The sequence below is a fragment of the Coregonus lavaretus genome (assembly GCF_964263955.1).
Source record: "Coregonus lavaretus genome assembly, contig: HAP1_SCAFFOLD_317, whole genome shotgun sequence".
Classification (NCBI taxonomy): Eukaryota; Metazoa; Chordata; class Actinopteri; order Salmoniformes; family Salmonidae; genus Coregonus; species Coregonus lavaretus.
In genome coordinates this window covers 375,559-447,647 of record NW_028167105.1, presented here as the reverse complement: position 1 = coordinate 447,647, position 72,089 = coordinate 375,559, and the positions used below count along the sequence as shown (strand labels likewise).

The following is a 72,089-nucleotide window of genomic DNA, read 5'->3' as shown; positions in this document are numbered from 1 at the left end:
AAACTGTGTATAATGTGTTGTGTGAGTGTAGGACCAGTAAGCTACCATTGAGCTACTATTTAGCAAAATGAGTAAGAGTTAGACCAGACAACAATGGAGAACTGTCTAAAGCAAGATAAAGGGGCCTCCCAATTTAGGGAGGATGCGATATCTGCACCTGGCCGAGCAAGGAGTGGGAAAAGATAAGAACAGTGATGGTCAGGAGAGCAGAGGAAAACATGAGCTAAGCCGAGGTGTGTGTGTGTTTACAAGATGTGTATAGTGGAAAAATACAGGCCGCCTAAGGGGGGGGGGGGGGGCATAATTTTTAGTATGACTTATGTGTATAAAAGGATTGTACCACCATTTTGTTTCAGAATTCTCAATGAATAAATATCTCTGACCATGCAGACCGGGACTCTGGCCGTTACTTAAATCCCAAAAGACTTACAACCTTTTGGGAGACGCACAGAGACACTAAAATAGTTTGTTAAAGAATTCACATAACACTATGTTTATCTGTAGTCTGAGTCTGAAGAGATGTAACTACTGTATGGTCCACTGAATAATTCCCATCTTATCCCCACTCTGGGACTTTATTGGTCCCACATCTTTACAAATGGATATAATGACTAATATATGAATACAGGGATATGTAGTGACTAACATAAGAACAACCATGTTTACGATATAAAGGACTAAGGTTATACTTTCAAACATTACCAATTCCAAAGGTAACAACATAAATGTTTCTACTCAAAATAAAATATAAGTGTCAGTATACAAACACATAAAAAATACACAACAATAATGCAGCTCAGTTTCAACCATAATATCTATTTAAGGCAGTTATCTTGCAATTGTATAAGCAATACATGAACTAGTGAATTATTTCTAATATTATTTCTCATAATATAATTTATTAATGTTTACAAGGTCTAGTAATGCTTGCTCTCCATTTCGGACACTTCCCTAACAACAGACTTCTGAATCTAAGCAGAACCTGTTTACTTCCCTAACAACCGACTTCTGAATCTAAGCAGAACCTTGTTTACTTCCCTAACAACCCTAACAACCGACTTCTGAATCTAAGCAGAACCTGTTCACTTCCCTAACAACCGACTTCTGAATCTAAGCAGAACCTGTTTACTTCCCTAACAACCGACTTCTGAATCTAAGCAGAACCTTGTTTACTTCCCTAACAACCGACTTCTGAATCTAAGCAGAACCTTGTTTAGGGGATTAAGAGACATGTCTGTGGACACTCGTAACCGGAAAAACCCCTTTGTAACATACATCTACAACATAGGTTAAGACATGAGAGAGGCGTAGTCTATCTTTTTTAGGATTCCTGGTTTTCCTCAGGCGTCCCCCATATGGGACTCCCAGTTCCAACACCAAAATCCATTTCAAATGTTACCTCACCTAGTTCCCTTAACTAATGCTTCGTCTATGTTTGCTTATTATCCCATTTCTGACGTCATTCTAGAGTCATTATCACCACAAAAGTAATATGGAACAGGATATATAAGTCTGGGAGGATGAATATCTCCAAGTCCAGGTTTCTCCAGCTGTTGCTGGTCCTTGTAGTCATGACAAGCCCCTCCTCTTCCTCCTGCCACCACCCTATCAAAGACATTCTGGGTTTCCGTAAGGGCAGTCAAGTGGTCCTCCTTTGACGTTGCTTTCCATTAGAATTCGTATAGTGTCCTGGTTTCCCTGGTAACCGGGATCACCTCTGTCAAGTTCATGTCCCATTCGGGTTCCGTTCCTTATGGTCGTTCTCCTCACAGTCATTTGTTTCACCGTGGTTCTGATCAACTGGGTTTTCAGCAATGGCAACAAACAGCAAAAAGACTATTCCCGTTACTACCAGTGCTATGCTTATTATCATTGCCATTTTTAGTGAACATTGCTCCCCGTTTTCCAAATGTCAAGAACCAGCCAATACCAGGCACACGTGTCCTGCCCAGCTTTATTCTTGACTTCCTGTCTCAATCCTTTAAGCTTGATCATTGCCTCAGAGAATATTCCTCCTGGGGGCAGTATTATCTTGACTTCCTGTCTCAATCCTTTAAGCTTGATCATTGCTTCAGAGAATATTCCTCCTGGGGGCAGTATTATCTTGACTTCCTGTCTCAATCCTTTAAGCTTGATCATTGCCTCAGAGAATATTGCTCCTGGGGAGGTATTATCTTGACTTCCTGTCTCAATCCTTTAAGCTTGATCATTGCCTCAGAGAATATTCCTCCTGGGGAGGTATTATCTTGACTTCCTGTCTCAATCCTTTAAGCTTGATCATTGCCTCAGAGAATATTGCTCCTGGGGAGGTATTATCTTGACTTCCTGTCTCAATCCTTTAAGCTTGATCATTGCCTCAGAGAATATTCCTCCTGGGGAGGTATTATCTTGACTTCCTGTCTCAATCCTTTAAGCTTGATCATTGCCTCAGAGAATATTCCTCCTGGGGCAGTATTATCTTGACTTCCTGTCTCAATCCTTTAAGCTTGATCATTGCCTCAGAGAATATTCCTCCTGGGGAGGTATTATCTTGACTTCCTGTCTCAATCCTTTAAGCTTGATCATTGCCTCAGAGAATATTCCTCCTGGGGAGGTATTATCTTGACTTCCTGTCTCAATCCTTTGAGCTTGATCATTGTCTCAGAGAATATTCCTCCTGGGGCAGTATTATTAGGACTAAAAGTTCAGCCCTCGCTTCCGAACATAACACAGACTCCGCCTTTTTCTGCTAGGAGCCAATCCAGAGCCTGTCTCTTCTGCCAGATCATCCTACTTGTTGCCTGTACTTGTTCTCCCAGCGCTGACAATGCTGATGTAACTGGTGTGAAATGGCTAGCTAGTTAACGGCGCGCACTAGTAGCGTTTCAATCGGTGACGTCACTCGCTCTGAGACCTTGAAGTAGTTGTTTCCCTGCAAGGGCCGCGGCCTTTTGTGGAGCGACGGGTAACGGTGTATCAAGGGTCCCTGGTTCGAGCCCAGGTAGGGGCGAGGAGAGGGACGGAAGCAACACTGTTACACTGAGTCAGTATAATTTATGAACCTCTGTTGATTGTAATGTATTTAATTGTTCCATTCCACATTTTTATTAAGCGTTATCCAAATAAATATTGATTCAAATCCTGATTTATTCTCACTCCTAGCTTTAAATTCATTGGGAATTCCTCTAGGTTGGCCTTTAGCACCTATCTGTACGTTGGGTTCAGCTTCATATGCCCTTTCTGATCTATATAATTTAGTATCTTGTATATCAACGTTTAAGGCCTTCCAGTCAACTATTTAAAACATTTTGTATCAGCTGTACTCTGGCACAGATCCCTTTCCATCCTTTTGGCCATAATGTCCTTAGTTGGCCCCTGACAGACCCAGAAGAAATTCTCAATGGCCCCCCGACTGATCCTCATAAGGAATGATCAGTGGTGATGCCAGTGTCTGATTTCCGCATCCTTCCGGGATAACTATTACCCCAGTACTTGACCCTGCTGCCTGATCCATTTTTTTTTTAGGGGTGTCTGCATTCCAAAAGCTATCTGTATCTAGGTGTCATGTTGTTTCACATTCTCCCTTGAATTCTCCCAAATGATATAACCCGATTGTTTTGTCGTAAAACTCATATTTCCGCTCATAGTCTATTTGATATTTCTCTGGTGCTTCCCTTTTCCTGGTTTCTATTCTAACGTCTAATTGCTTACACTTCTCTCCCCATCCTGGTTGATTATAAAATTGTTCATATTTAGGATTTCCTAAAATATGACAAACATTCTGCTGGGCAATACGGTCTTTCCTAGTCCCTTAGACGACAGAAGTTATGATTTAAACGTAGCACAGTCCTGGTAGCTGTGGGGATTTGGTACTACTGTTATTTATTTTAAAGGGAGACGAAGTGCAGATTAGACAGTTTTCTTTCAATGTAATGTAGTATATTGTGGCCGTCTATACCAGTCATTGTAGTGTAGTATATTGTGGCCATCTATACCAGTCATTGTAATGTAGTATATTGTGCCCGTCTATACCAGTCATTGTAATGTAGTATATTGTGGCCATCTATACCAGTCATTGTAATGTAGTATATTGTGGCCGTCTATACCAGTCATTGTAATGTAGTATATTGTGGCCGTCTATACCAGTCATTGTAATGTAGTATATTGTGCCCGTCTATACCAGTCATTGTAATGTAGTATATTGTGCCCATCTATACCAGTCATTGCAATGTAGTATATTGTGGCCGTCTATACCAGTCATTGTAATGTAGTATATTGTGCCCGTCTATACCAGTCATTGTAATGTAGTATATTGTGCCCGTCTATACCAGTCATTGTAATGTAGTATACTGTGCCCGTCTATACCAGTCATTGTAATGTAGTATATTGTGCCCGTCTATACCAGTCATTGTAATGTAGTATATTGTGGCCGTCTATACCAGTCATTGTAATGTAGTATATTGTGGCCGTCTATACCAGTCATTGTAATGTAGTATATTGTGCCCGTCTATACCAGTCATTGTAATGTAGTATATTGTGCCCGTCTATACCAGTCATTGTAATGTAGTATATTGTGCCCGTCTATACCAGTCATTGTAATGTAGTATATTGGGCCCGTCTATACCAGTCATTGTAATGTAGTATATTGGGCCCATCTATACCAGTCATTGTAATGTAGTATATTGTGCCCGTCTATACCAGTCATTGTAATGTAGTATATTGTCCCCGTCTATACCAGTCATTGTAATGTAGTATATTGTGGCCATCTATACCAGTCATTGTAATGTAGTATATTGGGCCCGTCTATACCAGTCATTGTAATGTAGTATATTGTCCCCACCTATACCAGTCATTGTAATGTAGTATATTGTGGCCATCTATACCAGTCATTGTAATGTAGTATATTGTGGCCATCTATACCAGTCATTGTTTAGCTCCTCCTTCCATTCCCTTCCTTCTGCTTCTGCTGGGGCTCTAACATGTAAGGGGTTTAGTGAACTTTCCCAAGGAATAACTACTTTGGCAACACTGCCCCCTGGAAACGTAGTACTTGTAAGTACTACATCAAATTGTTTATCTAAGTATTGGGCTGTTATTCTTATGTCTATGATCCACCTGTCATTCCTTTTATTATCCTGAGGTCACAGTTACCCATGATCCACCTGTCGTTCCTTTTACTATCCTGAGGTCACAGTTACCCATGATCCACCTGTCGTTCCTTTTATTATACTGAGGTCACAGTTACCCATGATCCACCTGTCGTTCCTTTTACTATCCTGAGGTCACAGTTACCCATGATCCACCTGTCGTTCCTTTTATTATACTGAGGTCACAGTTACCCATGATCCACCTGTCGTTCCTTTTATTATCCTGAGGTCACAGTTACCCATGATCCACCTGTCGTTCCTTTTATTATCCTGAGGTCACAGTTACCCATGATCCACCTGTCGTTCCTTTTATTATACTGAGGTCACAGTTACCCATGATCCACCTGTCGTTCCTTTTATTATCCTGAGGTCACAGTTACCTATGATCCACCTGTCGTTCCTTTTATTATCCTGAGGTCACAGTTACCCAAATGATTTGACCGTCGTACTTTAATAGCGATCCCTTTCTGTACTTCAGTTGTGGTTCCTGCTTGTGCGAGAATATACATTCCAATCCTGTCTGTTTCTCTTCTCTGTCTTTTTCTTGTGCTCTTTACTATTGTCAGTATGCCATTTTCCTTACTCAACTGTTCTGGCTTCCAATTTCTGTTAGGGGGACTAGTCAAGGGTAGAGAAATCAATGGTGGGGAAATCTGGTGAGTCTTGGTGGTCTTGTAGGATCTTGGAGGTCTTGGAGGATCTTGGAGGTCTTGTAGGATCTTGGAGGTCTTGTAGGATCTTGGAGGCCTTGTAGGATCTTGGAGGTCTTGTAGGATCTTGGAGGTCTTGTAGGATCTTGGAGGCCTTGTAGGATCTTGGAGGTCTTGTAGGATCTTGGAGGTCTTGTAGGATCTTGGAGGTCTTGTAGGATCTTGGAGGCCTTGTAGGATCTTGGAGGTCTTGTAGGATCTTGGAGGTCTTGTAGGATCTTGGAGGTCTTGTAGGATCTTGGAGGTCTTGTAGGATCTTGGAGGTTACATAGGATCTTGGAGGTCTTGTAGGATCTTGGAGGTTACGTAGTATTTATAAGGTCCTCTGAATGGGGAGCAGCATTTATTTTTCAACTGGAAACAATGAGCCCAATCAGTCCTCCATGACAACAACATCATGAGCAACAGAATGGGGCTATTCAATCCTTCGTTTTGGAGTTATGCTCAGGAGAAACAATTTGTCTAATCTATACTTCCATAATTCCAACTCCTGTTCTTGAAGACTGGAAATCTGACAGACTGTTTTTTTCTGTAGGCCTAAAGATATAACCTAATCATATTATTATCTATAGTAGAAAGCAATGGGTTAGAAGATGCCTACATAACAAACTCATAAAGTTAAATGCAACATCCATTTATGGCCAGCTACATAACCTCTAACATTGACTTATCCTGCAATAGATGTTCATTTGGTAATATTACATGTGTCTTCTTCTAATGCCTCTTAAGCAGGTTGACGTTTATTGTGATGAGTCTTGTCCTGGAGGCAGAACTGAGGGATTTCTGCTAGATGGGCCAGCTGCAGTCAACATTGGTTATACTGTCAATTTTCATGAAAACACAAATGTAAGGTTAGGGTTATTTAATGTTAGGGTTAGGCATTAGGGTTAGCAGCGTGGTTAAGGTTAGGGTTATTTAATGTTAGGGTTAGGCATTAGGGTTAGCAGTGTGGTTAAGGTTAGGGTTATTTCATGTTAGGGTTAGGCATTAGGGTTAGCAGTGTGGTTAAGGTTAGGGTTATTTCATGTTAGGGTTAGCAGTGTGGTTAAGGTTAGGGTTATTTCATGTTAGGTTAGGCATTGGGGTTAGCAGTGTAAAGTAACTGAAAGTAATCAGATTACATTACTGAGTGTCAGTAATCCAAAAGTTAGTTACTAATGAGAATTCTGGACTGTAGATTTAGAAAGTAGCCTACCCAGGCCTCCCAAGTGGTGTAGCGGTCTAAGGCACTGTGTCGCAGTGCTTGAGGCGTCACTACAGACCCGGGTTCGATCCCAGGCGGTGTCACAGCCTGCCGTGACTGTGAGACCCATGAGGCGAGGCAAAAAAAATGGGCCTCAAAATTGGCGTCAGGATCTCGTCACGGTATCTTTGGCATTTAAAATTGCCATCGGTAAAATGCAATTGTGTCCGTAGCTTATGCCTGCCCATACCATAACCCCACCATGGGGCATTCTGTTGACATCAGCAAACCGCTCACCCACACGACGCCATACACGTGCTCTGCAGTTGTGAGGCCGGTTGGACGTACGGCCAAATTCTCTAAAACAACGTTGGAGGCGGCTTATGGTAGAGAAATTAACATTCAATTCTCTGGCAACAACTCTGGTGGACATTCCTGCAGTCAGCACGCCAATTGCACGCTTCTTCAAAACTCTAGTCATCTGTGGCATTGCATTGTGTGATAAAACTGCATATTTTAAAGTGGCCTTTTATTGTGCCTAGCACAAGGTGCACCTGTGTAATGATCATGCTGTTTAATCAGCTTCTTGATATGCCACAGCTGTGAAGTGGATGGATTATTATGGCAAAGGAGGAGAAATGCTCACTAACAGGGATGTGAACAACATTTGAGAGAAATAAGCTTTTTGTGAGTATGGAACATTTCTGGGATCTTTTATTTCAGCTCATGAAACATGGGACCAACACTTTACGTTGTTGCGTTTATATTTTTGTTCAGTATAGTTTATTTATATAGCACATTTCAGACATGAAATGCAACGCAATTCACAGGAAAAAATGAATAAAAGCTATGAAAATAAAAACTGAAATATTTACTAGACAACAAACAGTGGATAAAAAACTAAAGAATATCAATAAAAGCTGAAAGACTAAAGAGCATCTAAGGAAATAACATTGGTTAAAACAGTAAGAATATGATGTAATATCCAGCCCAAAATATAAGCTGGTTTTACTACACTGTTTATAAACAATATAATTGTGCAACAAAAAAAATCTGTTAATCACATAAATTATTATGATTACTAAATGTTACATGAAATGGAAATATTATGAAATATCAAAACCGAATGTACACCCCTTTGTTAATATGTATTGGCAATAATTCATTTCCAATAGGGAGGCATGGAATAATTAAAAATGTATATTTTGTCAGGCTGGATGTTTGAAATATGAGTAGGTGATTTGAGTCATGCTTCTTCAGTAGTGGAATAAAGACAATTAGCACTTGAATGTTGTAAAGAAATACTGGAGTGATGTAAGATTGTTAATAAAACAGTTAATAGACGCATGTGTTATCCTGCGTCAATGTTTATAGGCTGCAAGTACGTTGAAATGAAGTTGTTTTCAAGTCGTTGAAACAACGACCTAAAAAAACATATTTTTAACTTTAACTTTCAACCAAAACCAAACATAGATTGGACCTCGAGCATAGTCTTCTTTTCAACGTCTTTTCAACTATATTTTGCAAGGTGGGATACTGCCCAATGTCAAAACACAGTTTTAACGTGTCCAAATCAATAACCAATATGCAGAAATAGTTTGTGATAAATGGAAAACCTAAACATAACATGTACTATCGACACAAACATGTTCCACAATAGTAATCATAATACTTGTATTTTTTTAAACAACCACCTTATTAACTGCACAAGCACCAAAAACACTGTTGTTTTGACAAGTGGCAATAAATCACTAATATCGATTAGGGGGGAAAATCAGGTTGTACCTGCTGTTGAAACTAACACAACAAAAAAATACACATGGAAACGGGCGATATCTTTTACTTCACTGGTTAGAGGACAACCTGCAGAAGACAGTCAGCTACATTTTGGAGTGATGCATTTAAATTTAGCGGTCCCCAAAACGAAGAGAAACGCAACACTTATTTGTCATCACTCATATCGATATCATGTTGAAATCAATTGCGCGCGAGGGGGGAGATGAGGTTGCACGTCCTGTTAAAACTAACAGCTCAAAAACCACACGGAATCTGGGAATAATGTGTACATCACTGGTCAGAGGACAATTTGTAGAAAACAGCTAGCTACATTTAGAAGTGTTGCATTTTGATTCAAGTGGGTCGCCAACGTGGTAAGTGTAACACAACTCATTTCAGAGCCTTCATGTATGTACTTTCTGATGTTTAATCAGAGTTTTTTTAGCAATAAGGTTTCTCTCCTGTGTGCATTCTCAAATGTGCCATCAGGTTGCTTGATTGAGTAAAACTCTTCCCACATTGATCACAGCTATAAGGTTTCTCTCCTGTGTGGATTCTCTGGTGACTAGTCAGATGGCTAGATGTAGTAAAACTCTTCCCACATTGATCACAGCTATAAGGTTTCTCTCCTGTGTGCATTCTCAAATGTACCATCAGCTTGCTTGATCGACTAAAACTCTTCCCACATTGATCACAGCTATAAGGCTTCTCTCCTGTGTGTATTCTCTGGTGTATAGTCAGATGGCTAGATGTAGTAACACTCTTCCCACATTGATCACAGCTATAAGGTTTCTCTCCTGTATGGATTCTCATATGTCTTTTAAGGTCTGCTGAAGAGTTGAATATCTTCCCACAGTCAGAGCAGCAGTGAGATTTCTTCCCTGTGGGTTTCCGCTGGTGTTTCTTGAGATGTTCTGATCTGGAGGGACTCTTCTCTGCCTCCTCAGCTTCATGATGTTGTTGAGGCTCCCCAGAGGATCCACGATAGTCACGTCTCTCTTCTATGTGAACGACAAAGTCAGACAGATGGTTAAAAGGCCCACAACAGCAGAAATACTGTTTATTTGAGGTAAAAGGTGATGCCCAGAGCGTACCCATGAAGCTGTACAACAATTGACATCTGTTAAATTATTTGACAATTGTCTTAAGACAGTCAAGTGAGCAATAATAGTAATATCTTGTCTTGTTTTCACATTAGTAGTAACATCGATGATTGTAGGCCAGAAATATGAATACACACAAAACATATGAACAAAATCATCCACTGTGAAAGTTGATACTTGCAGGCCCTTCATATGTAGGCTATGAGCAGCACTTCGTTAAATTGATCAAATCAGTTATTGTTTTCTTGATCAAACCGTGAGCAACACCTGTCAAACTCATTTCTCTCAAAACACAGGGATGTCGATTCACACGGGACTAGTATTACCAGAGGACCTTGGAGTTCGCCAAAAAACAGTAGGTTATTCTGGCTTGAATTGTTACTCTCCTGCCATGTAAAAATGACTGCCATGGCAGATTCAGACGGGACTAAAATTACAGATGTGGTGTTTTGTGCTTGTGCATATAATTACATTCAGAACCGCGGACAGCGACAGTATCCAAAGCAGGAGAAAGTACATTTGTTATAAAATAACATTAGATTTATTAGTGTTGCATAATTTTTTTGTACATAATATAACCATATACAATTTATGTATCACATGTCTTAGAGCGATGGACTGTGCCATCTCCGTGGCCTCCACAAAGTCTTGTGCACCAGCTGTTCCGGACGACTGTATGATCACTCTCTCCTTAGCCGATGTGAGTATGACCTTTAACCCCTGTAAATCTAAGCCGTTGGGGGAGGGGGTCTAAACTGACATATGGAATTGTTTTAAGATGGTCGTACTATGGATTACTTCAATTACTTAGATTGAAGCAAATTTGCGTCAATTGACTCCAAGGGGTTAAACAGGTTAATCTTCACAACAGATTACCAGGACGCGTACTCAGAGCATGCACTGACCAGCTGGCAAGAGTCTTCACTGACATTTTAAAACGTCTCCCTGACCGCGTCTGTAATACCTACATGTTTCAAGCAGAGGCATCAATATGGAGTTGGTCCCCCCTTTGCTGCTATAACAGCCTCCACTCTTCTAGGAAGGCTTTCCACTAGATGTTGGAACATTGCTGCGGGGACTTGCTTCCATTCAGCCACAAGAGCTTTAGTGAGGTCGGGCACTGACGTTGGGCGATTAGGCCTGGCTCGCAGTCGGCCTTCCAATTCATCCCAAAGGTGTTCGATGGGGTTGAGGTCAGGGCTCTGTGCAGGCAAGTCAAGTTCTTCCACACCGATCTCAACAAACCATTTCTGTTTGGACTTTGTTTTACGCACAGGGGCATTGTCATGCTGAAACAGGAAAGGGCCTTCCCCAAACTGTTGCCACAAAGTTGGAAGCACAGAATCGTCTAGAATGTTACTGTATGCTGTAGCGTTAAGATTTCCCTTTACTGGAACTAAGGGGACCGAACCATGAATAACAGCCCCAGGCCATTATTCCTCCTCCACCAAACATTACAGTTGGCACTATGCATTGGGGCAAGTAGTGTTCTCCGGAAGTCCGCTAAACCCAGATTCGTCCGTCGGATTGATCACTCCAGAGAACGCCTTTCTACTGCTCCAGAGTCCAATGGCAGCGAGCTTTACACCACTCCAGCCGACACTTGGCATTGCGCATGGTGATCTGGGGCTTGTGTGCGGCTGCTCGGCCATGGAAACCCATTTCATGAAGCTCCCGACTAACAGTTATTCTGCTGACGTTGCTTCCAGAGGCAGTTTGGAACGCGCTTCAGCACTCGGCGGGCCCGTTCTGTGAGCTTGTGTGGCCTACCACTTCGCAGTTCAGCCGTTGTTGCTCCTAGACGTTTCCACTTCACAATAACAGCACTTACAGTTGACCGGGGCAGCTCTAGCAGGGCAGAAATTTGACGAACTGACTTGTTGGAAAGGTGGCATCCTATGACGGTGCTACGTTTAAAGTCACTGAGCGCTTCAGTAAGGCCATTCTACTGCCAATGTTTGTCTATGGAAATTGCATGGCTGTGTGCTCGATTTTATACACCTGTCAGCAACGGTTGTGGCTGAAACAGCTGAATCGACTAATTTGAAGGGGTGTCCACATACTTTTGTATATATAGTGTATTTGCGACTGCTCGACTAAAAAAATCTGTCGACAAAACAGCCTATCGACCAAAAAATCGACCAGTCGACTAGGGTCAGCCCTAATAAAAATGAAAATACATTTGCAGAATATTATACAATGACTTATCAACAGCTCCAACAATTTGACCCCCACAGGAAAGCCTCACTGGCAGATATAGAAAGACCCATAAACTGGATAGTCATTGATTCCTGAAGAATATAACTTTTAAATTCCTTAAATGTTTCAACTGTCTTACGCCATCAGAAACCGAAACCAAAACATAAGCTCATATAACGCCACTGTTTGTAAACAAACACTGTATAGCCTCAATTTGGTTAAAACTGTGATTATGACCTTATGGTCGGCCAGTCCTTGTATTCATAGTGTAGTGAATTCCAGGGGTAGCCCTGAGCTGGACTCAAACCTGGGTCCAGAGACTGTCAAGCCAACACCTTATAACTGTTATACCAAGATGTCTGAACTTCTTGATGAGGTCGCTAGGTTTTAGGTTAAGGTTGCTACAATAGCTTTCTCTATGAATTTGAGAGTGGTTACATTTCTCCAGCCCCCATCCCTCAGCTGTTTACCAAACCAAGTCTAAGGGCAGCCATTTTGTTTATGTTTAAATCCAAGGTTGTCCCTTTAAAAAAGCCACACATCAATCAATCCACCAATCTGCAGTTCAAACAATAACAAAGCTGTCATTCTGCCACTGATTTGGTAATAAGATGATGGATGGGACTGGAGAAATGTAACTACTCTCAAAATCATAGACAGACCTATGGATGCAAGGACTGACCATCCATGGTATCAACATTGTAGTTTTAACCATGTTGAGGCGATACAGTGTTGGTTTACATTTACATTGTTTCTAAACATTGGAGTAGAAAAAGCTTACTTTAGGTTCTGATGGGGTACGACAGTTGAACTAAGCTCATGAGGCATGTGTTATATTCTTCAAGAATCAATGGCTATATATAAATAATTTAAAAGTCCAAATATGGATGTAGCAACTGCAGATTTCCCCTTTAACACCACACATCAGTTCAACAACTGCAGAGGTTGTGCCTCTGTTTTTAAGACAGTACTTACTAGTGTTAATCAGGGCTCGGTTTCTCAAAAGCATCTTACTGCTAAGTTCATCATTAGAACCATTGGATGCCTTAAGATGCCTTTGGGAAACCGGAACCAGATATCCAGTTTCCTCCTCTTCTTCCTCCTCCTCCCTTTTCGATGTGACAGTCATCTCCTCCTCCTCCTCTTTCACTCCAAACACGGGAGCCTCCTCTTCTTTCACTTTAACATCCTCTTCCTCTTTCACTCTGAACACGTCTTTCTCTTCTTCTTTCACGGTAACAGCATCACCCTCTACTTGTTTTTGTATTGTAACATCCTCCTCTTCCTCCTCCTCTTTCACTAGAGCTTCTTTCTCCGTCCAGCAGACCTCCTCTTCTTTAGCAGGAGGAGAGTAGCTTAGTGAGCTCATGGTCGGGGATGTTAGCTAGCTAGGCTAGTGCTAACTTAACCAGCCAGCTAGCTGACCAATAACAACAACACCGTAAATATGAAATTAAATGGGATAACTAACTAGACGACAGAAGTGGGTTTAAAACACAGTGGCTAATATACACGAAAGCGTCTAAAGAGCTTTATTGGTTGGGCTATTTTGTCTAGCAAGCTACCGAGGAGTCTGACTAACTGTTGCTGCTGTTGAAAGAAGCGTCCCGTCCACTAGATTATACGTCACACTAGCAGCATAGCCTTAAAGTCCCACATCGCCATCTGCTGACTGGAGTGGGTAACGAAGTTGAGTAAAATGTAGATTTTATTTTTAGACAAAAAGTTAAAGGGTAGGAAGCATGTGTTTTTACTCACCAATGTAACAACATAGTGTGGTTAAAGACTTAGGAACTTAGTTGTAGTCACGATCTGGTTACCTATTAAGTTCAAACAGTTATGTTTTTGCGTTATTTCATATTTATTAACTTATTTCCGGATATCTTCTAAACTACCCACAATGCACTATTTCTCAACGTCATATGGAGGATCTACTCTGTGCTACCGAGTTTGTATGCTAGCTCGGTAGCTAGCTCAAGCTTGCAAACGTTAGCCACACCTCATGTTTTTCATGCACTGTGTGGTTGTGTTATCTAGTGTGAACCTGTTACCACAATAGGCTCTGGTGCCTTCTTGCCGTGGGCTCAAAACCAAAGAGAAAATCAGACCTGGCAGTGACATACTAGACCCTGGCAGTAAATCTAATACTCAGGTGCTTTAAGTCATGCATGAAAGGTCTGGAGTGGTTCCGTGGTTATAAGTTACTGACCTAAAACTCACTAGCTTCTAGAACTCTGGTCTTCCTAAAACTCACTAGCTTCTAGAACTCTGGTCTTCCTAAAACTCACTAGTTTCTAGAACTCTGGTCTTCCTAAAACTCACTAGCTTCTAGAACTCTGGTCTTCCTAAAACTCACTAGCTTCTAGAACTCTGGTCTTCCTAAAACTCACTAGCTTCTAGAACTCTGGTTGTCCTAAAACTTACTAGCTTCTAGAACTCTGGTCTTCCTAAAACTCACTAGCTTCTAGAACTCTGGTCTTCCTAAAACGACCTGAAAATACATATTTTCAACTAAAACCGAATGTAAACTCAGCAACAAAAAAAGTCCTCTCACTGTCAACTGCGTTTATTTTCAGCAAAACTTAACATGTGTAAATATTTGTATGAACATAACAAGATTCAACAACTGAGATATAAACTGAACAAGTTCCACACACAAATAATGTGTCCCTGGGGGGGGGGGTCAAAATCAAAAGTAACAGTCAGTATCTGGTGTGGCCACCAGCTGCATTAAGTACTGCAGTGCATCTCCTCCTCATGGACTGCACCAGATTTGCCAGTTCTTGCTGTGAGATGTTACCCCACTCTTCCACCAAGGCACATACAAGTTCCCGGACATTTCTGGGGGGAATTGCCCTAGCCCTCACCCTCCGATCCAACAGGTCCCAGACGTGCTCAATGGGATTGAGATCCGGGTTCTTCACTGGCCATGACAGAACACTGACATTCCTGTCTTGCAGGAAATCACGCACAGAATGAGCAGTATGGCTGGTGGCATTGTCATGTCAGGATGAGCCTGCAGGAAGGGTACCACATGAGGGAGGATGCCTCCTTGCAGCATGCATAAGGCACGTTCACGCAGATGAGCAGGGACCCTGGGCATATTTCTTTTGGTGTTTTCCAGAGTCAATAGAAAGGCCTCTTTTGTGTCCTAAGTTTTCATAACTGTGACCTTAATTGCCTACCATCTGTAAGTCTTAACGACCGTTCCACAGGTGCATGTTCATTAATTATTTATGGTTCATTGAACAAGCATGGGAAACAGTGTTTAAACCCTTTACAATGAAGATCTGTGAAGTTATTTGGATTTTTACAAATTATCTTTGAAAGACAGGGTCCTGAAAAGGGGACGTTTCTTTTTTTGCTGAGTTTATATTGGACATCAGGCATAGTCTTCTTTTCAATTACATTTTGCTACGTGGGAAACCTCAATGTCAAAACACAGTTTTAACATGTCCAAATCAATAACCAATATGCAAAAACAGTTTGTGATATATTGAAAACCTAAACCTAAACTGTACTATCTACACAAATGTGCCACAATAATCATATTAAAACAAGCACCTTATAAACTGCACAAGCACCAACAATAAGTCACTGATATCGATTATGGGGGAGATCAGGTTGTACCTGCTGTTGAAACTAACACAACTAAAAAAACACATGGAAATGGGAGATAACTTTTACCTCACTGGTTAGAGGACAACCTGCAGAAGACAGTCAGCTACATTTTGGAGTGATGCATTTACATTTATGGGTCGCTAAACAAAGGAACGCAACACTTATTTCATCGATATCATGTTGAAATCAATTGCGCAAGAGGGGGGGAGATGAGGTTGCACGTCCTGTTAAAACTAACAGCTCAAACACCACATGGAATCTGGGAATAATGTGTACATCTCTGGTCAGAGGACAATTTGTAGAAAACAGCTAGCTACGTTTTGATTAACGTGTAACACAACTTTTTATTTTATTTTATTTTTTACTTTTTGTTAAATCACATAAATACTCTTTCAATTCATAGCCTGGGTTTTTCCCAGAGGCTAATATCCATATCACGCTGAAATAAATTGAACAGGGGGAAATGTTTAGGGTTCTACATTGGGACATTATTAATTAAAGTACTCCTTCTACAAAGTACTCCTTCTACACCCCAATGGTGGAACAAGCTCCCTCACGACGCCAGGACAGCGGAGTCACTCACCACCTTCCGGAGACATTTGAAACCCCACCTCTTTAAGGAATACCTGGGATAGGATAAAGTAATCCTTCTACCCCCTCCCCCACCCCCCAAAAAAAAATGGTAAAGTGGTTATCCCACTGGCTATAGGGTGAACGCACCAATTTGTGAGTCGCTCTGGATAAGAGCGTCTGCTAAATGACGTAAATGTGCCCTTGAGCAAGGCACTTAACCCTAATTGCTCCTGTAAGTCGCTCTGGATAAGAGCGTCTGCTAAATGACTAAAATGTAAATGTACAATGTTAAAACATTCTACATTGTGACATTATTTCATTGATATCATGAAACAACTCATGTATGTATTTTCTGATGTTTGATCAGAGATCTTTTATCAAAGTATCTCTTGTCACATGATCACAACTATATCATTTATCTCCAGCTATATCATTTCTCTCCTGCTAAATTGTTTCTCTCCTGTGTGTGTTCTCTGGTGTGATTTTAAATCTCTTAACCTAACAAAAGTCTTTCCGCAGTCAGAGCAGTCGTAAGATTTCTCTCCTGTGTGTGTTCTCTGGTGCACTATCAGGGAGCTTGACCGAGTAAAACTCTTCCCACATTGATCACAGCTATAAGGTTTCTCTCCTGTGTGTGTTCTCTGGTGTACTACCAGGGAGCTTAAATGAGTAAAACTCTTCCCACATTGAGTACAGCTATAAGGTTTCTCTCCTGTGTGTGTTCTCTGGTGTGATTTTAAATCTCTTAAACTAACAAAAGTCTTTCCGCAGTCAGAGCAGTCGTAAGGTTTCTCTCCTGTGTGTGTTCTCTGGTGCACTATCAGGGAGCTTGACCGAGTAAAACTCTTCCCACATTGATCACAGCTATAAGGTTTCTCTCCTGTGTGTGTTCTCTGGTGTACTATCAGGGAGCTTAAATGAGTAAAACTCTTCCCACATTGATCACAGCTATAAGGTTTCTCTCCTGTGTGTACTCGCTGGTGTATTTTAAGTTCTGATGAAAACCTGCAACGTTTCCCACAGTCAGAGCAGCAGTGAGATTTCTTCCCAGTGGGTCTCAGATGGTTTTTCTTAAGGTGTTCTGATCTGGAGAGAGACCTTTCTGCCTCGTCAGCATCATGTTGTTGAGGCTCCCCAGAGGATCCACGATAGCCACGTCTCTCTCCTGTGTGAACGACAAAGTCAGACAGATGGTTAAAGAAACACAACAGCAGAAATACACTGTTTATTTGAGGTAAAAGGTGATACCCAGAGCGTACCCATGAAATTGTACAACAATTGATGCCTTAAATTATTTGACAATTGTCTTTTATACAGTCAAGTGAGCAACAATAGTCATATTTTGTCTTGTTTTCACATTAGTAGTAACATCGATGACTGTAGGCTAGAAATAAGTTAAAGTTTAAAGTTGTTGAAATCCTAAGCAGAGTGCCAGACGACTTTTACTCTCCAATATAGGACCCTTTCAGTGTTTGCTGCTTGTTGCTATGTAACACAATTTGGCTGCAGAAACACCTCCATGCTAATAACCTCTAGTTATGGATGTAGTATATCTGAACTCCTCCATGCTAATAACCTCTAGTTATGGATGTAGTATATCTGAACTCCTCCATGCTAATAACCTCTAGTTATGGATGTAGTATATCTGAACTCCTCCATGCTAATAACCTCTAGATATGGATGTAGTATATCTGAACTCCTCCATGCTAATAACCTCTAGTTATGGATGTAGTATATCTGAACTCCTCCATGCTAATAACCTCTAGTTATGGATGTAGTATATCTGAACTCCTCCATGCTAATAACCTCTAGATATGGATGTAGTATATCTGAACTCCTCCATGCTAATAACCTCTAGTTATGGATGTAGTATATCTGAACTCCTCCATGCTAATAACCTCTAGTTATGGATGTAGTATATCTGAACTCCTCCATGCTAATAACCTCTAGTTATGGATGTAGTATATCTGAACTCCTCCATGCTAATAACCTCTAGTTATGGATGTAGTATATCTGAACTCCTCCATGCTAATAACCTCTAGTTATGGATGTAGTATATCTGAACTCCTCCATGCTAATAACATCTAGTTATGGATGTAGTATATCTGAACTCCTCCATGCTAATAACCTCTAGTTATGGATGTAGTATATCTGAACTCCTCCATGCTAATAACATCTAGTTATGGATGTAGTATATCTGAACTCCTCCATGCTAATAACCTCTAGTTATGGATGTAGTATATCTGAACTCCTCCATGCTAATAACCTCTAGTTATGGATGTAGTATATCTGAACTCCTCCATGCTAATAACCTCTAGTTATGGATGTAGTATATCTGAACTCCTCCATGCTAATAACCTCTAGTTATGGATGTAGTACATCTGAACTCCTCCATGCTAATAACCTCCAGTTATGGATGTAGTATATCTGAACTCCTCCATGCTAATAACCTCTAGTTATGGATGTAGTATATCTGAACTCCTCCATGCTAATAACCTCTAGATATGGATGTAGTATATCTGAACTCCTCCATGCTAATAACCTCTAGTTATGGATGTAGTATATCTGAACTCCATGCTAATAACCTCTAGTTATGGATGTAGTATATCTGAACTCCTCCATGCTAATAACATCTAGTTATGGATGTAGTATATCTGAACTCCTCCATGCTAATAACCTCTAGTTATGGATGTAGTATATCTGAACTCCTCCATGCTAATAACCGATAGATATGGATGTAGTATATCTGAACTCCTCCCTGCTAATAACCTCTAGTTATGGATGTAGTATATCTGAACTCCTCCATGCTAATAACCTCTAGTTATGGATGTAGTATATCTGAACTCCTCCATGCTAATAACATCTAGTTATGGATGTAGTATATCTGAACTCCTCCATGCTAATAACCTCTAGTTATGGATGTAGTATATCTGAACTCCTCCATGCTAATAACCGATAGATATGGATGTAGTATATCTGAACTCCTCCCTGCTAATAACCTCTAGTTATGGATGTAGTATATCTGAACTCCTCCATGCTAATAACCTCTAGTTATGGATGTAGTATATCTGAACTCCTCCATGCTAATAACCTCTAGTTATGGATGTAGTATATCTGAACTCCTCCATGCTAATAACCTCTAGTTATGGATGTAGTATATCTGAACTCCTCCATGCTAATAACCTCTAGTTATGGATGTAGTATATCTGAACTCCTCCATGCTAATAACCTCTAGTTATGGATGTAGTATATCTGAACTCCTCCATGCTAATAACCTCTAGTTATGGATGTAGTATATCTGAACTCCTCCATGCTAATAACCTCTAGTTATGGATGTAGTATATCTGAACTCCTCCATGCTAATAACCTCTAGTTATGGATGTAGTATATCTGAACTCCTCCATGCTAATAACCTCTAGTTATGGATGTAGTATATCTGAACTCCTCCATGCTAATAACCTCTAGTTATGGATGTAGTATATCTGAACTCCTCCATGCTAATAACCTCTAGTTATGGATGTAGTATATCTGAACTCCTCCATGCTAATAACCTCTAGTTATGGATGTAGTATATCTGAACTCCTCCATGCTAATAACCTCTAGTTATGGATGTAGTATATCTGAACTCCTCCATGCTAATAACCTCTAGTTATGGATGTAGTACATCTGAACTCCTCCATGCTAATAACCTCTAGTTATGGATGTAGTATATCTGCATGGAGCAACAATGGTGAGCAAAGATTTTAGTTTTTCACAATGTATTCTGAATATTACCACACATTATCAGAGCAAGATCGGGAGTGCTACTCAAGGAAACTCACATTAAGCTCTGTGTCGCCATTCACTAATTCACCACTAATTCAGTAAAATGCTCTTTGGCTACCTTTACACACTAAGTGTATGCCAAATTGGCCCATAACTTCACCTAACAATAACATACAGTACCAGACAAAAGTTTGGACACAACTACTCATTCAAGGGTTGTTCTTTATTTTTACTATTTTCTACATTGTAGGACAATAGTGAAGACATCAAAACTATGAAATAACACATATGGAATCATGTAGTAACCAAAATAGTGTTAAACTAATCAAAATATATTTTATATTTGAGATTCTTCAAATAGCCACCCTTTGCCTTGATGACAGCTTTGCACACTCTTGGCATTCTCTCAAGCAGCTTCATCTGGAATGCTTTTCCAACAGTCTTGAAGGAGTTCCCACATATGCTGAGCACTTGTTGGCTGCTTTTCCTTCACTCTGCGGTTCAACTCATCCCAAACCATCTCAATTGGGTTGAGGTCGGGGGATTGTGGAGGCCAGGTCATCTGATGCAGCACTCCATCACTCTCCTTCTTGGTAAAATAGCCCTTCCACAGCCTGGAGGAGTGTTGGGTCATTGTCCTGTTGAAAAGCAAAATAATAGTCCCACTAAGCCCAAAACAGATGGGATGGCGTATCACTGCAGAATGCTGTGGTAGCCATGCTGGTTAAGTGTGCCTTGAATTCTAAATAAATCACAGACAGTGTCACCATCAAAGCACCCCCACATCACCACACCTCCTCCTCCATGCTTCACGGTGGGAACTACACACGCGGAGATCATCCGTTCACCCACATCGCGTCGCATAAAGACAATTTCCACCGGTCTAATGTCCATTGCTCGTGTTTCTTGGCCCTAGCAGATCTCTTCTTCTTATTGGTGTCCTTCAGTAGTGGTTTCTTTGTAGCAATTCAACCATGAAGGCCTGATTTACCAAGTCCCCTCTGAACAGTTGATGTTGAGATACGTCTGTGACTTGAAATCTGTGAAGTCTTTATTTGGGCTGCAATTTCTGAGGCTGGTAACTCTAATGAACTTATCCTCTGCAGCAGAGCTAACTCTGGGTCTTCCATTCCTGTGGCGGTCCTCATGAGAGCCAGTTTCTCTTTGCTTATTTGAGCTGTTCTTGCCATAATATGGACTTGGTCTTTCACCAAATAGGGCTATCTTCTGTATACCACCCCTACCTTGTCACAACACAACTGATTGGCTCAAATGCATTAAGAAGGAAATAAATTCCACAAATTAACTTAAGGCACACCTGTTAATTGAAATGCATTCCAGGTGACTACCTCATGAAGCTGGTTGAGAGAATGCCAAGAGTGCAAAGCTGCCATCAAGGCAAAGGGTGGCTACTTTACATAATCTCTTTGTTTAACACTTCTTTTGTTACTACATGATTCCATATGTGTTATTTCATAGTTTTGATGTCTTCAGTATTATTCTACAATGTAGAAAATAGTAAAAAATAAAGAAAAACCCTTGAATGAGTAGGTGTGTCCAAACTTTTGACTGGTAGTGTACATAGTGTACACTAACTGTAAGTCGCTCTGGATAAGAGCGTCTGCTAAATGACTCAAATGTAAATATACACATTTAATATACACAGACATATATAATAATAATAAATATATATATATCTTTTAAAAATATATTTTCCTTTATTATGGCGGCAGGTAGCTTAGTCGTTAAGAGCGGTGTGCCAGTAACCGAAAGGTCGCTGGTTCTAATCCCTGAGCCGAGTAGGTGAAAAATCTGTCGATGTGCCCTTCAGCAAGGCACTTAACCCTAATTGCTCCTGTAAGTCGCTCTGGATAAGAGCGTCTGCTAAATGACTTAAATGTAAATGTATTATTTTCCACTAACCCTACCACCTCTCCCCTAATTGCAGCAAACTAATGAACAACAACACTTAGGCTTCTATTTCCAAATTATATATACATTTTACGGACACAATCTATTTTACAATAGTTATATTTTGTTTGTTTTTTACATCACTGGGGTCAAGCTTCCTGCCATCCAGGACCTAGATACTAGGCATGTCAGAGGAAAATCGTCAAAGACTCCAGTCACCCAAGTCATAGACTGTTCTCTCTGCTACCGCACAGCAAGCGGTACCGGAGCGCCAAGTCTAGGACCAAAAGGCTCCTTAACAGCTTCTACCCCCAAGCCATAAGACTGCTGAACAATTAATCCCCTCCCTCCTTTGTTTTGTCTTGTTATGCCTCGGTACCGGTACCCCCTGTATATAACCTCATTATAACCTGGACTAACCTGTACCCTAGCCCATTACCTCGGTACCGGTACCCCCTGTATATAGCCTCATTATTACCTGAACTAACCTGTACCCCAGCCCATTGACTCTGTACCGGTACACCCTGTATATAGCCTCATTATAACCTGGACTAACCTGTACCCCAGCACATTACCTCGGTACCGGTACCCCCTGTATATAGCCTCATTATTACCTGGACTAACCTGTACCCCAGCACATTACCTCGGTACCGGTACCCCCTGTATATAGCCCCCAGCACATTACCTCGGTACCGGTACCCCCTGTATATAGCCTCATTATTACCTGGACTAACCTGTATCCCAGCCCATTACCTCGGTACCGGTACCCCCTGTATATAGCCTCATTATTACCTGGACTAACCTGTACCCCAGCACATTACCTCGGTACCGGTACCCCCTGTATATAGCCCCCAGCCCATTACCTCGGTACCGGTACCCCCTGTATATAGCCTCATTATTACCTGGACTAACCTGTATCCCAGCCCATTACCTCGGTACCGGTACCCCCTGTATATAGCCTCATTATTACCTGGACTAACCTGTATCCCAGCCCATTACCTCGGTACCGGTACCCCCTGTATATAGCCTCATTATAACCTGGACTAACCTGTACCCAAGCCCATTGACTCTGTACCGGTACACCCTGTATATAGCCTCATTATAACCTGGACTAACCTGTACCCCAGCACATTACCTCGGTACCGGTACCCCCTGTATATAGCCTCATTATTACCTGGACTAACCTGTACCCCAGCACATTACCTCGGTACCGGTACCCCCTGTATATAGCCCCCAGCCCATTACCTCGGTACCGGTACCCCCTGTATATAGCCTCATTATTACCTGGACTAACCTGTATCCCAGCCCATTACCTCGGTACCGGTACCCCCTGTATATAGCCTCATTATTACCTGGACTAACCTGTACCCCAGCCCATTACCTCGGTACCGGTACCCCCTGTATATAGCCCCCAGCCCATTACCTCGGTACCGGTACCCCCTGTATATAGCCTCATTATTACCTGGACTAACCTGTATCCCAGCCCATTACCTCGGTACCGGTACCCCCTGTATATAGCCTCATTATTACCTGGACTAACCTGTACCCCCACACATTACCTCGGTACCGGTACCCCCTGTATATAGCCTCATTATTACCTGGACTAACCTGTACCCCAGCACATTACCTCGGTACCGGTACCCCCTGTATATAGCCTCATTATTACCTGGACTAACCTGTACCCCAGCCCATTACCTTGGTACCGGTACCCCCTGTATATAGCCTCATTATTACCTGGACTAACCTGTACCCCCACACATTACCTCGGTACCGGTACCCCCTGTATATAGCCTCATTATAACCTGGACTAACCTGTACCCTAGCCCATTACCTCGGTACCGGTACCCCCTGTATATAGCCTCATTATTACCTGGACTAACCTGTACCCCAGCCCATTACCTCGGTACCGGTACCCCCTGTATATAGCCTCATTATTACCTGGACTAACCTGTACCCCAGCCCATTACCTCGGTACCGGTACCCCCTGTATATAGCCTCATTATTACCTGGACTAACCTGTACCCCAGCACATTACCTCGGTACCGGTACCCCCTGTATATAGCCTCATTATTACCTGGACTAACCTGTACCCCAGCACATTACCTCGGTACCAGTACCCCCTGTATATAGCCTCATTATTACCTGGACTAACCTGTACCCCGGCCCATTACCTCGGTACCAGTACCCCCTGTATATAGCCTCATTATTACCTGGACTAACCTGTACCCCAGCCCATTACCTCGGTACCGGTACCCCCTGTATATAGCCTCATTATTACCTGGACTAACCTGTACCCCAGCACATTACCTCGGTACCGGTACCCCCTGTATATAGCCTCATTATTACCTGGACTAACCTGTACCCCAGCCCATTACCTCGGTACCGGTACCCCCTGTATATAGCCTCATTATTACCTGGACTAACCTGTACCCCAGCCCATTACCTCGGTACCGGTACCCCCTGTATATAGCCTCATTATTACCTGGACTAACCTGTACCCCGGCACATTACCTCGGTACCGGTACCCCCTGTATATAGCCTCATTATTACCTGGACTAACCTGTACCCCGGCACATTACCTCGGTACCGGTACCCCCTGTATATAGCCCCCAGCCCATTACCTCGGTACCGGTACCACCTGTATATAGCCTCGATGTCGCGAGAGTGTGACTCCCCATAGTATGTTGTACCAAAGTTGACTGACCCTTAAGGGAACCACACTGCCATAAATGCAAGGAAATCCTCACTGGCAGTTATAGAAAGACCCATATACTGTATAGCCATTGATTCTTGAAGAATATAACTTATAAATGCCTCAAATGTATTTCCCCATCAAAAACCAAAACATAAGCTTGTACAGTGGGGGGAAAAAGTATTTAGTCAGCCACCAATTGTGCAAGTTCTCCCACTTAAAAAGATGAGAAAGGCCTGTACTTTTCATCATAGGTACACGTCAACTATGACAGACTAATTGAGGAAAAAAATTCCAGAAAATCACATTGTAGGATTTTTAATGAATTTATTTGCAAATTATGGTGGAAAATAAGTATTTGGTCACCTACAAACAAGCAAGAATTCTGGCTCTCACAGACCTGTAACTCCTTCTTTAAGAGGCTCCTCTGTCCTCCACTCATTACCTGTATTAATGGCATCGGTTTGAACTTGTTATCAGTATAAAAGACACCTGTCCACAACCTCAAACAGTCACACTCCAAACTCCACTATGGCCAAGACCAAAGAGCTGTCAAAAGACACCAGAAACAGAATTGTAGACCTGCACCAGGCTGGGAAGACTGAATCTGCAATAGGTTTTTTTTTTTTTTTTATTTCACCTTTATTTAACCAGGTAAGCCAGTTGAGAACAGGTTCTCATTTACAACTGCGACCTGGCCAAGATAAAGCAAAGCAGTGCAATAAAAACAACACAGAGTTACATATGGGGTAAACCAAAACATAAAGTCAAAAATACAACAGAAAATATATATACAGTGTGTGCAAATGTAGCAAGTTATGGAGGTAAGGCAATAAATAGGCTATAGTGCAGAATAATTACAATAGTATTAACACTGGAATGCTAGATGTGCAAGAGATTATGTGCAAATAGAGATACTGGGGTGCAAAAGAGCAAAATAAATAACAATATAGGGATGAGGTAGTTGGGTGGGCTAATTTCAGATGGGCTGTGTACAGGTGCAGTGATCGGTAAGGTGCTCTGACAACTGATGCTTAAAGTTATTGAGGGAGATAAGAGTCTCCAGCTTCAGAGATTTTTGCAATTCGTTCCAGTCATTGGCAGCAGAGAACAGGAAGGAATGGCGGCCAAAGGAGGTGTTGGCTTTGGGAATGACCAGTGAGATATACCTGCTGGAGCGCAGACTACGGGTGGGTGCTGCTATGGTGACCAATGAGCTAAGATAAGGCGGGGATTTGCCTAGCAGTGATTTATAGATGGCCTGGAGCCAGTGGGTTTGACGACGAACATGTAGTGAGGACCAGCCAACAAGAGCGTACAGGTCACAGTGGTGGGTAGTGTATGGGGCTTTGGAGACAAAACGGATGGCACTGTGATAGACTACATCCAATTTGCTGAGTAGAGTGTTGGAGGCTATTTTGTAAATGACATCGCCGAAGTCAAGGATCGGTAGGATAGTCAGTTTTACGAGGGCATGTTTGGCAGCATGAGTGAAGGAGGCTTTGTTGCGAAATAGGAAGCCGATTCTAGATTTAACTTTGGATTGGAGATTCTTTATGTGAGTCTGGAAGTTGAGTTTACAGTCTAACCAGACACCTAGATATTTGTAGTTGTCCACATACTCTAGGTCAGACCCGTCGAGAGTGGTGATTCTAGTCGGGTGGGCGGGTGCCAGCAGCGTTCGATTGAAAAGCATGCATTTAGTTTTACTAGTGTTTAAGAGTAGTTGGAGGCTACTGAAGGATTGTTGTATGGCATTGAAGCTCGTTTGGAGGTTTGTTAACACAGTGTCCAATGAAGGGCCAGATGTATACAAAATGGTGTCGTCTGCGTAGAGGTGGATCTGAGAGTCACCAGCAGCAAGAGCGACATCATTGATATACACGGAGAAAAGTGTCGGCCCAAGAATTGAACCCTGTGGCACCCCCATAGAGACTGCCATAGGTCCAGACAACAGGCCCTCCGATTTGACACACTGAACTCTATCTGAGAAGTAGTTGGTGAACCAGGCGAGGCAGTCATTTGAGAAACCAAGGCTATTTAGTCTTCCAATAAGAATGCGGTGGTTGACAGAGTCGAAAGCCTTGGCCAGGTCGATGAAGACGGCTGCACAGTACTGTCTATTATCAATCGCGGTTATAATATCGTTTAGGACCTTGAGCGTGGCTGAAGTGCACCCGTGACCAGCTCGGAAACCGGATTGCATAGCGGAGAAGGTACGGTGGTATTCGAAATGGTCGGTGATCTGTTTGTTAACTTGGCTTTCAAATACTTTCGAAAGGCAGGGCAGGATGGATATAGGTCTGTAGCAGTTTGGATCTAGAGTGTCACCCCCTTTGAAGAGGGGGATGACCGCGGCAGCTTTCCAATCTCTGGAGATCTCAGACGTTATGAAAGAGAGGTTGAACAGACTAGTAATAGGGGTTGCGACAATTTCAGCGGCTAGTTTTAGAAAGAAAGGGTCCAGATTGTCTAGCCCAGCTGATTTGTAGGGGTCCAGATTTTGCAGCGCTTTCAAAACATCAGCTGTCTGAATTTGTGTGAAGGAGAAGCGGGGGGGGGGGCATGGGCAAGTTGCAGCAGAGGGTAAAGAGTTGGTGGCCGGGTTAGTGGTAGCCAGATGGAAAGCATGGCCAGCTGTAGCAAAATGCTTGTTGAAATTCTCGATTATTGTAGATTTATCGGTGGTGATAGTGTTTCCTAGCCTCAGTGCAGTGGGCAGCTGGGAGGAAGTGCTCTTATTCTCCATGGACTTTACAGTGTCCCAAAACTTTTTGGAGTTAGTGCTACAGGATGCAAATTTCTGTTTGAAAAAGTTAGCCTTTGCTTTCCTGACTGCTTGTGTATATTGGTTCCTAACTTCCCTGAAAAGTTGCATATCACGGGGGCTATTTGATGCTAATGCTGTACGCCACAGGATGTTTTTGTGCTGGTCAAGGGCAGTCAAGTCTGAGGAGAACCAGGGGCTATATCGGTTCTTAGTTCTGTATTTTTTGAATGGGGCATGTTTATTTAAGATTGAGAGGAAATTACTTTTAAGGAACAACCAGGCATCCTCTACTGACGGAATGAGATCTATATCCATCCAGGATACCTGGGCCAGGTCAATTAGGAAGGCCTGCTCGCTAAAGTGTTTTAGGGAGCGTTTGACAGTGATGAGGGGTGGTCGTTTGACCGCGGACCCGTTACGGACGCAGGCAATAAGGCAGTGATCGCTGAGATCCTGGTTGAAGACAGCTGAGGTGTATTTAGAGGGTATGTTAGTCAGGATGATATCTATGAGGGTACCCATGTTTACGGATTTAGGGTTGTACCTGGTAGGTTCGTTGATAATTTGCGTGAGGTTGAGGGCATCTAGCTTGGATTGTAGGATGGCTGGGGTATTAAGCATATCCCAATTTAGATCACCAAGCAGTACAAACTCTGAGGATAAATGGGGGGCAATCAATTCACATATGGTGTCCAGGGCACAGCTGGGGGCTGAGGGGGGTCTGTAGCAAGCGGCAACAGTGAGAGACTTATTTCTGGAAAGGTGGATTTTTAGAAGTAGAAGCTCAAACTGTTTGGGCACAGACCTGGATAGTATGATAGAGCTCTGCAGGCTATCTCTACAGTAGATTGCAACTCCACCCCCTTTGGCAGTTCTATCTAGACGGAAAATGTTATAGTTGGGGATGGAAATTTCAGAATTTTTGGTGGCCTTCCTGAGCCAGGATTCAGACACTGCTAGAACATCAGGGTTGGCAGAGTGTGCTAACGCAGTGAATAACTCAAACTTAGGAAGTAGACTTCTGATATTTATGTGCAAGAAACCAAGACTTTTGCGATTACAGAAGTCATCAAATGATAGCGCCTGGGGAGTAGGAGTGATACTGAGGGCTGCAGGGCCTGGGTTAGCCTCTACATCACCAGAGGAACAGAGGAGGACTAGAATAAGGATACGGCTAAAGGCTTTAAGAACTGGTCTTCTAGTGCGTTGGGTACATAGAATAAAGGGGGCAGATTTCCGGGTGTTATAGAAAAGATTCAGGGCATTATGTACAGACAAGGATATGGAAGGATATGAGTAAAGTGGAGGTAAACCTAAGCGTTGGGTAACAATGAAAGAGATAGCATCGCTGGAGGCATCAATTGAGTCGGTCTCCGCATGTATAGGGGGAGGGGCAAAGGAGCTATCTAAGGCAGGTTTAGCTAGGCTGGGGGGTCTACAGTGATATAGTAAAATTAGAAATAACCGAAACAACAATAAACTAACCATGTTTGGGCTGAGGCTAAACATAAACAGGATGTAGTACCGTAAAAAGGAACAGTCCAGCAGACATCAGCTGTATAGCTGAGTTATCATAAGGTCCGGTGGTGAAGCACTAGTGAGTAAGAGGCCACGGCTAGCGTGTGCTAGCGGGCCGGGGCTAGCAGATGGATGGAATCTTCGTGGTTAACGTCGTAACCACATCAGACGATTTCGTCGGCAGACCAGTCGTGTAGGATCGGCGGGGCTCCGTGTCAACACTAGGTGGTCCCGTCCGGTTGACAGAGAGGTAGATAGCCGGGAGATGGGCCTAGCTCAGGATGATTAGCCAGACCACAGCGTCCGTTTTGTTGTAGCTGGCTGGTAGCGATGAATCCGGAGTTAAAGGTCCAGTGATTCAGTGATTCCGGCGGAATCAGACAGTGTGCAGACTGGCCGAATATCCGGTGATTAATGTCCAGTGATTAAAATTAATCCCGCAGAAAAAAATCCAATGTTCTGGGTGAAATACCGCTAGCTGTGGCTAATAGCAAGTAGCTAGTTAGCTGGCTAGCTGGCTAGCTAGTTTCAACTGGAGATTCTAGATTCTAGATTCTAGATAAAGGTAAGTCAATAATAGAATCCGTTCCACATTGAGTGAGGCGGGTTGCAGGAAAGTATATTTTGTAGAAGGATGAAAAGTCTGATAGGGAAATATGTACGAAAAATACAGAAAAATAGGGTATTTACAGGCTATTTACAGACACACGACAAAACAGAACTGCACTACTACGCCATCTTGGATATAAAGGTAAGCAGCTTGGTTTGAAGAAATCAACTGTGGGAGCAATTATTAGGAAATGGAAGACATACAAGACCACTGATAATCTCCCTCGATCTGGGGCTCCACGCAAGATCTCACCCCGTGGGGTCAAAATGATCACAAGAACGGTGAGCAAAAATCCCAGAACCACACGGGGGCACCTAGTGAATGACCTGCAGAGAGCTGGGACCAAAGTAACAAGATGTGTCCCCCTGCTTAAGCCAGTACATGTCCAGGCCCGTCTGAAGTTTGCTAGAGTGCATTTGGATGATCCAGAAGAGGATTGGGAGAATGTCATATGGTCAGATGAAACCAAAATATAACTTTTTGGTAAAAACTCAACTCGTCGTTTTTGGAGGACAAAGAATGCTGAGTTGCATCCAAAGAACACCATACCTACTGTGAAGCATGGGGGTGGAAACATCATGCTTTGGGGCTGTTTGTCTGCAAAGGGACCAGGACGACTGATCCGTGTAAAGGAAAGAATGAATGGGGCCATGTATCGTGAGATTTTGAGTGAAAACCTCCTTCCATCAGCAAGGGCATTGAAGATGAAACGTGGCTGGGTCTTTCAGCATGACAATGATCCCAAACACACCGCCCGGGCAATGAAGGAGTGGCTTCGTAAGAAGCATTTCAAGGTCCTGGAGTGGCCTAGCCAGTCTCCAGATCTCAATCCCATAGAAAATCTTTGGAAGGAGTTGAAAGTCCGTGTTGCCCAGCGACAGCCCCAAAACATCACTACTCTAGAGGAGATCTGCATGGAGGAATGGGCCAAAATACCAGCAACAGTGTGTGAAAACCTTGTGAAGACTTACAGAAAACGTTTGACCTGTGTCATTGCCAACAAAGGGTATATAGCAAAGTATTGAGAAACTTTTGTTATTGACCAGATACTTATTTTCCACCATAATTTGCAAATAAATTCATAAAAAATCCTACAATGTGATTTTCTGGATTTTCTTTCTCTCATTTTGTCTGTCATAGTTGACGTGTACCTATGATGAAAATGACAGGCCTCTCTCATCTTTTTAAGTGGGAGAACTTGCACAATTGGTGGCTGACTAAATACTTTTTTCCCCCACTGTATAATGCCACTGGTTGTAAACAAACACTGTATATCTTAAAAAACAGGTTAAAACTATGATTTTGACCTTATTGATGGCCAGTCCTTGTATTCATAGTGTAGTGAATTCAGGGGTAGCCCTGAGCTGGACTCAAACCTGGGTCCAGAGACTGTCAAGCCAACACCTTATAACTGTTATACCAAGATGTCTGAACTTCTTGATGAGGTCGCTAGGTTTTTGGTTAAGGTTGCTACAATAACTTTCTCTATGAATTTGAGAGTGGTTACATTTCTCCAGCCCCCAATTTTGTTGCTGTTTAAATCCTAGGTTGCCCCTTTAAAAAAAGCCACACATCAATCAATCAACCAATCTGCAGTTCAAACAATAACAAAGCTGTCATTCCACCACTGTTTTGGTAATAAGATGAGGATGGGACTGGAGAAATGTAACTACTCTCAAATAAATAGACAGACAGACCTATGGATGCAAGGACTGACCATCCATGATATCAATATTATAGTTTTAACCATGTTGAGGCTATACAGTGTTGGTTTACATTTACATTGTTTCTAAACATTGGAGTAAAAAAAGCTTATTTTGGGATCTGATGGGGTATGACAGATGAACTAAGCTCAATGAGGCATGTGTTATATTCTTCAAGAATCAATGGATATATATAAATAATATAAAAGTCCAAATATGGATGTAGCAACTGCAGATTTCACCTTTAACACCACACATCAGTTCAACAACTGCAGAGTTTGTGCCTCTGTTTTTAAGACAGTACTTACTAGTGTTAATCAGGGCCTGGTTTCTCAAAAGCATCTTACTGCTAAGTTCATCATTAGAATCATTGGATGCCTTAAGATGCCTTTGGGAAACCGGAACCAGATATCCAGTTTCCTCCTCTTCTTCCTCCTCCTTTTTCGATGTGACAGTCATCTCCTCCTCCTCCTCTTTCACTCCAAACACGGGAGCCTCCTCTTCTTTCACTGTAACATCCTCCTCCTCTTTCACTCTGAACGCGTCTTCCTCTTCTTTCACTGTAACATCCTCCTCCTCTTTCACTCTGAACGCGTCTTCCTCTTCTTTCACTGTAACGTCTTTCTCTTCTTCTTTCACGGTAACAGCATCACCCTCTACTTGTTTTTGTATTGTAACATCCTCCTCTTCCTCCTCCTCTTCCACTAGAGCTTCTTTCTCCGAGGTGTCTGACTAACTGCAAGCTACCGAGGTGTCTGACTAACTGTTGCTGCTGTTGAAAGAAGCGTCCCGTCCACTAGATTATACGTCACACTAGCAGCACAGCCTTAAAGTCCCACATCGCCATCTGCTGACTGGAGTGGGTAACGAAGTTGAGTAAAATGTAGATTTTATTTTCAGACAAAAAGTTAAAGGGTAGGAAGCATGAGTTTTTACTCACCAATGTAACAACACAGTGTGGTTAAAGACTTAGGAACTTAGTTGTAGTCACGATCTGGTTATCTATTAAGTTCAAACAGTTATGTTTTTGCTTTATTACATATTTATTAACTTATTTCGGGATATCTTCTAAACTACCCACAATGCACTATTTCTCAACGTCATATGGGGGATCTACTCTGTGCTACCGAGTTTGTATGCTAGCTCGGAAGCTAGCTCAAGCTGGCTAACGTTAGCCACGCCTCATGTTTTTCATGCACTGTGTGGTTGTGTTATCTAGTGGGAACCCGTTAACACGGTTCGGCTCTGGTACCTTCTTGCGGTGGGCTCAAAAGAAAAGAGAAAATCAGACCTGCTTGTTCCTTTTTGTTTTGTTAACTTTTCAGTAGGGATGTTAGGTTTGATACCGGAGCTACAAGGAATGCGTTGAAATCCCTAAGCAGTATACTTCAAAGCAGTGTGCCGATTGCTGTATCACTTTATCAGCAGCACGTGATCAATGACGTCTGAAGCTTCATTTCGTCAAACAACCACCTGATTGGTTTAGTAATAGGCTTGTTCGACAATGCAGCCGACAAAATGCAGGCGACTGCCGATTGACTGATCTACAAATCACCTTGCATCATAAATAACTACTCATTATATTATTTATAAATCAGTCAACATTTACCCACAATGCAGCATGGATTTGATGCTCTCCAACACGGCCAGTGGTTTAGTAGAAGACATAAAGGCTACGCTGCACAGTCAGTAGGGCGTGTGGGATGTCGTCTATAAAAATGTGGCTGTTCTAAATTCTGTGTTGCTCAAAGCCTTGAGTAATGAACCTATTTTTGACCCATTTGGCTGGAAAGCGTCGATGCTACAGGAAGCTTTGTTTCCCCCCTCATCACTACTTCTCAGCATGTTCTCTGGGAAGTAGACTACGGCAGTTTTTGTAACTTTTTCCCACTTTTGGCTTTACTGCTAACGCGCTAGCTGACTGACATCTGGAATCTATCTATTTTGGATGTTGGGGATTTTCCCCTGCCATCATTCTGTATGTCTCTTGCTCTTTTGATCTGCAGTTATGTTTCAGTTGGGTTTTGTTAGTTGGGTTCTAACTGGGTCTCCGGAAGTTGGTATCCAGCTCGTAGACCATAGCTAGTTGGCTAAATAGCTAACGTTAGCTGGCTGGCTAAGATAACTGCATATAGATAACATTACATTTACATTTTACATTTTAGTCATTTAGCAGACGCTCTTATCCAGAGCGACTTACAGGAGCAATTAGGGTTAAGTGCCTTGCTCAAGGGCACATTTACGTCATTTAGCAGACGCTCTAGTCCAGAACGACTCACAAATTGATGCATTCACCCTATAGCCAGTGGGATAACCACTTTACAATTATTATATATATATATAATTTTTTTTTTGGGGGTGGGGGGTGGGGGGGTAGAAGGATTACTTTATCCTATCCCAGGTATTCCTTAAAGAGGTGGGGTTTCAAATGTCTCCGGAAGGTGGTGAGTGACTCCGCTGTCCTGGCGTCGTGAGGGAGCTTGTTCCACCATTGGGGTGCCAGAGCATGATTTGACCATAGCTAGTTGGCTAAATAGCTAACGTTAGCTGGCTGGCTAAGATAACTGCATATAGATAACATGATTTGATATAGACCATAGCTAGTTGGCTAAATAGCTAACGTTAGCTGGCTGGCTAAGATAACTGCATATAGATAACATAGCTAGTTGGCTAAATAGCTAACGTTAGCTGGCTGGCTAAGATAACTGCATATAGATAACATAGCTAGTTGGCTAAATAGCTAACGTTAGCTGGCTGGCTAAGATAACTGCATATAGATAACATAGCTAGTTGGCTAAATAGCTAACGTTAGCTGGCTGGCTAAGATAACTGCATATAGATAACATAGCTAGTTGGCTAAATAGCTAAAGTTAGCTGGCTGGCTAAGATAACTGCATATAGATAACATAGCTAGTTGGCTAAATAGCTAACGTTAGCTGGCTGTCTAAGATAACTGCATATAGATAACATAGCTAGTTGGCTAAATAGCTAAAGTTAGCTGGCTGGCTAAGATAACTGCATAAAGATAACATAGCTAGTTGGCTAAATAGCTAACGTTAGCTGGCTGGCTAAGATAACTGCATATAGATAACATAGCTAGTTGGCTAAATAGCTAAAGTTAGCTGGCTGGCTAAGATAACTGCATATAGATAACATAGCTAGTTGGCTAAATAGCTAACGTTAGCTGGCTGTCTAAGATAACTGCATATAGATAACATAGCTAGTTGGCTAAATAGCTAAAGTTAGCTGGCTGGCTAAGATAACTGCATAAAGATAACATAGCTAGTTGGCTAAATAGCTAACGTTAGCTGGCTGGCTAAGATAACTGCATATAGATAACATAGCTAGTTGGCTAAATAGCTAAAGTTAGCTGGCTGGCTAAGATAACTGCATATAGATAACGTTCTATGATATTTTGGTTAGATGGCGTTATGTATTTCCAAAACGTTGGTTTTCCACCATTGGATGCCCTATTATGCACATGCAACATGGTCTAGGGAAAGGCGCCTGTTCAACGTCGCACTGAAGACTGTTTCAGAACCGTGGACAGCGACTGCTATCCAACGAGGGAGAAAGCACATTTGTTATGAAATATTATTAGTTTTTATTAGTTTTGCACCATTGTTCTAACCATATACAATGTCTTAGAGTGATGCACTGTGCCACCCCCATGACCTCCACAATGGATCAGTCCACTCAGACAGGCCTCCACAATGGATCAGTCCACTCAGACAGGCCTCTACAATGGATCAGTCCACTCAGACAGGCCTCCACAATGGATCAGTCCACTCGGACAGGCCTCCACAATGGATCAGTCCACTCAGACAGGCCTCCACAATGGATCAGTCCAAAGACCCGAAACACACAGCCAGGGCAACTAAGGAGTGGCTCCGTAAGAAGCATCTCAAGGTCCTGGAGTGGCCTAGCCAGTCTCCAGACCTGAACCTAATAGAAAATCTTTGGATGGAGCTGAAAGTCCGTATTGCTCAGCGACAGCCCCGAAACCTGAAGGATCTGGAGAAGGTCTGTATGGAGGAGTGGGCCAAAATCCCTGCTGCAGTGTGTGCAAATCTGGTCAACCAGGAAACGTATGATCTCTGTAATTGCAAACAAAGGTTTCTGTACCAAATATTAAGTTCTGCTTTTCTGATGTATCAAATACCTATGTCATGCAATAAAATGCAAATGAATTACTTAAAAATCATACAATGTGATTTTCTGGATTTTTGTTTTAGATTCCGTCTCTCACAGTTGAAGTGTACCTATGATAAAAATGACAGACCTCTACATGCTTTGTAAGTAGGAAAACCTGCAAAATCGGCAGTGTAGCAAATACTTGTTCTCCCCACTGTATATACATGTGTAAAAGACACCTAGGTCTCAATATATCTTCCCATGACTGTGTTTTTGTATTTTAATGAGTATATGTTTGAGAACAAGTATTTGATACACTGACGATTTTGCATCGGTACACTGTGTCCTTAGCCCCGGCCTGCCGAGCGCTGCTTTACGCCGAGGGAATGTAGCTAGCTGGCTAACCTCGTCCCCACACTGCGTGGAAGTGTCTGGGAACGAGATTACTAGCTAGCTAGCACAAGCTAGTGTAGCCCTAGAGGAAGAGAGAGAACCAACTCACGGGAATATCTCTCCTTCCAGCAGGTGGAGTTTTTGTATGGAGGTCAATGAGCTGGTCCAAGTTGGTCAACAAAATGAATGGCTTACGTGCTACGTGATGTTTACTTGATCGAATAGAAGTTTCGTAATGCTTAAGTTGTTCTGAGTGTACTGATAAGTAGGACACGTGACTATTTACCAAGATAGTTTTCATCTATATTTTTCATAGCTGTCTATTTACCACCACAAACCAATGCTGGCATTAAGATTGCACTGAATGAGTTCACTGATTGCACTGATTGCACCACATCAGTCACTGGCTTCATCAATAAGTGCATCGATGATGTCGTCCCCACAGTGACCGTACGTACATACCCCAACCAGAAGCCATGGATTACAGGAAACATCCGCACTGAGCTAAAGGGTAGAGCTGCCGCTTTCAAGGAACGGGACTCTAACCCGGACGCTAATAAGAAATCCCGCTATGACCTCCGTAGCACTGACTGGCTCTGACGCTCGTCGGATGTGGCAGGGCTTGAAAACTATTACAGACTACAAAGGGAAGCACAGCCGCGAGCTGCCCAGTGACACAAGCCTACTAGACGAGCTAAACCACTTCTATGCTCGCTTCGAGGCAAGCAACACTGAAACATGCATGAGAGCACCAGGTGTTCCGGACGACTATGTGATTACGCTCTCCGTAGCCGATGTGAGTAAGACTTTTAAGCAGGTCAACATTCACAAGGCCGCAGGGCCAGACGGATTACCAGGACGTGTACTCCGAGCATGTGCTGACCAACTGGCAAGTGTCTTCACTGACATTTTCAACATGTCCCTGACTGAGTCTGTAATACCAACATGTTTCAAGCAGACCACCATAGTCCCCGTGCCCAAGAACTCTAAGATAACCTGCCTAAATGACTACCGACCCGTAGCACTGACGTCTGTAGCCATGAAGTGCTTTGAAAGACTGGTCATGGCTCACATCAACAGCATAATCCCAGAAACCCTAGACCCACTCCAATTTGCATACCGCCCCAACAGATCCACAGATGATGCAATCTCTATCGCACTCCACACTGCCCTTTCCCACCTGGACAAGAGGAACACCTACGTGAGAAGGCTATTCATTGACTACAGCTCAGCATTCAACACCATAGTGCCCTCAAAGCTCATCACTAAGCTAAGGATCCTGGGACTAAACACCTCCCTCTGCAACTGTATCCTGGACTTCCTGACGGGCCGCCCCCAGGTGGTAAGGGTAGGTAACAACACATCTGCCACACTGATCCTCAACACGGGGGCCCCTCAGGGGTGCATGCTCAGTCCCCTCCTGTACTCTCTGTTCACCCATGACTGCATGGCCAGGCACGACTCCAACACCATCATTAAGTTTGCCGACGACACAACAGTGGTAGGCCTGATCACCGACAACGATGAGACAGCCTATAGGGAGGAGGTCAGAGATCTGGCCGTGTGGTGCCAGGACAACAACCTCTCCTTCAACGTGACCAAGACAAAGGAGATGATTGTGGACTACAGGAAAAAAAGAGGACTGAGCACGCCCCCATTCTCATCGACGGGGCTGTAGTGGAACAGGTTGAGAGCTTCAAGTTCATTGGTGTCCACATCACCAACGAACTATCATGGTCCAAACACACCAAGACAGTCGTGAAGAGGGCACGACAAAGCCTATTCCCCTTCAGGAGACTAAAAAGATTTGGCATGGGTCCTCAGATCCTCAAAAAATTCTACAGCTGCACCATCGAGAGCATCCTGACTGGTTGCATCACCGCCTGGTATGGCAACTGCTTGGCCTCTGACCGCAAGGCACTACAGAGGGTAGTGCGTACGGCCCAGTACATCACTGGGGCAAAGCTCCCTGCCATCCAGGACCTCTATACCAGGCGGTGTCAGAGGACGGCCCTCAAAATTGTCAAAGACTCCAGTCACCCTAGTCATAGACTGTTCTCTCTGCTACCGCACGGCAAGCGGTACCGGAGTGCCAAGTCTAGGTCCAAAAGACTTCTCAACAGCTTCTACCCCCAAGCCATAAGACTCCTGAACAGCTAATCATGGCTACCCGGACTATTTGCACTGCCCCCCCACCCCATCCTTTTTACGCTGCTGCTACTCTGTTAAGTATTCATGCATAGTCACTTTAACTGTACCCACATGTACATATTACCTCAACTACCTCAACTAGCCGGTGCCCCCGCACATTGACTATGCAACGGTACCCCCCTGTATATATAGCCTCCCTACTGTCACTTTATTTTATTGTATATATAGCCTCCCTACTGTCACTTTATTTTACTTCTGCTCTTTTTTTCTCAACACTTTTTTGATGTTGTTTTATTCTTACTTTTTTGTTTAAAATAAATGGACTGTTGGTTAAGGGCTGTAAGTAAGCATTTCACTGTAATGTCTGCATCTGTTGTATTCGGCGCATGTGACCAATAACATTTGATTTGATTTGATTTGAAGTAGGACACGTGACATACTGACAACTTTGAGAAAAAACACTATAGGAGATTGCTTTGCAAATTCATAACATGATGCTAATAGCATAGCATCTCTCTCCATTGAATTGACAAGCGAACTCCAAATATCCAAAGTGAAAAACACATTTAAGACGGTACTTACTGGTGTTAATCAGATCTCCTATCTCCTCCTCTTCATCTTCATCTTTCAACGTGACAGTTATCTCTCCCTCCTTCTTCACTCCAAAAACGGCATCCTCCTCTATCTCTTCCTCCTCCTCTTTCACTCTGAACGCGTCTTCCTCTTCTTTCACTGTAACATCTTCCTCCTCTTTCACTCTGAACGCGTCTTCCTCTTCTTTCACTGTAACATCCTCCTCCTCTTTCACTCTGAACGCGTCTTCCTCTTCTTTCACTGTAACATCCTCCTCCTCTTTCACTCTGAACGCGTCTTCCTCTTCTTTCACTGTAACGTCTTTCTCTTCTTCTTTCACGGTAACAGCTTCACCCTCTACTTGTTTTTGTATTGTAACATCCTCCTCTTCCTCCTCCTCTTTCACTAGAGCTTCTTTCTCCGTCCAGCAGACCTCCTCTTCTTTAGCAGGAGGAGAGTAGCTTAGTGACCTCATGGTCGGGGATGTTAGCTAGCTAGGCTAGTGCTAACTTAACCAGCCAGCTAGCTGACCAATAACAACAACACCGTAAATATGAAATTAAATGGGATAACTATCTAGACGACAGAAGTGGGTTTAAAACACAGTGGCTAATATACACGAAAGCGTCTAAAGAGCTTTATTGGTTGGGCTATTTTGGCTAGCAAGCTACCGAGGTGTCTGACTAACTGTTGCTGCTGTTGAAAGAAGCGTCCCGTCCACTAGATTATACGTCACACTAGCAGCATAGCCTTAAAGTCCCACATCGCCATCTGCTGACTGGAGTGGGTAACGAAGTTGAGTAAAATGTAGATTTTATTTTCAGACAAAAAAGTTAAAGCATAGGAAGCCTGAGTTTTTACCCACCAATGTAACAACACAGTGTGGTTAAAGACTTAGTAAATTAGTTGTAGTCACGATCTGGTTAGCTATAAGAACAAACAGTTATGTTTTTGCGTTATTACGTATTTATATCTAAACTACCCATGGTGCACTATTTCTCAACGTCATATGGGGGATCTACTCTGTGCTACCGAGTTCATATGCTAGCTCAAACTGACTAATCTCAGCCACACCTCATGCTCTTCTCAGACTGTGTGGCCAAAGACTTTTATAACTAACCCAAGATAGACCAGAGCCTGTCGTTTCCAATGGGAGAAAATTAATCATAGTGGGCAGAACAAGCAAGGAGGTGGGCAGAGCCAAGCAGGAGCAAGAGAGCTCCTATTGGCGCGTTCTAGCATTTATTTGCATATTTCCTTTAGGGAACGCCTACTTTGTGAAGATTGCCCATGTGCAATAACTCAATTCGCCCTTGCACTCCTTCTAAACAACGCAATTTTTTACAACTTTGGCAAAGGGTAAAGTCTACAAAACGTAGTCCACTCTGTTTGTTACAGATTCTAGTGATGGAAACAGAAAACTGTATTGAGATCAAATGTTTCATTAGATAAAAAAAAAAAAAAGCAGAATATCGGCCAAAATCCATCTCGCTCCATCTTCTCCCATTGCCGGCCACTGGGCTTCCTCTCAACACCATATTTGGTATTGAGTTGAAACGCCAACCGGATGTTTCACATTTATACATCAGGTGAAATATCTGGCCCATTGCTCTATCTGTGGTGTGGTTGTGTTATTAGGTGGTGGGCAGAAGCTGAAAAGAGTGAAGTTAATCGATCCCAGTCGAGAGAGGACCTGATTTTTTTGTATATGACAGTAACATATTGTTATGATGACTATAATATTTGTTGGCACCTTAAATTCTTGCACATTTTCGCATAAAAAGTATATTTCAACACTCTGTCTGCTCAGGCAACATTGATGAACTCCTAAACTAAGAACCAATCAGAGGTCCCGTACATAACCCTCGTGATCAAGGCAGCCAATGGCCTGATTCTATCTACGATGTAACTACAGCCTCTTGTGAAAACTGCTGTCTGATGGAGAGAAACAGATATATCTAGCTCCCGAAGACTGAAATAAGATAAATATAATGTTTCCAGTGCACTTGAAATATTCAGCATGCAATAAGAATTGTCTTGATAGTATGAAGAGGTACAGTGGAAAATAAGTATTTGGTCAATAACAAAAGTTTCTCAATACTTTGTTATATACCCTTTGTTGGCAATGACACAGGTCAAACGTTTTCTGTAAGTCTTCACAAGGTTTTCACACACTGTTGCTGGTATTTTGGCCCATTCCTCCATGCAGATCTCCTCTAGAGCAGTGATGTTTTGGGGCTGTCGCTGGGCAACACAGACTTTCAACTCCCTCCAAAGATTTTCTATGGGGTTGAGATCTGGAGACTGGCTAGGCCACTCCAGGACCTTGAAATGCTTCTTACGAAGCTACTCCTTCGTTGCCCGGGTGGTGTGTTTGGGATCATTGTCATGCTGAAAGACCCAGCCACGTTTCATCTTCAATGCCCTTGCTGATGGAAGGAGGTTTTCACTCAAAATCTCACGATACATTCATTCTTTCCTTTACACGGATCAGTCGTCCTGGTCATTCATCCTACTTTACTATCAACTGGCTAGCTGCATCTATCATTCATCCTTCTTCGCTATCAACTGGCCAGCTGCATCTATCATTCATCCTTCTTCGCTATCAACTGGCCAGCTGCATCTATCATTCATCCTACTTTACTATCAACTGGTCAGCTGTATCTATCATTCATCCTACTTTACTATCAACTGGCTAGCTGTATCATTCATCCTACTTTATTATCAACTGGCTAGCTGTATCTATCATTCATACTACTTTACTATCAACTGGCCAGCTGTATCTATCATTCAACCTACTTTACTATCAACTGGCCAGCTGCATCATTCATCCTACTTTACTATCAACTGGCTAGCTGCATCATTCATCCTACTTTACTATCAACTGGCCAGCTGCATCATTCATGCTACTTTACTATCAACTGGCCAGCTGTATCTATCATTCATCCTACTTTACTATCAACTGGCTAGCTGTATCTATCATTCATCCTACTTTACTATCAACTGGCTAGCTGTATCTATCAATTATCCTACTTTATTATTAACTGGCTAGCTGCATAATTCATCATACTTTACTATCAACTGGCTAGCTGTATCTATCATTCATTCTACTTTAATATCACTTTACTATCAACTGGCCAGCTGCATCATTCATCCTACTTTACTATGAACTGGCCAGCTGTATCTATAATTCATCCTACTTTACTATCAACTGGCCAGCTGTATCATTCAACCTACTTTACTATCAACTGGCCAGCTGCATCATTCATCCTACTTTACTATCAACTGGCCAGCTGTATCTATCATTCATCCTACTTTACTATCAACTGGCTAGCTGTATCTATCATTCATCCTACTTTACTATCAACTGGCAAGCTTCATCATTTATCCTACTTTACTATCAACTGGCTAGCTGTATCTATCAATTATCCTACTTTACTATCAACTGGCCAGCTGTATCTATCATTCATTCTACTTTACTATCAACTGGCCAGCTGCATCTATCATTCATCCTACTTCGCTATCAACTGGCCAGCTGCATCTATCATTCATGCTACTTCGCTATCAACTGGCCAGCTGTATCTATCATTCATCCTACTTTACTATCAACTGGCCAGCTGCATCTATCATTCATCCTACTTTACTATCAACTGGCCAGCTGCATCTATCATTCATCCTACTTTACTATCAACTGGCCAGCTGCATCATTCATTCTACTTTACTATCAACTGGCCAGCTGCATCATTCATTCTACTTTACTATCAACTGGCCAGCTGTATCTATCATTCATTCTACTTTACTATCAACTGGCCAGCTGCATCATTAATTCTACTTTACTATCAACTGGCCAGCTGCATCATTCATCCTACTTTACTATCAACTGGCCAGCTGCATCATTCATCCTACTTTACTATCAACTGGCCAGCTGCATCATTCATTCTACTTTACTATCAACTGGCCAGCTGCATCATTCATCCTACTTTACTATCAACTGGCCAGCTGCATCATTCATCCTACTTTACTATCAACTGGCCAGCTGCATCAAGGGTCTTTAGATGCCAGGGGAAAAAAATATCTAATATCAGAGAGCTCTTACCCAACTCTGTGGAAACCCAAGGGGCCTCCAGAGTTATCCAAGCCTGAGACTGGGTTTGGTCATTTGTAAGTCTAAATTGAATTAATGATGATAGACACATTGCAGTTTCTGAATGACATCAACAGAGCCAAGCTCAAATTCAAGGTACAGTACAGAAGCTTACACAAGGTTATGGGTGCATCTCAATAGTCTGAACACAAGGATATGGATGGATCTCAATAGTCTGAACCCAAGGTTATGGATGCATCTCAATAGTCTGAACCCAAGGTTATGGGTGCATCTCAATAGTCTGAACCCAAGGATATGGATGCATCTCAATAGTCTGAACCCAAGGTTATGGATGGATCTCAATAGTCTGAACCCAAGGATATGGATGGATCTCAATAGTCTGAACCCAAGGATATGGATGGATCTCAATAGTCTGAACCCAAGGTTATGGATGCATCTCAATAGTCTGAACCCAAGGTTATGGGTGCATCTCAATAGTCTGAACCCAAGGTTATGGGTGCATCTCAATAGTCTGAACCCAAGGTTATGGATGCATCTCAATAGTCTGAACCCAAGGTTATGGGTGCATCTCAATAGTCTGAACCCAAGGTTATGGGTGCATCTCAATAGTCTGAACCCAAGGTTATGGATGCATCTCAATAGTCTGAACCCAAGGTTATGGATGCATCTCAATAGTCTGAACCCAAGGTTATGGGTGCATCTCAATAGTCTGAAGTGACTCACTGTCACTGTTTTCTGTTCTCTGCTCATACTGATCTGAAAGAACCGGACGGGTGAAAACAGAAACCATAACGCTTTCACCTGTCTGCTGTTGAGATCAATGACAATGAAAGAAAAGGAGATAGAGGAAGCCACTGTAGACTATTGAGATGCCCCCCTACAGTAGACTAACTTGTTATGAGTCCTGTGTAGGACACAGGGAAGGGTGTGTTCAGTGATACTCTCCCTCAGGATGAGGAGACCAAGGAGCTGCTGTCACTGATGACTCCACTGTCTGGTGAAGAAACAGAGCCGCTTGTTGACAGATTGGATCTTCCTCAAGAGGTCAAAGGGCAGGCTGCACCATCCCAGGCTGCTTCAGTGACCCAGAAATCAGGAGTTGACCTCTTGGATAGGTAAGAGATAGCAGGAACAGACTCAAACCAGACTCAGAGCTGGATAAGTAAGAGATAGCAGGAACATAATCAAACCAGACTCAGAGCTGGATAGGTAAGAGATAGCAGGAACATAATCAAACCAGACTCAGAGCTGGATAGGTAAGAGATAGCAGGAACATAATCAAACCAGACTCAGAGCTGGATAGGTAAGAGATAGCAGGAACATAATCAAACCAGACTCAGCGCTGGATAGGTAAGAGATAGCAGGAACATAATCAAACCAGACTCAGAGCTGGATAGGTAAGAGATAGCAGGAACATAATCAAACCAGACTCAGAGCTGGATAGGTAAGAGATAGCAGGAACATAATCAAACCAGACTCAGAGCTGGATAGGTAAGAGATAGCAGGAACATAATCAAACCAGAGTCAGAGCTGGATAGGTAAGAGATAGCAGGAACATAATCAATCCAGACTCAGAGCTGGATAGGTAAGAGATAGCAGGAACATAATCAAACCAGACTCAGCGCTGGATAGGTAAGAGATAGCAGGAACATAATCAAACCAGACTCAGCGCTGGATAGGTAAGAGATAGCAGGAACATAATCAAACCAGACTCAGAGCTGGATAGGTAAGAGATAGCAGGAACATAATCAAACCAGACTCAGAGCTGGATAGGTAAGAGATAGTAGGAACATAATCAAACCAGACTCAGAGCTGGATAGGTAAGAGATAGCAGGAACATAATCAAACCAGACTCAGAGCTGGATAGGTAAGAGATAGCAGGAACATAATCAAACCAGACTCAGAGCTGGATAGGTAAGAGATAGCAGGAACATAATCAAACCAGACTCAGAGCTAGATAAGTAAGAGATAGCAGGAACATAATCAAACCAGACTCAGAGCTGGATAGGTAAGAGATAGAAGGAACATAATCAAACCAGACTCAGAGCTGGATAGGTAAGAGATAGCAGGAACATAATCAAACCAGACTCAGAGCTGGATAGGTAAGAGATAGCAGGAACATAATCAAACCAGACTCTGAGCTGGATAGGTAATAATAAAAAAATTATATTTTGTCAGGCTGGATGTTTGAGATATGAGTAGGTGATTTGAGTCATGCTTCTTCAGCAGTGGAATAAAGACAATTAATACTTGAATGTTGTAAAGAAATACTGGAGTGATGTAAGATTGTTAATAAAACAGTTCATAGACGCATTTGTTATCCTGCGTCAATGTTTATAGGCTGCAAGTACATTGAAATGAAGTTGTTTTCAAGTCGTTGAAACAACGACCTAAAAAATACATATTTTTAACTTTAACTTTCAACCAAAACCAAACGTAGATTGGACCTCGAGCATAGTCTTCTTTTCAACGTCTTTTCAACAACATTTTGCAAGGTGGGATACTGCCCAATGTCAAAACACAGTTTTAACGTGTCCAAATCAATAACCAATATGCAGAAATAGTTTGTGATAAATGGAAAACCTAAACATAACATGTACTATCGACACAAACATGTTCCACAATAGTAATCATAATACTTGTATTTATTTAAACAACCACCTTATTAACTGCACAAGCACCAAAAACACTGTTGTTTTGACAAGTGGCAATAAATCACTAATATCGATTAGGGGGGAAAATCAGGTTGTACATGCTGTTGAAACTAACACAACAAAAAAATACACATGGAAACGGGCGATATCTTTTACTTCACTGGTTAGAGGACAACCTGCAGAAGACAGTCAGCTACATTTTGGAGTGATGCATTTAAGTTTAGCGGTCCCCAAAACGAAGAGAAACGCAACACTTATTTGTCATCACTCATATTGATATCACGTTGAAATCAATTGCAGGAGAGGGGGGAGATGAGGTTGCACGTCCTGTTAAAACTAACAGCTCAAAAACCACACGGAATCTGGGAATAATGTGTACATCACTGGTCAGAGGACAATTTGTAGAAAACAGCTAGCTACATTTAGAAGTGTTGCATTTTGATTCAAGTGGGTCGCCAACGTGGTAAGTGTAACACAACTCATTTCAGAGCCTGGATTTTCCCCCTGATGAGGCTAATATCCATATCACGCTGAAATCAATAGAACAGGGGGAAAACGGTTGGGGCGGCGCACAATTGGCCCAGCGTCGTCCAGGGTAGGGGAGGGAATGGCCAGCAGGGATGTAGCTCAGTTGGTAGAGCATGGCGTTTGCAACGCCAGGGTTATGGGTTCGATTCCCACGGGGGGCCAGTATGAAAAAGAAAAAAATAATGTATGCACTCACTAACTGTAAGTTGCTCTGGATAAGAGCGTCTGCTCAATGACTAAAAATGTAAAATGTAAATGGTTCTACATTGTGAAATTCATTAAAATACATTGTGACATTATTTAATTGATATCATGAAACAACTCCTTCATGTATGTACTTTCTGATGTTTAATCAGAGTTCTTTTACCAGCGTATCTCTTGCCACATTGAATACAGCTATAAGGTTTCTCTCCAGTGTGTGTTCTCAAATGTACCATCAGGTTGCTTGAATCACTAAAACTCTTCCCACATTGATCACAGCTATAAGGTTTCTCTCCTGTGTGTGTTCTCTGGTGTATAGTCAGATGGCTAGATGTAGTAAAACTCTTCCCACATTGATCACAGCTATAAGGTTTCTCTCTAGTGTGCGTTCTCAAATGTACCATCAGGTTGCTTGAATCACTAAAACTCTTCCCACATTGATCACAGCTATAAGGTTTCTCTCTAGTGTGTGTTCTCAAATGTGCCATCAGGTTGCTTGATCGACTACAACTCTTCCCACATTGATCACAGCTATAAGGTTTCTCTCCTGTGTGTATTCTCAAATGTCTTTTAAGGTCTGCTGAAGAGTTGAATATCTTCCCACAGTCAGAGCAGCAGTGAGATTTCTTCCCTGTGGGTTTCCGCTGGTGTTTCTTGAGGTGTTCTGATGTGGAGAGACTCTTCTCTGCCTCCTCAGCTTCATGATGTTGTTGAGGCTCCCCAGAGGATCCACGATAGTCACGTCTCTCTTCTGTGTGAACGACAAAGTCAGACAGATGGTTAAAGGCCCACAACAGCAGAAATACTGTTTATTTGAGGTAAAAGGTGATGCCCAGAGCGTACCCATGAAGCTGTACAACAATTGACATCTGTTAAATTATTTGACAATTGTCTTAAGACAGTCAAGTGAGCAATAATAGTAATATCTTGTCTTGTTTTCACATTAGTAGTAACATCGATGATTGTAGGCCAGAAATATGAATACACACAAAACATATGAACAAAATCATCCACTGTGAAAGTTGATACTTGCAGGCCCTTCATATGTAGGCTATGAGCAGCACTTCGTTAAATTGATCAAATCAGTTATTGTTTTCTTGATCAAACCGTGAGCATCACCTGTCAAACTCATTTCTCTCAAAACACAGGGATGTCGATTCCCACGGGACTAGTATTACCAGAGGACCTTGGAGTTCGCCAAAAAACAGTAGGTTATTCTGGCTTGAATTGTTCCTCTCCTGCCATGTAAAAATGACTGACATGGCAGATTCAGACGGGACTAACATTACAGATGTGGTGTTTTGTGCTTGTGCATATAATTACATTCAGAACCGCGGACAGCGACAGTATCCAAAGCGGGAGAAAGTACATTTGTTATAAAATAATATTAGATTTATTAGTGTTGCATAATTTTTTTGTACATAATATAACCATATACAATTTATGTATCACATGTCTTAGAGCGATGGACTGTGCCATCTCCGTGGCCTCCACAAAGTCTTGTGCACCAGCTGTTCCGGACGACTGTATGATCACTCTCTCCTTAGCCGATGTGAGTAAGACCTTTAACCCCTGTAAATCTAAGCCGTTGGGGGAGGGGGGCTAAACGGACATATGAAATTGTTTTAAGATGGTCGTACTATGGATTACTTAAATTACTTAGATTGAAGCAAATTTGCGTCAATTGACTCCAAGGGGTTAAACAGGTTCATCTTCACAGACAGATTACCAGGACGCGTACTCAGAGCATGCACTGACCAGCTGGCAAGAGTCTTCACTGACATTTTAAAACGTCTCCCTGACCGCGTCTGTAATACCTACATGTTTCAAGCAGAGGCATTAATATGGAGTTGGTCCCCCCTTTTCTGCTATAACAGCCTCCACTCTTCTGGGAAGGCTTTCCACTAGATGTTGGAACATTGCTGCGGGGACTTGCTTCCATTCAGCCACAAGAGCTTTAGTGAGGTCGGGCACTGACGTTGGGCGATTAGGCCTGACTCGCAGTCGGCCTTCCAATTCATCCCAAAGGTGTTCGATGGTGTTCAGGTCAGGGCTCTGTGCAGGCAAGTCAAGTTCTTCCACACCGATCTCGACAAGCCATTTCTGTTTGGACTTTGCTTTACGCACAGGGGCATTGTCATGCTGAAACAGGAAAGGGCTTTCCCCAAACTGTTGCCACAAAGTTGGAAGCACAGAATCATCCAGAATGTCACTGTATGCTGTAGCGTTAAGATTTCCCTTCACTGGAACTAAGGGGACCGAACCATGAATAACAGCCCCAGGCCATTATTCCTCCTCCACCAAACATTACAGTTGGCACTATGCATTGGGGCAAGTAGTGTTCTCCGGGCGTCCGCTAAACCCAGATTCGTCCGTCGGATTGTTCACTCCAGAGAACGCCTTTCTACTGCTCCAGAGTCAAATGGCAGCGAGCTTTACACCACTCCAGCCGACACTTGGCATTGCGCTTGGTGATCTGGGGCTTGTGTGCGGCTGCTCGGCCATGGAAACCCATTTCATGAAGCTCCCGACTAACAGTTATTCTGCTGACGTTGCTTCCAGAGGCAGTTTGGAACGCGCTTCAGCACTCGGCGGGCCCGTTCTGTGAGCTTGTGTGGCCTACCACTTCGCGGTTCAGCCGTTGTTGCTCCTAGACGTTTCCACTTCACAATAACAGCACTTACAGTTGACCGGGGCAGCTCTGGCAGGGCAGAAATTTGACGAACTGACTTGTTGGAAAGGTGGCATCCTATGACGGTGCTACGTTTAAAGTCACTGAGTGCTTCAGTAAGGCCATTCTACTGCCAATGTTTGTCTATGGAAATTGCATGGCTGTGTGCTCGATTTTATACACCTGTCAGCAACGGTTGTGGCTGAAACAGCTGAATCGACTAATTTGAAGGGGTGTCCACATACTTTTGTATATATAGTGTATTTGCGACTGCTCGACTAAAAAAATCTCAGTCTAAAAAAATCTCTGTCGACAAAAGAGCCTATCGACCAAACAATCGACCAGTCGACTAGGGTCAGCCCTAAAAAAAATTAAAATACATTTGCAGAATATTATACAATGATTTATCAACAGCTCCAACAATTTGACCCCCACAGGAAAGCCTCAATGGCAGATATAGAAAGACCCATAAACTGGATAGCCATTGATTCCTGAAGAATATAACTTTTAAATGCCTCAAATGTTTCAACTGTCTTACCCCATCAGAAACCAAAACATAAGCTCATATAACGCCACTGTTTGTAAACAAGCACTGTTTATTCTCAATTTGGTTAAAACTGTGATTTTGACCTTATGGACGGCCAGTCCTTGTATTCATAGTGTAGTGAATTCCAGGGGTAGCCCTGAGCTGGACTCAAACCTGGGTCCAGAGACTGTCAAGCCAACACCTTATAACTGTTATACCAAGATGTCTGAACTTCTTGATGAGGTCGCTAGGTTTTGGGTTAAGGTTGCTACAATAGCTTCCTCTATGAATTTGAGAGTGGTTACATTTCTCCAGCCCCCATCCCTCAGCTGTTTACCAAACCAAGTCTAAGGGCAGCCATTATGTTTATGTTTAAATCCAAGGTTGTCCCTTTAAAAAAGCCACACATCAATCAATCCACCAATCTGCAGTTCAAACAATAACAAAGCTGTCATTCTGCCACTGTTTTGGTAATAAGATGATGGATGGGACTGGAGAAATGTAACTACTCTCAAAATCATAGACAGACCTATGGATGCAAGGACTGACCATCCATGGTATCAACATTATAGTTTTAACCATGTTGAGGCGATACAGTGTTGGTTCATATTTACACTGTTTCTAAACATTGGAGTAAAAAAAGCTTATTTTGGGATCTGATGGGGTACGACAGTTGAACTAAGCTTATGAGGCATGTGTTATATTCTTCAAGAATGTAAATAATTTAAAAGTCCAAATATGGATGTAGCAACTGCAGATTTCCCCTTTAACACCACACATCAGTTCAACAACTGCAGAGTTTGTGCCTCTGTTTTTAAGACAGTACTTACTAGTGTTAATCAGGGCCTGGTTTCTCAAAACCATCTTACTGCTTAGTTCATCATTAGAACCATTGGATGCCTTAAGGTGCCTTTGGGAAACCGGAACCAGATATCCAGTTTCCTCCTCTTCCTCCCCCTCTTCTTTCACTCCAAAAACTGCATCCTCCTCCTCTTTCACTCTGAACGCGTCTTCCTCTTCTTTCACTGTAACGTCTTTCTCTTCTTCTTTCACGGTAACAGCCTCACCCTCTACTTGTTTTTGTATTGTAACATCCTCCTCTTCCTCCTCCTCTTTCACTAGAGCTTCTTTCTCCGTCCAGCAGACCTCCTCTTCTTTAGCAGGAGGAGAGTAGCTTAGCGAACTCATGGTCGGGGATGTTAGCTAGTTAGGCTAGTGCTAACTTAACCAGCCAGCTAGCTGACCAATAACAACAACACCGTAAATATGAAATTAAATGGGATAACTAACTAGACGACAGAAGTGGGTTTAAAACACAGTGGCTAATATACACGAAAGCGTCTAAAGAGCTTTATTGGTTGGGCTATTTTGTCTAGCAAGCTACCGAGGTGTCTGACTAACTGTTGCTGCTGTTGAAAGAAGCGTCCCGTCCACTAGATTATACGTCACACTAGCAGCATAGCCTTAAAGTCCCACATCGCCATCTGCTGACTGGAGTGGGTAACGAAGTTGAGTAAAATGTAGATTTTATTTTCAGACAAAAAGTTAAAGGGTAGGAAGCATGAGTTTTTACTCACCAATGTAACAACACAGTGGCGTTTTAAACACTTAATAACGTAGTTGTAGTCATAATCTGGTTACCTATAAGTACAAACATTGTTATGTTTTTGGGGTTATTACATATTTATTAACTTATTTCCAATATCTTCTAAACTACCCACAATGCACTATTTGTCAACATCATATTGATCTAGTCTGTGCTACAGTTTGTATGCTAGCCCCTCTAACGAAAGGTTTAATTACTCTAACTTAAAAAAATACTTGTTACTCATTGATAATTGCCATCCACTTTGTGTTTTAAATAACGATTCTAAGCTAATAGCTCTGGTTTTGGATGCCGTTATAGATGAGTCCCGGTCAGGGTTGATGAGAAATAGACAAATCTCGAATAATGTCACACTGGTATTAAATATCATAGATTACTCAGATTTGGTCTCTGATGAGAGTTTTATTCTCTTTTGGGATTTTATAAAGCTTTCGATACATTTTAAATTTTAGTCATTTTAGCAGACGCTCTTATCCAGAGCGATTTACAGTTAGAGAGTGCATACATTTTCATACTGCCCCCCCCCCCGTGGGAAACGAACCCACAACCCTGGCGTTGCAAGCGCCATGCTCTACCAACTGAGATACAGGGATAAAGTAGAACATTACTATTTTTCATGACCCTTAAAACATTTGTCTATGGAGATTTATTTTGTAAATCTATTAATACTCTATATAGAAATGATAATAGCTCTATCAATTGAAAGCAGAAACGTACTTAATATGCCATTTAGTAGACGTTTTTATCCAAAGCAACTTACAGTCATGTGCGCATACATTTTTACGTATGGGTGGTCCCGGGGATCGAACCCACTACACTGGCATTACAAGCGCCGTGCTCTACCAATTGAGCTACAGAGGACCACAAGGTTTGAATTAATGTGGGGTATCAGACAAGGGTGACCAAGTTCACCTCTCTTCCTATTAGACACACAGCTTCTTACTTCTCATATTAAGAGAAGTGTTTTAAAGGGTATTTCTACTGCAGGAGATCATTATTAGTCAGTTAGCGGATGACCCCACCCTCTTTCCATTGATCATCCTTGAGATGTTTCAACAACTTGAATTGGAGTCCTCCTGGGGTCAATTCAAATGATTGGACATGATCTGGAAAGGCGCACACACCTGTCTATATAAGGTCCCACAGTTGACAGTGCACGTCAGAGCAAAGACCAAACCATAAGGTCGAAGGAATTGTCTGTAGAGCTCCGAGACATCGAGGCGTCATGTTTGCTGATGTCATCATTGTGAACATAGTGCCCCATGGTGGCGGTGGGGTTATGGTATGGGCAGGCATAAGCTATGGACAACAAACACAATTGCATTTTATCGATGGCAATTTGAACGCACAGAGATACCATGACGAGTTCCTGAGGCCCATTGTCGTGCCATTCATCATCTGCCATCACCTCATGTTTTAGCATGATAAATCACGGCCCCAAGGATCCGTACACGTCCTGGGAGCTGAAAATGTCCCAGTTCTTCCATGGCCTGCACACTCGCCAGATGACATGGGTGACATACCCATTGAGCATGTTTGGGATGCTCTGGATCGACAGCGTGTTCCAGTTCCCGCCAATATCCAGCAACTTTGCACAGCCATTGAAGAGGAGTGGGACAACATTCCACAGGCCACAACCAACAGCCTGATCAACTCTATGCGCAAGAGCTCTGTTTCAACCATAATATCTATTTAAGGCAGTTATGAATTATTGAGGCAGTTGTGAATTATTTCTAATATTTGTGTCGCACAGCATGAGGCAAATCGTAGTCATGCCCGTATTTTTTGTTTGTTTGTTTTTTTACAGTATCTCTGACCAACAGATGCATATCTGTATTCCCAGTCATGTTAAATCCATAGACTAGGACCTAATGAATGTATTTCAATTGACTGATTTCCTCATATGAACTGTAACTCAGCAAAATCGTTAATTGTTGCATGTTGCGTTTATATTTTTGTCTTCGGTCTCTTGGCCCCTTGAAGTGTCCCCATGTAGCTCAGTTGGTAGAGCATGGCGCTTGCAACGCCAGGGTTGTGGGTTCGTTTCCCATAGGGGGCCAGTATGAAAATGTATGCACTAACTAACTGTAAGTCTCTCTGGATAAGAGCGTCTGCTAAATGACTCACTAACTGTAAGTCTCTCTGGATAAGAGCGTCTGCGAAATGACTCACTAACTGTAAGTCGCTCTGGATAAGAGCGTTCTGCTAAATGACTCACTAACTGTAAGTTGCTGTGGATAAGAGTGTTCTGCTAAACGACTCACTAACTGTAAGTCTCTCTGGATAAGAGCGTCTGCTAAATGACTCACTAACTGTAAGTCTCTCTGGATAAGAGCGTCTGCTAAATGACTCACTAACTGTAAGTCGCTCTGGATAAGAGCGTTCTGCTAAATGACTCACTAACTGTAAGTTGCTGTGGATAAGAGCGTCTGCTAAATGACTCACTAACTGTAAGTCTCTCTGGATAAGAGCGTCTGCTAAATGACTCACTAACTGTAAGTCTCTCTGGATAAGAGCGTCTGCTAAATGACTCACTAACTGTAAGTCTCTCTGGATAAGAGCGTCTGCTAAATGACTCACTAACTGTAAGTCTCTCTGGATAAGAGCGTCTGCTAAATTACTCACTAACTGTACGTCGCTCTGGATAAGAGCGTTCTGCTAAATGACTCACTAACTGTAAGTCTCTCTGGATAAGAGCGTCTGCTAAATGACTCACTAACTGTAAGTCTCTCTGGATAAGAGCGTTCTGCTAAATGACCCACTAACTGTAAGTCTCTCTGGATAAGAGCGTCTGCTAAATGACTCACTAACTGTAAGTCTCTCTGGATAAGAGCGTCTGCTAAATGACTCACTAACTGTACGTCTCTCTGGATAAGAGCGTCTGCTAAATGACTCACTAACTGTAAGTCTCTCTGGATAAGAGCGTCTGCTAAATGACTCACTAACTGTAAGTCTCTCTGGATAAGAGCGTCTGCTAAATGACTCACTAACTGTAAGTCTCTCTGGATAAGAGCGTCTGCTAAATGACTCACTAACTGTAAGTCTCTCTGGATAAGAGCGTCTGCTAAATGACTCACTAACTGTGAGTCTCTCTGGATAAGAGCGTCTGCTAAATGACTCACTAACTGTAAGTCTCTCTGGATAAGAGCGTTCTGCTAAATGACTCACTAACTGTGAGTCTCTCTGGATAAGAGCGTTCTGCTAAATGACTCCCTAACTGTGAGTCTCTCTGGATAAGAGCGTCTGCTAAATGACTCACTAACTGTAAGTCTCTCTGGATAAGAGCGTCTGCTAAATGACTCACTACTGTAAGTCTCTCTGGATAAGAGCGTTCTGCTAAATGACTCACTAACTGTGAGTCTCTCTGGATAAGAGCGTCTGCTAAATGACTCACTAACTGTAAGTCTCTCTGGATAAGAGCGTCTGCTAAATGACTCACTACTGTAAGTCTCTCTGGATAAGAGCGTTCTGCTAAATGACTCACTAACTGTGAGTCTCTCTGGATAAGAGCGTTCTGCTAAATGACTCACTAACTGTGAGTCTCTCTGGATAAGAGCGTTCTGCTAAATGACTCACTAACTGTGAGTCTCTCTGGATAAGAACGTCTGCTAAATGACTCACTAACTGTGAGTCTCTCTGGATAAGAGCGTTCTGCTAAATGACTCACTAACTGTGAGTCTCTCTGGATAAGAGCGTTCTGCTAAATTACTCACTAACTGTAAGTCTCTCTGGATAAGAGCGTCTGCTAAATGACTCACTAACTGTGAGTCTCTCTGGATAAGAGCGTTCTGCTAAATGACTCACTAACTGTAAGTCTCTCAGGATAAGAGTGTCTGCTAAATGACTCACTAACTGTAAGTCTCTCTGGATAAGAGCGTCTGCTAAATGACTCACTAACTGTGAGACTCTCTGGAGAAGAGCGTCTGCTAAATGACTCACTAACTGTGAGTCTCTCTGGATAAGAGCGTTCTGCTAAATGACTCACTAACTGTGAGTCTCTCTGGATGAGAGCGTTCTGCTAAATGACTCACTAACTGTGAAACTCTCTGGATAAGAGTGTTCTGCTAAATGACTCACTAACTGTGAGTCTCTCTGGATAAGAGCGTCTGCTAAATGACTCACTAACTGTGAGTCTCTCTGGATAAGAGCGTTCTGCTAAATGACTCACTAACTGTGAGTCTCTCTGGATAAGAGCGTTATGCTAAATGACTCACTAACTGTAAGTCTCTCTGGATAAGAGCGTCTGCTAAATGACTCACTAACTGTGAAACTCTCTGGATAAGAGCGTTCTGCTAAATGACTCACTAACTGTGAGTCTCTCTGGATAAGAGCGTTCTGCTAAATGACTCACTAACTGTGAGTCTCTCTGGATAAGAGCGTTCTGCTAAATGACTCACTAACTGTAAGTCTCTCAGGATAAGAGCGTCTGCTAAATGACTCACTAACTGTAAGTCTCTCTGGATAAGAGCGTCTGCTAAATGACTCACTAACTGTGAGTCTCTCTGGATAAGAGCGTCTGCTAAATGACTCACTAACTGTGAGTCTCTCTGGATAAGAGCGTTCTGCTAAATGACTCACGAACTGTGAGTCTCTCTGGATAAGAGCGTTCTGCTAAATGACTCACTAACTGTGAGTCTCTCTGGATAAGAGCGTTCTGCTAAATGACTCACTAACTGTGAGTCTCTCTGGATAAGAGCGTCTGCTAAATGACTCACTAACTGTGAGTCTCTCTGGATAAGAGCGTTCTGCTAAATGACTCACTAACTGTAAGTCTCCCTGGATAAGAGCGTCTGCTAAATGACTCACTAACTGTGAGTCTCTCTGGATAAGAGCGTCTGCTAAATGACTCACTAACTGTGAGTCTCTCTGGATAAGAGCATCTGCTAAATGACTCACTAACTGTAAGCCGCTCTGGACAAGAGCGTTCTGCTAAATGACTCACTAACTATGAGTCTCTGGATAAGAGCGTCTGCTAAATGACTCACTAACTGTGAGTCTCTCTGGATAAGAGCGTCTGCTAAATGACTCACTAACTGTGAGTCTCTCTGGATAAGAGCGTCTGCTAAATGACTCACTAACTGTGAGTCTCTCTGGATAAGAGCGTCTGCTAAATGACTCACTAACTGTGAGTCTCTCTGGATAAGAGCGTCTGCTAAATGACTCACTAACTGTGAGTCTCTCTGGATAAGAGCGTTCTGCTAAATGACTCACTAACTGTGAGTCTCCCTGGATAAGAGCGTCTGCTAAATGACTCACTAACTGTGAGTCTCTCTGGATAAGAGCGTCTGCTAAATGACTCACTAACTGTAAGTCTCTCTGGATAAGAGCGTTCTGCTAAATGACTCACTAACTGTGAGTCTCTCTGGATAAGAGCGTTCTGCCAAATGACTCACTAACTGTGAGTCTCTCTGGATAAGAGCGTCTGCTAAATGACTCACTAACTGTGAGTCTCTCTGGATAAGAGCGTCTGCTAAATGACTCACTAACTGTGAGTCTCTCTGGATAAGAGCGTCTGCTAAATGACTCACTAACTGTGAGTCTCTCTGGATAAGAGCATCTGCTAAATGACTCACTAAATGTAAGTCTCTCTGGATAAGAGCGTCTGCTAAATGACTCACTAACTGTGAGTCTCTCTGGATAAGAGCGTTCTGCTAAATGACTCACTAACTGTGAGTCTCTCTGGATAAGAGCGTCTGCTAAATGACTCACTAACTGTGAGTCTCTCTGGATAAGAGCGTTCTGCTAAATTACTCACTAACTGTGAGTCTCTCTGGATAAGAGCGTCTGCTTAATGACTCACTAACTGTGAGTCTCTCTGGATAAGAGCGTCTGCTAAATGACTCACTAACTGTAAGTCTCTCTGGATAAGAGCGTCTGCTAAATGACTCACTAACTGTATGTCTCTCTGGATAAGAGCGTCTGCTAAATGACTCACTAACTGTGAGTCTCTCTGGATAAGAGCGTCTGCTAAATGACTCACTAACTGTGAGTCTCTCTGGATAAGAGCGTTCTGCTAAATGACTCACTAACTGTAAGTCTCTCTGGATAAGAGCGTCTGCTAAATGACTCACTAACTGTGAGTCTCTCTGGATAAGAGCTTCTGCTAAATGACTCACTAACTGTAAGTCTCTCTGGATAAGAGCGTCTGCTAAATGACTCACTAACTGTAAGTCTCTCTGGATAAGAGCGTCTGCTAAATGACTCACTAACTGTGAGTCTCTCTGGATAAGAGCGTCTGCTAAATGACTCACTAACTGTGAGTCTCTCTGGATAAGAGCGTCTGCTAAATGACTCACTAACTGTGAGTCTCTCTGGATAAGAGCGTCTGCTAAATGATGTAAATGTAAGTGTCACCCGTGTTATAGTTGTAAGAAGACGGAAACTGATAAGTACATTTGGAAATTGAACATGAAAGCTGATTATGGATCAGAAATGGAACTTTGCATATAATGAAGTATTTAAAAAAATCTATTTTACATACCAGCTCTAAAATCCGCTGGCACCGCCCTGTTTTCACAGTTCGATAGAAGCTCCTGATAAGGTGAGACTGGCGATGCATCTGGAAGAGAAGCGTTTAACACATCAACACCACCGTCCACTGGCACCTCAATATTTGCACGTTACAACTGTGCCATCTCGCAATTGGCTAGACCAGTGAATAATAAAGGTAGAGTCATTAATTATCCTGCAAAACACTGACTTTCACATCAGGCAAGTGAATTACTCTAACAGTTAAAGTGAGGGTATATCAGAGACATAAAATCAGGCCAGATGACCTGCTCCCTTCATGAACTTGAAGCAGCTTCTTTCCCAGGTGTTGTCATGGATACATGGTTTATTTTGTTCTTCTTTCTGGGGCTGAGTGGTGGGCTTTCTTTTCATCCAGGAACTGAACTACGGCAAGCTTCATGATCTAAAGGCAGGAGAAAAGAGGGAGAACTAAGCGTAAAGACTTACAATTAACTAATAATCATTTACAATCACACGATACCCAGTGAAACCCTAAGATATTTACCTTGTGAGAGGCGAACAGAAACAAACAGGGCTATGCTATGTCTATAAGTGGCTCAATGGAAACCCAGCATATCCATCCTGGCAAGGAAGAAGATAGTATTTCTTCAGCACATTTGTAGCGTTGGTGAAGCGAAGATTATCGGATAATCCAGAGAGGTGAAAAATGCCTATCTTGGCAAAGGGTAGGTGAAGAAATCAACCGTGTTCCTGAACCTCTTGTAGATGACGAAAGTGCTGCCCATTTCGTTGACGACCACATTCTGTACAACAGCAATGTCTTGGTTTTGTAACAGGACACAGTTGTCTCCCTCTGACCTTTTCACAGCAAATTCTCCAAAGTAAAACTGCTCATGCTGATTGGTCACTGCTGTCCTCTGTTGTGCTCTCAGAGAACTGGAGGTGTTGTTTCTTCTCTGATAGTCGACCAACAACCTGCTCCAGTGGGTGGGCTGATGAACAACCTGCTCCAGTGGGTGGGCTGATGAACAACCTGCTCCAGTGGGTGGGCTGATGAACAACCTGCTCCAGTGGGTGGGCTGATGGACAACCTGCTCCAGTGGGTGGGCTGATGAACAACCTGCTCCAGTGGGCGGGCTGATGGACAACCTGCTCCAGTGGGTGGGCTGATGGACAACCTGCTCCAGTGGGCGGGCTGATGGACAACCTGCTCCAGTGGGTGGGCTGATGAACAACCTGCTCCAGTGGGTGGGCTGATGAACAACCTGCTCCAGTGGGTGGGCTGATGAACAACCTGCTCCAGTGGGTGGGCTGATGGACAACCTGCTCCAGTGGGTGGGCTGATGAACAACCTGCTCCAGTGGGTGGGCTGATGAACAACCTGCTCCAGTGGGTGGGCTGATGAACAACCTGCTCCAGTGGGTGGGCTGATGAACAACCTGCTCCAGTGGGTGGGCTGATTAACAACCTGCTCCAGTGGGTGGGTGGGCTGATGAACAACCTGCTCCAGTGGGTGGGCTGATGAACAACCTGCTCCAGTGGGTGGGCTGATGAACAACCTGCTCCAGTGGGTGGGCTGATGAACAACCTGCTCCAGTGGGCGGGCTGATGGACAACCTGCTCCAGTGGGTGGGCTGATGAACAACCTGCTCCAGTGGGCGGGCTGATGGACAACCTGCTCCAGTGGGTGGGCTGATGAACAACCTGCTCCAGTGGGTGGGCTGATGAACAACCTGCTCCAGTGGGTGGGCTGATGAACAACCTGCTCCAGTGGGTGGGCTGATGGACAACCTGCTCCAGTGGGTGGGCTGATGGACAACCTGCTCCAGTGGGTGGGCTGATGAACAACCTGCTCCAGTGGGTGGGCTGATGAACAACCTGCTCCAGTGGGCGGGCTGATGAACAACCTGCTCCAGTGGGTGGGCTGATGAACAACCTGCTCCAGTGGGTGGGCTGATGAACAGCCTGCTCCAGTGGGTGGGCTGATGAACAACCTGCTCCAGTGGGCGGGCTGATGAACAACCTGCTCCAGTGGGTGGGCTGATGAACAACCTGCTCCAGTGGGTGGGCTGATGAACAACCTGCTCCAGTGGGTGGGCTGATGAACAACCTGCTCCAGTGGGTGGGCTGATGGACAACCTGCTCCAGTGGGCGGGCTGATGGACAACCTGCTCCAGTGGGTGGGCTGATGAACAACCTGCTCCAGTGGGTGGGCTGATGAACAACCTGCTCCAGTGGGCGGGCTGATGAACAACCTGCTCCAGTGGGTGGGCTGATGGACAACCTGCTCCAGTGGGTGGGCTGATGGACAACCTGCTCCAGTGGGTGGGCTGATGAACAACCTGCTCCAGTGGGTGGGCTGATGAACAACCTGCTCCAGTGGGTGGGCTGATGAACAACCTGCTCCAGTGGGTGGGCAGACTTGCCAAGCAGTCCCTTCATTTGCCCAAGGAAGTTCTCAAATGGGAAACAAGAGATGTTGTCAAGGGCACTATACTTCTTGGCTTCCTCCCTTGTAACAATTCCCCAGGTCGTTTCTGTAAATGAGAATCTGTTCTCAGTCAACTTAACTGGTAAAACAAGGGTTAAATAAAATAAATAAATTATTGGCAGCGGCGCACCAATCCCATGCATGTTGTATGACACTTGTTCTTTTCCATCAAGTTTTCTGCAGTGGTCAACAAACAGAACCAAGAGGCTGTGGGGCAGCTTGATCTGGAGGGACACGTTCAACAGGATGGTGATGCCAACTGCAAGAAGCATGGAGGTGTTGTACACTCGAGTTGGTACAAGCCCTTTCAATCTGACTGGCCCAGTGTACATGAGGAACTGTCTGAATTCAGTAGCTTTCCAGCGCTCAACTTCCTCCATGGGATCTTTGCTTCCTGTTGAACTCGCACGGAACATTGGGTCTGAAGGTCATGAGTACTTTTGGAGGTCTCCTTTACCACACTGGGCGCCAATCTTGTTGCCAGACGTCCTTTTAGCCAAAAGATGCAACAACTTCCTTGTCACTCCTAGTCACCAGATGTAATCCAGTGGGAACTGTGTCACCAAACCAACAGACAGCAAAGCAAGTGGTGTTTCTCCACACCGATGGCTGTCATTTGGGAGTTCATCAGGGACTGCATTGTCCAGTCTCAGAGTTGCATCTGTTTGAGGGAAAGTCATTCTCTTCTCGTAGTAGAACCATTTTTGAGTGCACTTGTCACATCCACAGCGTCCACTGTGGCCCTTAACATTTTCCCCCCAATTGCCTGAGCAGGGGGTGTCACAGATGAACGCTGACATTTTGAAAGGAAGCCGTGTCCCTTCAAAACTCCTTCCCTTTCCGGTGGCTGTGCCTGCTCAACAAAATGATTCAAAAACCCAGACTGTTTGGCTTCTTCTTCCCAAAGTAAAGGCCAATGAGAAACGGGAGTTTGTTTTGCTGGATATTATCCACCTATTGCTAAATTCATCCAAGGATTGGCCAGAACTGGGCAGTTGAACTTTTGTAAAGTGGGAGTGCCATCAATGTTGATTTGGATAGAAATTGACTTAAATGTCTGCAAGTCTGGGAATTCTGGGCCAGTATTCCATGCTCAATTCCAGAGTGGTGATATATACCTCCAGAGGTCTGTTCTTTTCCCAGCTGGGTTCTTGGGTCTTTAGGCAGGTCTGGATGATCCTTGGAGAGAATTGTCAATCGTTTTCGAGAGTGCAATGTGAGGGAAAATGTTGTCGATAACCAACTCTGCCGATTGTGTCCTAGAGTCCTAACCATCTTCAGTGCTTGAGGGAATGTCAGAAGGGGGCTTCACACTCAGCATCTACAAACCTGGTGGTTTGTTCCTGTTGCCACAAGGGTTGCAGTTTGCCGATGGCCTGTTGGATCCATGCCATGATGACTTCACTTTGAAGAGGAAGCTCCCCCCCCCCCCCCCCCCAGTGGTACAGACTGGAATAGCAGCAGCCAAGCATGTTCTTCTGAACTCCCCAATCTCCTGCATGTCCCTCTGAACTCCCCAATCTCCTGCATGTCCCTCTGAACTCCCCAATCTCCTGCATGTCCCTCTGAACTCCCCAATCTCCTGCATGTCCCTCTGAACTCCCCAATCTCCTGCATGTCCCTCTGAAATCCCCAATCTCCTGCATGTCCCTCTGAACTCCCCAATCTCCTGCATGTCCCTCTGAACTCCCCAATCTCCTGCATGTCCCTCTGAACTCCCCAATCTCCTGCATGTCCCTCTGAACTCCCCAATCTCCTGCATGTCCCTCTGAACTCCCCAATCTCCTGCATGTCCCTCTGAACTCCCCAATCTCCTGCATGTCCCTCTGAACTCCCCAATCTCCTGCATGTCCCTCTGAACTCCCCAATCTCCTGCATGTCCCTCTGAACTCCCCAATCTCCTGCATGTCCCTCTGAACTCCCCAATCTCCTGCATGTCCCTCTGAACTCCCCAATCTCCTGCATGTCCCTCTGAACTCCCCAATCTCCTGCATGTCCCTCTGAACTCCCCAATCTCCTGCTCCTGAAGTATGTGGATATATTGAAGCAACATCTCAAGACAGCAGTCAGGGAGTTAAAGCTTGGTCGCAAATGGGTCTTCCAAATGGACAATGACCCCAAGCATACTTCCAAAGTTGTGGCAAAATGGTTTAAGGACAACAAAGTCAAGGTATTGGAGTGGCCATCACAAAGCCCTGACCTCAATCCTATAGAAAATGTGTGGGCAGAACTGAAAAAGCGTGTGCGAGCAAGGAGGCCTACAAACCTGACTCAGTTACACCAGCTATGTCTGGAGGAATGGGCCAAAATTCACCCAACTTATTGTGGGAAGCTTGTGGAAGGCTACCCGAAACGTTTGACCCAAGTTAAACAATTTAAAGGCAATGCTACCAAAAACTAATTGAGTGTATGTAAACTTCTGACCCACTGGGAATGTGATGAAAGTAATAATTCTCTCTACTATTATTCTGACATTTCACATTCTTAAAATAAAGTGGTGATCGTAACTGACCTAAGACAGGGAATTTTTACTAGGATTAAATGTCAGGAATTGTGAAAAACTGAGTTTAAATGTATTTTGGCTAAGGTGTATGTAAACTTCCGACTTCAACTGTAAATCCAAGACACTCTGTTTAGTATGATTTGTTACATTTAGTATGGTATGTATTAATTTGTGGATGTCCATCATCCATTTCATATGATATGTCGAATTGCAATTTTTACAATATGTTATGAATTTGCAATACCAATTCCAATTTGTTGTGACTAACGTTAGCTAGGTGGCTAATGCTAACGTTAGCTAGGTGGCTAACTTTAACTAAGCTAGTGGTTAAGGTTAGGAGTTCGGTTAAAGGAATAGGGTTAGCTAACATGCTAAGTAGTTGCAAAGTAGCTAAAATGCTAAAGTTGTCAAGTTAAAACGCCCATCCATCCACCCCGACTAACCAACCTCTGAAATTAAATGGGTTAACTAGTAGATATGACAAAAGTGTGTTTAAAACACAGCGGCTAATATACCAATCAAATATTTTTTACAATCAACACCTGTGTTTTCTCTGACGGAATAATACTGATGGGAGCATTCATGAGGTAGTGAATGTTTTTCATGTCAACAACTGTTATCAGAACAACGTCATCACATTTTCGTACACGTTTAGCTCGACGACTTCTACACAAATTAACTAAATGAAACACAATGACTAAATTAATCAAAATAAAATCAATTTAAATATGTTCCAATTTTTTTTTTTGTCTTGAGAAGTAAAGGGCCGGCAAACAAAGTAGGCCTTTTTGTTTGAGTAAGCTTTTTAATACAATTTGATTTAATGTGGCATTAACCAAAACAACTCTTGGTAAAAACATATAAGTCAGAAATACAGTGTTGTGGAGAACTCGATCCCAAAGATCAAGGCAGAGGCTTTAAGGTATAATAATAGTAAGGGAGATCTGATCTCGCTGATCAGTCAGGGAAGAACTCAAAAGTGCAGACAGTTGCATGTCCCTCATATAGAGGAAGGTGATAGTTCCAGACAACAATGGCCTTGTGTTAGGGGTGCAGACAGACAACAGGCATCGGAGTTCATCACAAAACAGAGCATAAACCTTGAGAAGTTACAACAGCCTCACCCCCAATTCTGCCACCACAACAGGCTCTCTCTTTTCTCATGTGATATCAGGTCTTCTGACCAGGAAAATGTCTTTCCACACTGAGAACATTGGAAAGTCTTCTATCCTGAGTGTATTCCTTCATGCCTTTTCAGGCTCGCTAACTGGGTAAAACTCTTTCCACATTGAGAGCATTGGAAAGGCTTCTCTCCTGTGTGTGACATCTCATGCGTTTTCAGGTTCCCAGAGGTTCTAAAACCTTTTCCACACTGGGAGCAGTGGAAAGGCTTCTCTCCTGTGTGTGTCATCTCATGCGTTTTTAAGTTCCCTAACTGGGTAAAACTTTTTACACACTGGGAGCAGTGAAAAGGCTTCTCTCCTGTGTGTGTCATCTCATGCATTTTCAGGTTCCCTAAATGGGTAAAACTCTTTCCACACAGGGAGCATTGGAATGGTTGTTCTCCCGTGTGTATTTTCTCATGATCTTTCAGATGCCCTGAGTGTCTAAAATCCTTTCCACACTGGGAGCATTGATATGGCTTCTCCCCGGTGTGTGTTCTTTCATGCACTTTTAGATGCCCTGAGTACCTAAAACCCTTTCCACACTGGGAACAGTGATGAGGCTTCTCCCCGGTATGTGTTCTTTCATGATCTTTCAGCTGCCCTATCTGGGTAAAACCCTTTCCACACTGAGCGCATTGGAAAGGCTTCTCTCCTGTGTGTTTTCTCTTATGCTCTTTCAGGTGCAATGACTTGATAAATCTCTTTCCACACTGGGAGCATTGATATGGCTTCTCTCCAGTGTGTGTTCTTTCATGCACTTTTAGATGCCCTGAGTGTCCAAAACCCTTTCCACACTGGGAGCAATGATATGGCTTCTCTCCAGTGTGTGTTCTTTCATGTACTTTTAGATGCCCTGAGTGTCTAAAATCCTTTCCACACTGGGAGCAGTGATAAGGCTTCACTCCTGTGTGTGTCATCTCATGCGTTTTCAAGTTCCCTAACTGGGTAAAACTTTTTCCACACTGGGAGCAGTGGAAAGGCTTCTCTCCTGTGTGTGTCATCTCATGCGTTTTCAAGTTCCCTAAATTTGTAAAACTCTTTCCACACAGGGAGCATTGGAATGGTTGTTCTCCTGTGTGTATTCTCTCATGCTCTTTCAGATGCGATGACTGAATAAATCTCTTTCCACAATGAGAGCATTGGAAAGGTCTCTCTACAGAGTGTGTTTTCTCATGTGATTTCAGGTCCCCTGATAAGAAACATTTATTTTCACACTGGGAGCATTGATATACCTTCTCTCCAGTGTGTGTTCTTTTATGCACTTTCAGATACCCTGAGTGTCCAAAACTCTTTCCACAGTGGGAACAGTGGTGTGATCTTGCTGGTTTGGTCGTCGCTGGGTCTGGACTCTTCCCGCTGTCAGGGTGAGAGTCTGGTCTCTCTCCTGCTAAAGACAAACAGAGTATTTGGTTAAACAGTGAGACCGGAATGAAACCTCTACATGATAAAACTGTCTTTCTACAAGGTTTAATCTAGATCCCTCAATAAAAATGCATCATCTTCAAGACCCTGGTGCTTGGTTCTGGAGCAGCAAGTGGATCTTATCCTCCCTTCCTTCAGGCTATGCTGGATGCCAGAGATCAGCTGAACAACTTCTATATTTAAGAGTTTATTTTTATTTTTATTTAACCTTTATATTTAACTAGGCAAGTCAGTTAAGAACAAATTCTTATTTACAATGACGGCCAAACCCGGACGACGCTGGGCCAATTGTGCGCCGCCCTACGGGACTCCCAATCACGGCCGGATTGTGATACAGCCTGGAATCGAACCAGGGGGTCTGTAGTGACGGAGATGCAGTGCCTTAGACAGCTGCGCCACTCGGGAGGCCCGAGTGAACAGGGAGACCGCAGAGAGACTGAAATGACTCTTCTGCGAGGTTTGTAACAATGTGCCACCCTCCTGAGGAGAGGGCAGACCTAAATACTCTGGCCTTCACTGTTCATTGTTTCATCCTTCCCTGCCCTGGGTCAAAACATTAAATCAAGGCTGCCTTGGGGGTTGAATAGACTATACGTTTGAATCACTTCTGGACACCCATGGCCGATTGACCAATCACTAAGACCTGCTTTATGGTGACCTCTGGCCTTAGAGAGGGTTCCTGGAGGCCAAATTCCAATAGGGGATTATCATCAGAATAGCGTTCTTAACAACCCAACCCAAGCACCCTGTTCTGCCACCTCTGGTCTCTTGGCCCTCCCAACCCTACAGGAGGGCAGCTCCCGCTCAGCCCAGTCAAAGCTCTTCTCTGTGCTGGCACCCTAATGGTGGAACAAGCTTACCCTTCTGTCAGAACAGCGGGAAACCCTACCCCCCCCCCCCCCCCCCCCCCCCCCCCGCTGTTTTCCTCGTAAGGTGAGGTATTGAAAGGTACTGAAAACATGGGTTTCAATCATTTATAATTAATCTATCTTTTTTGATAAAAAATGATATTACTTTTTAAACAAAATCTTTCTCTGAGCAAATATATTAGTATAAAATAATATAATATCCCAATTTTCTTAGCAGACAAATATATCTCAGTATTTGTGTTATTTATTTTACAGTCTTTTTTGCTCATCTTTATCAAGTGTCAATAATTTCAGACCCCAATCTATATCTAAACATATAAACAATCATTTCTTTATCTAAACATATATTGACAGGTGCATCAATTCCGAGGCAAGTGGGAGCACCTACATCCATTTTCACCTACAAAAATTTATTTTGGAAAATCAAGTTTAATTTGATTGAAAAACATATCAACTCTTCTCTGACCTCAATCTTCTTTGGTAAGTCAAGAGGATCATATTAACAAATATGTACAATGAGGTTTGATGGAATGGCCCACCTGGGGGATTTTAGGAGTCAGAATATATGAGGTTTGATGGAATGGCCCACCTGGGGGATTTTAGGAGTCAGAATATATGAGGTTTGATGGAATGGTCCACCTGGGGGGTTTTAGGAGTCAGAATATATGAGGTTTGATGGAATGACCCACCTGGGGGATTTTAGGAGTCATATATGTCAATTTTGCATGCGAGCTCACCAGCGAACTTCTGGGATTCATGGGCTTTACGGTGAGTGAGCGACTGAATCCAAATAGTCAAAAAGATGCAGCATTTTTCCTTACCTTGTAACTTTACCTGTCTTGCAACTTTACCAGTAGATTAAGATTATAATCAAATCAAATCAAATGTTATTTGCCACATGCGCCGAATACAACAGGTGTAGACATTACAGTGAAATGCTTACTTACAAGCCCTTAACCAACAATGCAGTTTTTTAAAGAAAAATGTAAAATAAAGTGTTAATTAAGAAAAATAAAAAAATAAAAGCAAATAGCTAAAGAGAGGCAGTAAAATAAAATAGCAGTAGGGAGGCTAAATACAGGGGGGTACCGGTATAGAGTCAATGATATGGCAACTGCTCGGCCTCCGACCACAAGGCACTACAGAGGGTAGTGCGTACAGCCCAGTACATCACTGGGGCCAAGCTTCCTGTCATCCAGGACCTCTATACCAGGCGGTGTCAGAGGAAGGCTCTAAACTGTCTCTGGAAGCAACGTCAGCACAAGAACAGTTCGCCAGGAGCTTCATGAAATGGGTTTCCATGGCCTAGCAGCCGCACACAAGCCTAAGATCACCATGCGCAATGCTGGAGTGGTGTAAAGCTTGCCGCCATTGGACTCTGGAGCAATGGAAACTCGCTCTATGGAGTGATGAATCACGCTTCACCATCTGGCAGTCCGACGGACGAATCTGGGTTTGGCAGGTGCCAGGAGAACGCTACCTGCCCGAATGCATAGTGCCAACTGTAAAGTTTGGTGGAGGAGGAATAATGGCCTGGGGCTGTTTTTCATGGTTCGGGCTAGGCCCCTTAGTTCCGGTAAAAGCAAATATAAACGCTACAGCATACAATTACATTCTAGACGATTCCGTCATTTAGCAGCCATATCAGGCGGTGATGCAACCAGTCAGGATGCTCTCGATGGTGCAGCTGTAGAACGTTTTGAGGATCTGAGGACCCATGCAAAATCTTTTCAGTCTCCTGAGGGGGAATAGGTTTTGTCGTGCCCTCTTCACGACTGTCTTGGTGTGTTTGGACCATGATAGTTCGTTGGTGATGTGGACACCAAGGAACTTGAAGCTCTCAACCTGTTCCACTACAGACCCGTCGATGAGAATGGGGGCGTGCTCAGTCCTCTTTCTTTTCCTGTAGTCCACAATCATCTCCTTTGTCTTGATCACGTTGAGGGAGAGGTTGTTATCCTGGCACCACACGGCCAGGTCTCTGACCTCCTCCCTATAGGCTGTCTCATCGTTGTCGGTGATCAGTCCTACCACTGTTGTGTCGTCGGCAAACTTAATGATGGTGTTGGAGTCGTGCCTGGCCATGCAGTCATGGGTGAACAGGGAGTACAGGAGGGGACTGAGCACGCACCCCTGAGGGGCCCCCGTGTTGAGGATCAGCATGGCAGATGTGTTGTTACCTACCCTTACCACCTGGGGGCGGCCCGTCAGGAAGTCCAGGATCCAGTTGCAGAGGGAGGTGTTTAGTCCCAGGATCCTTAGCTTAGTGATGAGCTTTGAGGGCACTATGGTGTTGAACGCTGAGCTGTAGTCAATGAATAGCATTCTCACGTAGGTGTTCCTCTTGTCCAGGTGGGAAAGGGCAGTGTGGAGTGCAATAAAGATGGCATCATCTGTGGATCTGTTGGGACGGTATGCAAATTGGAGTGGGTCTAGGGTTTCTGGGATAATGGTGTTGATGTGAGCCATGACCAGCCTTTCAAAGCACTTCATGGCTACAGACGTGAGTGCTACAGGTCGGTTGTCATTTAGGCAGGTTATCTTAGAGTCCTTGGGCACAGGGACTATGGTGGTCTGCTTGAAACATGTTGGTATTACAGACTCAGTCAGGGACATGTTGAAAATGTCAGTGAAGACACTTGCCAGTTAGTCAGCACATGCTCGGAGTACACGTCCTGGTAACCCGTCTGGCCCTGCGGCCTTGTGAATGTTGACCTGCTTAAAAGTCTTACTCACATCGGCTACGGAGAGTGTGATCACATAGTCATCCGGAACAGCTGATGCTCTCATGCATGCTTCAGTGTTGCTTGCATCGAAGCGAGCACAGAACTGATTTAGCTCGTCTGGTAGGCTTGTTTCACTGGGCAGTTCGCGGCTGTGCTTCCCTTTGTAGTCTGTAATAGTTTTCAACCCCTGCCACATCCGACGAGCGTCAGAGCCGGTGTAGTACGATTCAATCTTAGTCCTGTATTGACTCTTTGCCTGTTTGATGGTTCGTCGGAGGGCATAGCGGGATTTCTTATAAGCTTCCGGGTTAGAGTCCCGCTCCTTGAAAGCGGCAGCTCTACCCTTTAGCTCAGTGCGGATGTTGCCTGTAATCCATGGCTTCTGGTTGGGGTACGTAAGTACGGTCACTGTGGGGACGACGTCATCGATGCACTTATTGATGAAGCCGGTGACTGATGTTGTGTTCTCCTCAATGCTATCTGAAGAATCCCAGAACATATTCCAGTCTGTGCTAGCAAAACAGTCCTGTAGCTTAGCATCTGCGTCATCTGACCACTTTTTTTATTAACCGAGTCACTGGTGCTTCCTGCTTTAGTTTTTGCTTATAAGCAGGAATCAGGAGGATAGAGTTATGGTCAGATTTGCCAAATGGAGGGTGAGGGAGAGCTTTGTATGCGTCTCTGTGTGTGGAGTAAAGGTTGTCTAGAGTTTTTTTCCCTCTGGTTGCACATTTAACATGCTGATAGAAATTAGGCAGAACGGATTTAAGTTTCCCTGCATTAAAGTCCCCGGCCACTAGGAGCACTGCCTCTGGATGAGCGTTTTCCTGTCTGCTTATGGCCTTATACAGCTCATTGAGTGCAATCTTAGTGCCAGCATCGGTTTGTGGGGGTAGATAGACAGCCACAAAAAATATAGATGAAAACTCTCTTGGTAAATAGTGTGGTCTACAGCTTATCATAAGATACTCTACCTCAGGCGAGCAAAACCTCGAGACTTCCTTAGTATTAGATTTTATGCACCAGCTGTTGTTTACAAATATACACAGACCGGCACCCCTCGTCTTACCGGAGTCAGCCGTTCTATCCTGGCGATGTAGCGTATAGCCCGCTAGCTGTATGTTATCCATGTCGACGTTCAGCCACGACTCAGTGAAACATTACAGTTTTTAATGTCCCGTTGGTAGGATAACCTTAGTCTTAGGTCATCCAATTTGTTCTCAAATGATTGAACATTGGCTAATAGGATTGATGGAAGAGGCAGTTTACTCGCTCGCCGTCGGATCCTTACAAGGCATCCTGACCTACGTCCACGATATCTCCGTCTCTTTCTCATGCGAATGACAGGGATTTGGGCCTTGTCGGGTGTCTGTAGAATATCGTTCGCGTCCGACTCGTTGAAGAAAAAAATCTTCGTCCAATACGAGGTGAGTAATCGCTGTCCTGATATCCAGAAGCTCTTTTTGGTCATAAGAGACACTAGCAGAAACATTATGTACAGAATAAATTACAAATAACGCGAAAAAACACACACAATAGTACAATCGGTTAGAGGGCTGTAAAACGGCAGCCATCTTCTCCGGCGCCATCAAACCTACACACGAAGGAACCTTCTTTTGGGGTACTCTGATCCAGCCAAAGTGTATGTCTGTCACACAGAGTGTGTTAGTTAATGCTTAAATACACTTTTTTGCTTCGTGACCCACCAACTGAGGTATCTTTTGAGTCCCACCATTCAGCAGAAACAGAACAAAAAGGAAGTAGCTCCACTACATGACCAACAGAAAACTACAACTAAATATTATTTATTATTCTTTCACACTTGTAGCAATATCTCAATGCCCATAGGTGGCACTGTAAGAATCATTCAATGTAGAAGGTTCAGCCGCCACCCCGTTTGACGTACAACCTAGAACCTTGGTATAAATAACAACTTTGCCTCATGAACCTATGACTTCCGCCATATCTTCTCATGAACCATACATCTGATCGACGCCAAACTCAGAAAGTCCGTTAACCAAACTCAAATAATGTCAGTCTCTAGGACTTCTGAGTAAAGCTAAACAATATATCAAAAGATTAGATAGAATGTCATCATTGTAAAAAAATTAATACGTGTCTTCAATTAAACTCTAATAACTCCACTTCTCTCTATTTCACTTGAAATGTTTTGAATTGTTACACGTCCACAAGAGAGGATGTATAATGCTTCCATGCAGCTGTTTCTTACCAACAGAATGTGGACACCTGCTCATCCAACATCTCATTTCAAAATCATGGCCATTAATATGGAGTTGGTCCCCCCCCCTTTACTGCTATAACAGCCTCCATTCTTCTGGGAAGGCTTTCCACTAGATGTAGGAAAATTGCTGCGGGGGACTTGCTTCCATTCAGCCACAAGAACATTCGTGAGGTTGGGCACTGATGTTGGGCGATTAGGACTGGCTCGCAGTCAGAGTTCCAATTCATCCCAAAGGTGTTCAATGGGGTTGAGGTCAGGGCTCTGTGCAGGCCAGTCAAGTTCTTCCACACTGATTTCAACAAACCATTTCTGTATGGACCTCGTTTTGTGCACAGGGGCATTGTCATGCTGAATACAGGAAAGGGCCTTCCCCAAACTGTTGCCACAAAGTTGGAAGCACAGAATCGTCAAGAATGTCATTGTATGCTGTAACGTTAAGATTTACCTTCACTGGAACTAAGGGGCCTAGCCCGAACCATGAAAATCAGCCCCAGACCATTATTCCTCCTGCACGAAAATGTACAGTTGGCAACATGCATTCGGGCAGGTAGCGTTCTCCTGGCACCTGCCAAACTCCAGCCGATGCTTTGCATTGCACATGGTGATCTTAGGCTTGCGTGCGGCTGCTCGGCCATGGAAACCCATTTCATGAAGCTCCCGACGAACAGTTCTTGTGCTGACGTTGCTTCCAGAGGCAGTTTGGAACTCGGTAGTGAGTGTTGCAGCCGAGGACAGTCGATTTTTATACGCGCTACGTGCTCCAGCACTCGGCGGCCCTGTTCTGTGAGGTTGTGTGACCTACCACTCCGCGGCTGAGCCGTTGTTGCTCCTAGACGTTTCCACTTCACAATAACAGCACTTACAGTTGACCGGGGAAACTCTAGCAGGACAGAAATGTGACGAACCGACATGTTTTCGAAAGGTGGCATCCTACGACAGTGCCACGTTGAAAGTCACTGAGCTCTTCAGCACGGGCCATTCTACTGCCAATGTTTTGTCTATGGAAATTGCATGGCAGTGTGCTCGGTTTTACACACCTGTCAGCAACGGGTGAGGCTGAAATAGCAGAATCCACTACTTTGAAGGGGTGTCCACATACTTTTGTATAAATAGTTTACTTTGTATCCCTCATCGCCTCAAGTGTTTCCTTTATTTTGCCTGTAGGATGGATGGAGAGGTATCGCTCGAGTCACAACAACATGGAATATAACGTTGAGGATAAAGTTCATGTGTACAACATCTAAAGACCTGCATCCCATCATACTGAGAGCGTTTCAGTTTGTAAAAAGACGTATTTGGGTGTTTTTTGGAGCCTTTGTTCATATTTTTTCAGAGCCCCCATAACTACTGCATAACAAGGATGAGGAAATGAATTGATGGTAGGGATGTTTTTTCAG

General features: G+C 43.3%; 2 protein-coding genes across 2 annotated transcripts; both read right to left on the bottom strand.

Moving 5' to 3' along the window:
* Positions 1-14,654: 14,654 nt before the first annotated feature.
* Positions 14,655-39,218, bottom strand: LOC311113863 (uncharacterized protein). The gene is made up of 2 exons (XM_084189151.1): positions 38,521-39,218; positions 14,655-17,456 (listed from the first exon to the last, which is right to left on the bottom strand). The coding sequence occupies exons 1-2, from the start codon at positions 38,984-38,986 to the stop codon at positions 16,717-16,719; spliced, it is 1,206 nt and encodes a 401-aa protein (XP_084045277.1). The 5' UTR covers positions 38,987-39,218; the 3' UTR covers positions 14,655-16,716.
* A 5,756-nt stretch (positions 39,219-44,974) lies between these two features.
* Positions 44,975-50,619, bottom strand: LOC311113865 (uncharacterized protein). The gene is made up of 2 exons (XM_084189153.1): positions 50,027-50,619; positions 44,975-46,750 (listed from the first exon to the last, which is right to left on the bottom strand). The coding sequence occupies exons 1-2, from the start codon at positions 50,382-50,384 to the stop codon at positions 46,125-46,127; spliced, it is 984 nt and encodes a 327-aa protein (XP_084045279.1). The 5' UTR covers positions 50,385-50,619; the 3' UTR covers positions 44,975-46,124.
* Positions 50,620-72,089: the final 21,470 nt, after the last annotated feature.

Coding starts and splice junctions, on each gene's coding strand:
- LOC311113865 (XM_084189153.1), bottom strand. CDS start 50,384: ATGAGTTCGCTAAGCTACTCTCCTCCTGCTAAAGAAGAGGAGGTCTGC. Junction 46,751..50,026: donor CCAGGCCCTGATTAACACTA/GTAAGTACTGTC, acceptor TCGTTCACACAG/AAGAGAGACGTGACTATCGT.
- LOC311113863 (XM_084189151.1), bottom strand. CDS start 38,986: ATGAGGTCACTAAGCTACTCTCCTCCTGCTAAAGAAGAGGAGGTCTGC. Junction 17,457..38,520: donor AGGAGATCTGATTAACACCA/GTAAGTACCGTC, acceptor TCGTTCACACAG/GAGAGAGACGTGGCTATCGT.